This window comes from Brachycentrus maculatus, unplaced genomic scaffold, assembly GCF_059751285.1.
Source record: "Brachycentrus maculatus isolate JH-2025_06_01 unplaced genomic scaffold, ASM5975128v1 h1tg000588l, whole genome shotgun sequence".
Lineage (NCBI taxonomy): Eukaryota > Metazoa > Arthropoda > Insecta > Trichoptera > Brachycentridae > Brachycentrus > Brachycentrus maculatus.
Window position 1 is genome coordinate 84371 of NW_028281328.1, and position 72089 is coordinate 156459.

The window sequence follows — 72089 nt, forward strand, 5'->3', positions numbered from 1 at the left end:
TTTAATTATTTTTTTTAAATATACAAAATATTTTTCAAATGGAGAAAAAACCTTCAGGTTTTACCTAAAAAGATCTGTTGCACAGTAAAAATTTCAATAAGTGGCTTGATATTTATTTTTAATACATTTTCTAATATTTATAAACTTTAAAAACGTTCTCCTGAAAAATCAAGTTTTTTGATTTATGACGTTCTTGAAAGGAGGAGCGATATGAGATCACCTTCTTCTTTCCGGTGTAGATCACGCTAATGGCAGTGTTTTAAGAGCATCTTGTTGGGTCTTTTTAGATTCATTCATCTATAAAGACTGTCCTTTCTCCATTCTGGACCATATTATGGCAATGTTATAAGTGGATCTTATTGGGTTTTCTTTGATTCATATGGGACCGTCTTCTCTCTGCTCTGAACCATGTTAATGACAGAGCTTTAAAATGGTACTGTTGGATTTTTGATCTGTACATCTATAGAAGACTGTCGTCGTGCTCGCTTTTCCTCAATTATCCCAGTAAATGCCACCTTCCTGAAACTTCCTATTAGTTCTGTCAATTAATATTTTTGCCTATTATTGGATATACTTCTTTGGTTATATGTTGTTCCTATGCAATGAAGACGTCTGTGCATCTTTCAGTATCCATCACTCTAGATGATCGACGATATTAGTTATAACTATAGTAATACTTTTTGTAAGCTTTGTGGATCAAGCATCTGACTGATCAGTCAACCCGGGTTCAAATCCTGGAGCGGGCATTATTTCTTTCCTAATTTGCGAAAATTTGAAGATTTCAAATCTGTTTTTTGTGGTATTATGTTGAGGAGATTAACACTTTCCCATTATTCGTACACCAGCTCCATCAACTCCACCATGGTACATTAATTTCCCATCAAATTACATAATAAACTCTTATAATGTCTACGTCAAAATCTGACCTTAATTTTTTGTTCCGATCCGTCAAAAACTGACCTCAAATTAGGCCTTCTTAACCCTTTCATATATGTACACCAATCTCACCCAAAATTTACGTAACATTGTTTATATATATATATATATATATATATATATATATATATATATATATATATATATATATATATATATATATATATATATACATGTTTATCGTAGTCATACAGGAAAAAGTGACCAAGTGCATTGTTTTACAAAAACGTGATCATTGACTATTTGATATCTTACTAGCTTAATATTGCCTTGAAAAAAATCCCCAAGGATTTTAAACTTGAAAGTATAATATATTGACTTGTTAAAAATGACTAACTGCATTGATGTTTATTTTCTTGCCAAGCAAAAGTGACTTAAATGGCCCTCCTGAATGTTTTACGTTATGTTAGTTAGTCACTTTCTCCTGTACGACTACGATATACAAAATATGATTAAAAAAAAACCTGTTTAATTAATCGTATTTTCTCTTGTCGCCTTCGCGGATACATATATGAACAATGATTAAAGAAAAAACTTTTTTTTACCACTTGAGTTTTATTATAGACTACATGTTTCAGAAGTTAAACTTCTATCATTCAGGTCTGTATATTGACAAACTTAACTTTGTTTAACGTCTGAAACATGTAGTCTATAATAAAACTCAAGTGGTAAAAAACAAGTGTTTTCTTTAATCATTGTAACATGTCTTACCACAAAGTTAAAGCCGAAACAATAAATAAAATACATATTTGAACATGCATTTTTTTTTTATTTCATTGTCTGTCTTCTCTGTAACAATGCTTGTTGTCAGGGTGTTAAGTTAGTGCCCTTGTTAGCGCACAGCCTACAAAAAGCTACGTAGCCCGAGGATGTATAAACATAAGTTGTGTGGAGTTCTCGGAACCAGCGTATGAGGGTTCTCGCGGCTAACTATGTAATGATAGGTCGGACGAGTGTGAAGCCGACCGCGGTGTTGGCATAACGTTAATAAAAAAAATAACTCAACTCTTCGTCAGACTTCAAGGGTAGTCGGGAATAATCACTGGGTGTCGTGGATCCAAGGCAGAAAAAGTCGTTTCATTGATTGATTATGCAGTTACTTTGTGGTAAAATCTATTCATCGTTAATTTAAGTTTTAATAATAATATAATAAAACCCTTACCGCACCCCAATGGTGCATAGGGCACTGCTAAATTTAATTTGCAGTTAAATTTGGATGACCTTCACACGCGGTGAGTAAAAATAATGCTGAATGATTTCAAGACACGTGCCACAATATATTTTAAGAAATGCAGGTATTGACCAATTAGGATTAACTTATTTTAGCTTGACCTTTTATATAATAATAATAATAATAATAAAGCCCTTACCGCACCCCAATGGTGCATAGGGCACTGCTTCATATAAATGCAGTGTTATCTCGATCGTTTACACTTGAAGGAAAGGTGATCAGCCCTCCACTTCAGGTACCAGTCCAGTGTAATATTGAATAAATATTAGAGTGAAAAAATCACTTGTATTTATTAAACCCCCCTGGGAATCGAACCCGGGACCTCCGGAACGGTAGTCGAGCATGCTGACCATTACACTACGGAGGCGGACGAATTTAAGTTTTACTTAGTAAATACTTCTTTGTCTTCTTCTTATATGATTTTCTTATCTTATTTTTAACTTTAAAAATATATTTATGTATTAATTTTAAATCAAACACAGATTTTTTGAGTCTACTAAGTTGTATTTTATTAACAAAAACACATAAAAAAATATATTGTGACAATTGTTTCGCCTTGTTAGGGCATTATCAAACGAATGTTAATGTGTAATTTTAAATCAAACGAATGTTTGATTTAAAATTAATACATAAATTAAAATGGAGTTCTACAAATTAAACGACAAATCAATTAATTAAAAATATATGTTTTTTACAGTTTAATTCAATTTCTATACATCTCTACTTAATGCAGTCTTAAAATTTTAGTTGCGCTGAGCATCTCCAAAAAAGAGACTGAGCTCTTGTGCTTGGAGAGGGACTATTCCTTTTATTTAAGTTTTTTTTAAAAGTGTTATGTTTTTATAGTATCAAGTTGTTATCATTTGAAAATGATGCGGGATATATTGAAACTCGTATCACAATATATTTTAAAGAATAGTGGTATTTACTCAGTAGAACTAAAATGAAAAACCACGGGAAAAATCAATCTATGCAAGAATGCTGAATGGTTATTTTGAATTCTGGATTACTGTTTGATTCATAATGGACAATATTTAATTTTTGTCATTTCAACTTAGAAGAAGAATATGGAAGTCTGGGTATTTAAAGTGCTTATATTCTGTCATAGGCTGGGTAAGTGATCACTTTATACTAGGTAACATCATCAATTCTTCCCATGATTTATTGACAAGCACACTTCTTAAATTTTGCTACCCCTACATATGAAATTAATCTCATGACACATGAGTTCACTGGAGTCATCTGTAGTGGGATGAGAAAAGGCTTTATTGAGCAGAGATCCTTTTATTTGGGTGTATTCAAGATCCCCATCCCGGATTATGTTTACATACTGAGAAACGCTTGAAAACCTGATTTTCAATTACGATGCAGCTTATAATGACCAGTTATTTTTGTTCACAGTATTTTGAGAGTGTCCAAATACTTGTTCACAAATTTCGGTTTCTCCGCGTAGAATTAATTTACATTTTTGACAAATCTTGCCAAAATGTAAAACTAACTTAGTAGAGAATCCTCTGTGAACAAGGATTTAGACATGTCCTAATCGGAATCGGATCTAGCTGACTAATTGAACTAATTATTGATCCCTTTCACTACCTACACCGGGTTACTTCTAGAAAATTTGGTGATGGACTTACAATCTTGTATTTATTTAGATTGGCAGTGACAGGTATATTGAAAGCTTTTAAATGTAAATTCACAGTTGAATCGGGATACAATTTTATATTGTTTCACATTTTCAATAAATTTCGCAACTAAGTTTAAAAAATAACTTAGCAAGAGCAGATCTGTCAGGAAGCCTAGATGCTTCTGTATCAGATGTTATTATGATGATATTCTGTATCTGGGCATGCGGTGGGACAGCTTTCAATACAAATACACACCCAAAATATAAAAATAAATAGAAAACCAACGCCTTTTAAAGGGTCGGGGTTTTAACGGTACAATTATTACGGCGAAAACACGGAATTTCAAAGCTAAGTTTCCAGTTTTGAAAAATCGCTTAACAACGATTAATTGGAATGAATTATTGTTTAAACTGCGACATTAGGGCAACACCGAATAGCACTCGGGCTCTGTGTAGGGTCGTTAGAGGGATGGCAACACTAACTCAAGGGTGGGTGTGTAATAAATACATTATTTTGGTTTACAACACTGTGATGCCTGAAGCATTAGGAATACAAAATATCATTTTTGTTGTAAGAGCGTACGCTATTAATGATCACCACGCTATGAGAAACAAAAGACCCTTTTTAACACACGCTTTTTATGTCCAGTTATATCAATCGAAGTTCTTTAAAGGAAAAATATCATAAAAATAAAAATGAGATAAGATAAGATATCATCGATAAAATTAAGAAAGGTGTTGTAACGTCTAATGGTACTGAAACACTTATTGTGAGGAAGACGGGAACGCTCAAATGAAAGTCAATTATTTATTTTCGAAAATTGAAGTTGTTAGGGCGAGAAGAACAAAGCGACGCCAACAGACGAAGAGCGAGCGCGACGTTTTAAGTTTAACGGTATTGGTCCTCCACCCCATATATACGATTTTAAAGGACTTGCATGTGGTGGGGACAATATTGTAAACATTTAAAACTTAATGAACTGCGTCTCTTTGTTCTTCTTGAATACATTTATGCCTTACATAATCTTAATTTCTATACATTCATATTATATTATCAAAATATATCATCAAAAAATACACAATTTTTTATTTGCTGGGATATAGAACATTACTGGGCATTCCGAAAACATGCACAGCTAAAAATTGACGATTTTTGATATATGACGTTGTTGAAAGGAGTGAGCGATGTTCCAGATATGGATATGGTCCGCTAAATCATTACCGAAGAATAAAAAAGTTAAAAATAATCACAAAAATACCTAGAAAAAGTATGTATGGTAACATTGTGCCGCGTTGCTTTTCGATTATACGTATATTAAGTCTCTCCCGAGATGTTTCGATTTCTCACCGGTGAAACCGTCTCGCTTATCTTTTAAAACAGCATCTTCGCTCTTGGGAAATCCTTTTAAATAAAATAATAATAATCGTCCCAGCGAAGCGAGGATCACGACCTCCTTCACGGAGGCTGCTATCTGAAGCTGTTTCATTAAAGTTGCAAATTCCTATGCAGATTTTGTCACTGCTTCGAGAATTTTAATCTTATTTGCTTAGATATCTCTCGCCCGATAGAAATTTCAAAGGATTCTATTGCAAGTTTGAAGGCGAAACGATCTAAGTCAAAACTGTTACCTTTTAAACTAACTTTTAAAAATCTTTAAATGATAATATTTTTTTTAAATTTGAAATATTTCATAATGTGTCGGGTTGTCGTCCCGTGGTTAGTGCCGCGGACTCTTTATTCGGAGTTCTTCAGTTCGAACCCAATATATCCTAATTGTATACCTATTTCTAATAATGAGCCGCTTAGGATAACAGAAATAGCATGAAATTGAAATATTTGTTTGAATAATGAAAACCCGAACGTTTCTCTTTTTTTACATAATTTTTTGTTCTTATGATACACAAATAATTATTTTACTATTTTTTTTACTGTCCGTAGATTGTTTTTTTTTCAAACTAACAAACTAACCATCACGACGCCTCTCATTCGATTCACATACCCGAACCATCACAACACACCTTTATTTTTTATTTTACTGATTTTACTTTAAGTTAAATAAGGCATTTTTGACATAGATTAGTTTGGCCTTAAGGCGACGAAACCAAGCGTTATGAAGAGGGCAGTGAATCGTGGAGATATAATATTATATTATATTACGGATCAAGCAATGAGCTTCCCCTTTTTATATGTATATAATATCATATTCAATTAAAATTTTACCTGTTAAATATGTCCGCCTCCGTATTGAAATGGTCGGCACGCTCGGCTACCGTTCTGGAGGTCCCGGGTTCGTTTCCCAGGGGGAGGGTCAAATTATTATAAGTGATTTTTTACTCTAATATTCATTCTAAATTACCCTGGACTGGTACCTGAAGCGGAGGGCTGATCACCTTCCTTCTTGTGTTAACGATCAAGATAACACTGCGTTTATATTATGCAGTGCCCTATGCACCATCGGGGTGCGGATAAGGGTTTGAAGAAGAAGATGAAATATGTGGAGAAAACATATATTTGTGAATAAGTATCTTTTTTTTCATATCATATTTTTATGATCCATATTTTCTGGAGATCCGACATTATTTTCTGGGCGGCTTGCGTACACATATGGACACATTTAGGGTTGCCATACGTCTCGTATTTATGGGATTGTCACCGTATTTCAATCTCCTACCGCGTATATGTTTCCGTTTCATTTTTCCCTATATTTCTTTGTTTATTTTCAGAATCAAACAACGACTGAAGCCTGAAAAACGAAACTGAAAACAAATACTACGTAGGAATATATATGCAAGATAAATAGCTTCAATTGTTCGAAAGCTCCAATGCTTTGTAGCAAAAAATAAAGCTGTATTTATTTATTTTTATTTCGTTACACATAATTTTACATCTTTTCAATATTAAAATTATTATGGTATGGGAATATAACACTCTCTTTATCATTCACTTTGTGTAATACGACTATTTAAAATTGTATTACACAAAGTGAACGATGAATGATGAGGAGATTGTCATATTTTTACAAATGATAAATTACAATATTGTGCCTTACTGCGTTTTCTGTAGTTGAGGTCAAATTTTACAATACTTAATTTAATACATTTTGTTTGACATCTTAGCATAGATGAAGAAGAATATGGAAGACAGGGCATTCACAGGGCTTACGATCGTTGTAGGCTGGGTGAAATAATCACTTTACACACGTGTAACATTCACCAATTCTACCTATTATTGACAACCACACTACTCAATTTTTATAAGAAATTTTTCCTAGATATATAGATCAAACTCGAAACACAGGGCTTGACTACACTAGAACTTCACAAGAACTTCACTAGAGACATCTTTGGTGGATTGAGGGAAGCTTTTTATTAAGCAAAAACTCTTTTATTAGTATGTGAGGTCCGAATCCTGGATTACATTCACATTCTTGAGTAACGCTAGAAAATATCATTTTAAATTTAATTATTTTTAGCTTATTATTTGACCATAGTCAAATTACATATTTTACTTTTGAAAACATAAATAAAAACATAAATTACAAAACATGATTATAAGGAGGGCAAAGGAAAAGGGAGTTTAGGGAAAGAGGTAGAGGGAAAAACTAAGGGAGGAGGTTTGATGAACAGTTAGGATTCTAATGATACATCGTAATGTCTCAGACGTTTCTTAAAAGTTATTAGAGAAGGTGCATTTTTTACAAAGATAGGTGATTCATTCCATAGACCATATAGAGAATGGAAACAGGTTGTCTCAGATATCGCATTTCGACTGCATTCGTTCATCTTTCATCTTAAAATTCATGGTAATTCGTGGCAAAATTGGTTCCTGTAACCGAAACATAGTTGGCTAACAAGTCACCAAAGTATTTACAACATTGATTCTCATCCACCCGTCAACCCTTTCTGCTCTCCTGTATCTAATGACCCATCAACCCTTGTCTCGTGTCTAAATACGATTTGTAATTAATTTTCTCGCTTCTACTGTCATGCACCCTCGACTGTCAGGCATTCGCTCAATAACTGACACGAATTCTAGAGGATACATCGGACAGACGAAATTAACTGCGCCTATTTTTTAATAATTATTATTCTTTACAACATTTTGAGTGTGTCCAAATACTTGTTCACAAAATCTGGATTATCTCCAATAACAGGAGTTATTTTCATATTATTTTTTGACACCTCATCAAAGACGAAGAAGAATATGGAAGTCTGGGCATTTACGGGGCTGACGACCGTCATAGGCTGGTTTAAGTGATCACTTTACACACGTGTAACATTCACCAATTCTACCCATTATTGACAACCACACTACTCAAATTCTTGGAAGTTCTGTACATATGAACCAATTTAGAAACCTTGTTCTTGAATCACTAGAACTTCACTAGAGACATCTATTGGTGAGATGTAAAGAAGTTTTTTAGTAAGCAGAAACTCTTATATTAGTATGTGAGCCTATGACGGTCGTCAGCCCCGTAAATGCCCAGACTTCCATATTCTTCTTCATCTTTGATGAGATGTCAAAAAATAATATGAAAATACTTGATCATGCCACGTTTTCCTCTGTCTACCTCTACTTCTATTACCAATCACATCCCCCTCACAAATCTCACAAATTCGTTTGACTAATCTTTCTTCACTCATTTCACCGCGGTATCTCCATGTTGATAATATTCTTACCTTAATCCCTTCGTACATCTTTGAAAGTGTTACATTGATGGTGAACATAATAAATTCTGGTATACTTTTACCATCTAAAGAATTTCAATTTATAAATGGGCTAGATTCTCAGAGCAAACAAGTTCCACAAAATGTTTGCATGAAATGTTCCCAAATCTTTAATCTTCCACATGCCGAGATCCGAGGCTCGCGTGCGAAAACACCGTAACCGGAATTTTAATTTGAATTTTATATCATTTTTAATTTAAGTTTTGCTTGGTAAATGCCAGTTTTTCTTAAAATCTATTGTGATGCGTGTTTTGGTGCATTCGGTATCATTTTCAAACACCGTTATGCGAAATTCATCGAAATACATCGGCTGTCCAAAATTAAACATAAGGCACATTAAGGGACATTTCTTTGAAAAAGGTTTTTTTGCATTTTTGGACGAAGTAGATTCTCATTTATTGTAACTGCGCACAGTTGGTAGAATTCCATATTGAATTGCTGGGTAACATATCCGAAATAAATCAAAGTTTGTTGGATTGAATTCTACATTTATTTATGTATATGTTATCAAACACTCGTGTTTGATAATGTCCTAAGAAGACGGAACGCGTCACGTATTAACATATATATATATATATATATATATATATATATATATATATATATATATATATATATATATATATATATATATATATATATATATATATATATATATATATATATATATATATATATATATATTTATATATATACTACTACTACTACTACTACCATCACGCCGTTTCCCCGCAGGGGTAGGCAGAGAGGATGGAACGCCACACTCTTCTGTCCTGACATACACTCCTAGCCTCCTTCACATCCATACATCTAGTCATACATGCCCTCCGATTACGCAGACTTTTGACACCGCCAGATTTTAGGTTCTGATTGATCTGATCGTGCCAAGTCTTTTTCGGTCGTCCACGTTCTGTTTTCCCTCTCACATTCGCCACATATATTTATATATATATATATATATATATATATATATATATATATATATATATATATATATATATATATATATATATATATATATATATATATATATATATATATATATATATATATATATATATATATATTTATATATATATATATATATATATATATATATATGTATATATATAAATATATGTATATACATATATATATATATATATATATATATATATATATATATATATATATATATATATATATATATATGTATATACATATATATATATATATATATATATATATATATATATATATATATATATATATATATATAAAATTTAGTATTACACAAAAGACGATTTTTCATCGTCCTGCAGAATTCGACTAGTTTAGTAGGATCATCGGGATTCATTTCTTGAAAAATTACAATTTTAAAGTCGTGAATATGCATATCTTTGCGAATAATGCAATGTATCGTGGATTTGTTCAAACTAAGAGAAGCTACGCGCAATCCTAGTGCCTGTAAATACATGTGAAGAAGTGGATGGTGCGCACTTACAAACAGTTATTGTTAATGAATAAAAATTAAATACCTACCCTTTAATTTAATAGTAATTATAACAAGTTTGAACGAATTCAGGTGTTTTATTTTTAAGTTTCAAAAACGAAACAGAATCTGAAACACCCCATATAAAACAAAAATCAATTTAAACTTTACATGAAAATTAACAAGAAATTTCATTAATTGATTCGACAGTCACTTTGTATATATATATATATATATATATATATATATATATATATATATATATATATATATATATATATATATATATATATATATATGTATATACATATATATATATATATATATATATATATATATATATATATATATATATATATATATATATATATATATATATATATATATATATATATATATATATATATATATATATATATATATATATATATATATATATATATATATATATATATATATATATATATATATATATATATATATATATATATATATATATATATATATATATATATATATATATATATATATATATATATATATATATATATATATATATATATATATATATATATATATATATATATATATATATATATATATATATATATATATATATATATATATATATATATATATATATATATATATATATATATATATATAAATGTAGAATTCAATCCAACAAACCTTGTTTTATTTTGGATATGTTACCCAACAATTAAGCAGATTCTACTTAGTCCAAAAATGCAAAAAACGTCTTTCAAAAAAATGTCCCTTAAGCCGCTTGTGCCGGTTTTGAAAAATAAAAGCGACTACGACAGTTAAGCGTGACTGAATTTGCGCGCAACGAAGAAAGATGGAAAAAAAATCACAAGCCAATCATCGTTTTAAAGCGCTAACTGAAGTTTAAATTAAATGTTGATTACGACACGTTGCTTTTATCCCATAGGCAAACATGGGCACTTCTTATATTTATTTTATCTAAATTTGTAACATACGACGCTGTGCCAGTATTGTTCGGGATATTGTCTCAGTTTAATGTGTTTCGGTATGCGCCTTGGGCCTGTATTGCAAAACCAGACTGTTCTTTGGGGAATTTAATAATCGTTAATATTATTATGCGACATTCTATTTCAAAATAATCCTAACATTATATTAGGCGTAGTAGGACACTAAATTCATTCGGCAAATTGTTTAAAGGCTTTGGATCTTGGCTATGTTTATTATTTATTTTGCGAATATCACTCCGAGAGGTAATTCAAGAGGTAATTTAAGATTTATATTTATATTTATATTTATATATATATATATATATATATATATATATATATATATATATATATATATATATATATATATATATATATATATATATATATATATATATATATATATATATATATATATATATATATATATATATATATATATATATATATATATATATATATATATATATATATATATATATATATATATATATATATATATATATATATATATATATATATATATATATATATATATATATATATATATATATATATATATATATATATATATATATATATATATATATATATATATATATATATATATATATATATATATATATATATATATATATATATATATATATATATATATATATATATATATATATAAATGTAGAATTCAATCCAACAAACCTTGTTTTATTTTGGATATGTTACCCAACAATTAAGCAGATTCTACTTAGTCCAAAAATGCAAAAAACGTCTTTCAAAAAAATGTCCCTTAAGCCGCTTGTGCCGGTTTTGAAAAATAAAAGCGACTACGACAGTTAAGCGTGACTGAATTTGCGCGCAACGAAGAAAGATGGAAAAAAAATCACAAGCCAATCATCGTTTTAAAGCGCTAACTGAAGTTTAAATTAAATGTTGATTACGACACGTTGCTTTTATCCCATAGGCAAACATGGGCACTTCTTATATTTATTTTATCTAAATTTGTAACATACGACGCTGTGCCAGTATTGTTCGGGATATTGTCTCAGTTTAATGTGTTTCGGTATGCGCCTTGGGCCTGTATTGCAAAACCAGACTGTTCTTTGGGGAATTTAATAATCGTTAATATTATTATGCGACATTCTATTTCAAAATAATCCTAACATTATATTAGGCGTAGTAGGACACTAAATTCATTCGGCAAATTGTTTAAAGGCTTTGGATCTTGGCTATGTTTATTATTTATTTTGCGAATATCACTCCGAGAGGTAATTCAAGAGGTAATTTAAGATTTATATTTATATTTATATTTATATATATATATATATATATATATATATATATATATATATATATATATATATATATATATATATATATATATATATATATATATATATATATATATATATATATATATATATATATATATATATATATATATATATATATATATATATATATATATATATATATATATATTTATATATATATATATATATATATATATATATATATATATATATATATATATATATATATATATATATATATATATATATATATAATGTACAGAGTAGTCGATTTATTTGTGAAAACAATCAATCACCCCTGAAAGGGTAAAGCTATCTAATTATTACCGAGCCATTGTTTTTACGGTAGCCTGAAAACCACCCTTTTAAAAAATAAAGACCCTCTTTTCCCAAATTTATTTCCTTTTAAAAGGATAATATCGTATTTTAACGTTACATCTTGGCTGAACAATACACCGTTGCTTTTTAAAGCCTTCGATAATTTCGCATTGTTCACGGAACACGTGAATTCCCTTGAAATCGAGTAAACCTGGAAAACCTTAAGAAAACAATGCCCGAATTTCGAAGTTGATTAACTTGTAATGCTTATTAAAAATGGCGTGTATATTGATCTGTATTCAATATAATTATTATTTTTTGACATCTTATCAAAGATGAAGAAGAATATGGGAATCTGGGTATTTACGGGGCTGACGACCGTCATAGGCTGGTTTACGTGATCACTTTACACACGTGTAACATTCACCAATTCTACCCATTATTGATAATCACACTACTCAAATTCTTGGAAGTTCTTTATATTTGAACCAATTTAGAAACCTTGTTCTTGAATCACTAGAACTCCACTTTATCATCTATTGGTGAGATGAAAACAAGCCTTGAATTGAGCAGAAACTCTTATATTGAAATGTGAGGTCCGAATTCTGTATTATAATCACATACATGAGAAACGCCAGAAAATATCATTTTTCAAAAAGTCATGTTTTCATTTGGTGTACGGAGTGTGTAAAAGTTTTTGGTAAGGGAATGTAATTAACAATGAGTATTTTAATGTTTTTTAGTATTTAAATGTTTTACAATTTAATAAACCCTGATGATGACAAGGTTCTTGTCGAAACCAGTTGGTTAAAATGTATTAATAATAATAATAAAAAAGTGGTTCAAACAAATTTGTTTAATTTTATAAAGTTTATAAAATGTGCCACAATGTATCTGCGAAAAATATTCAAGAATTTTAATTATTATGTACCGGAGCTTATAATTTGACCAGTTTATATATTTACATCATTTTGAGAGTGTTTTGACACACTCAAAATGTCGTAAATATATTATTCTTTTTCCCTGGGCCGTTTGCGTTTATTTTTTTCTCAAAACATGAGTTCTGGGTATGAAAATAGTAAAAACTTACTAACCGTCACGCCGCTTCCCTCCAAGGGAAGGCGGAGAGAATAGAACACAGTAGAAGTGGTGTGATGTTTAGATAGTTTTAGTTTTAGTTTTTAAGATATTCATTTACTTTGCACACTATGTGACACTTAAAAATTATTCATTAATTTGGCGTTTAATTTGTAGATCTCCATTTTAATTTATGTAATATTTAATTTATGATTTTATGGGTCTAAAAAGCTGTATTTCATCGTTAAAAATACATAAAAGTTCATAGATTTATATTATCCACTGACACTTCGTGATGGAATTGCATTTTTAATTTATTATTAGATTAAAACCAATATTTTTAGCTTTTCCACTTTTTTATTTGACCAGCGACCGGGTTTCGTCGTACCGACATCATCAGACTGGTTCGTCGTTACCGACATCATAAAAGTTCATATTGAGACAATTGTATTGCATGGTTATGGCAATTTCAAACGAATGTTTGAAATTCGTTTGACAATTTTTAAAGTCAATTTGTAGTAATACATTAACAAGGAAGCTTAATTTTGAATATGTTACCGAAATAAAAAAAAGTTACATTCTCTCTACCCTTACATACCTCTACGGAGGCTTGATGCCTTGTTAGTAAGTTTCATATCAACTTTACGTATCGTACACCTGTATACAGGATGTATATTCCTTCCCTTTTTCGCGTTTCTCACAGTGATTCTGTAAAGCCCCGCTAAGGTGTATTCGAGTTGCCGTAATTGATTTCCTGCGAGCTTTTTTGTGACTCCGGCCTGACGAGGGTAGAAGCGATTCGGTTGCACTTTTTCAACGTGTGTAATTGATGACATGCTCGTCATACGAGCATATCGACACACTTTATAAATGATGTCAATGATTCCACGAAAAAAAATATGAAAATGGTACAAATTTGTAATATTCAAATGTAAAATCTGTATTTGACCATGGTCTTATTATAATAATAATAATAAAACCCTTACCGCACCCCAATGGTGCATAGGGCACTGCTTCATATAAACGCAGTGTTATCTCGATCGTTTACACATGAAGGAAAGGTGATCAGCCCTCCACTTCAGGTACCAGTCGAGTGTAATATTGAATAAATATTAGAGTGAAAAAATCACTTATATTTATTAAACCCCCCTGGGAATCGGACCCGGGACCTCCAGAATGGTAGCCGAGCATGCTGACCATTACACTACGGAGGCGGACTATTATAAGCTAAAAAAAATATTTTAAGCTAAAAAAAATATTTGAAATTATTTTTTTCTGGCGTTTCTCATGTATGTGATTATAACTCACATAAAAGAGTTTCCGCTTTATAAAAAGCTTATCTTCACCTCACCAATACATTTTTCTCCTCTTTATTATTTTTGAAATTCTAGTGATTCAAGACCAATGTTTTGAAATTGGATCAAATATATAAAACTTCCAAGAATTTGAGTGGTAGAATTGGTGAATGTTGCACGTGTGTAAAGTGATCACTTAAACTAGCCTGTGACGGTCGCAAGTCCCGTAAATGCCCAGACTTCCATATCCAGATCGCATCATATTTGTTTGCATGTCGTTAACAATATTATTTTTTTATGTTTTATAAATAAGTATTGTAGGCGCAGGAAAACTCACTGAAGTCACATAATTCTTATTTGCAATTATGTGTAAGATAAAATATAAATAAATAAATAAACTTACATATTAATTACAATATCTAAAGTCGAATTTTTCTCAAATCAAATTAAATTCTAAAACACAGCTTTATTTCCATACCGGAAAAACAACCACCCAATTTTCCTTGGCTCGATACTTGACGTCGGTAATCAAATTTCTTCTATTTCACATTTTCCCCTGCTAATGGATTCTCGGTATCAGTTTCCCGACATAAGAAAGTGTTTTTATTCCACACGGAGCTTTTAAAGTCACTTACGTCATAATTTGCTTACCCCATTAGTGTGAGGGAGGAATGGGTGAGGTGGCATGTGTGACTGATGGAAAAGCTGAAGTGAAGGCTTTAGAATTAAAACGCTTTCTTTGAAACGACGTTCAAAGTTTGCGAAATTTAATTCTGACGAGACAAACAAATATTTTGATTCGTTAATTGTATAACAAGAGTAGTATTCAACTAAGTACCGTAGAACGGGGCTACTTGAACTTTGATATGTTACTTGAGCCCAGTACAAAAAAAAATAGATCTGTATTTGGTCTACAATAATGAACGTATCGATATGATTCATTGTTTCCCTGACAGGTAATACTTATACGTTCATTATTGTAGACCAAATACAGATTTTTTTTTTGTACTGGGCTCAAGTAACACATCAATGTTTCAGTAACTTAAATCCCGTTCTACTGAAACATAATTGTTATTTTGCGGTCTAATATTTGTTCAATACCAACATATTGAGTGTGTCCAAATACTTGTTCACAAATCTGGATTATCTACAGCGTTTTCTAGCGTTTCTCATTAGTATGTGATTATAATCCTGGATTCGGACCTCATATACAAATGAAAGAGTTTCTGCTCAATAAAAGACTTCTTTCATCTTACCAATAGATGTCTATAGTGAAGTTCTAGTGATTCAAGCGGAATGTTCCGAAATTGGATCATATATATATATATATATATATATATATATATATATATATATATATATATATATATATATGTATATATGTATATATATATATATATATATATATATATATATATATATATATATATATATATATATATATATATATATATAAATATATATATTTATATATATAAATATATATATATATAAATATATATATATATATATATATATATATATATATATATATATATATATATATTTATATATATATATATATATATATATATATATATATATATATATATATATATATATATATATATATATATATATATGTATATATATATGTATATATATATATATATATATATATATATATATATATATATATATATATATATATATATATATATATATATATATATATATATATAAATATATACACTTGTCCGCCTATTGTAATGGTCAGCACGCTCGGCTACCGTTCTGGAGGTCCCGGGTTCGATTCCCAAGGGGGGTAAAATAAATATAAGTAATTTTTTAACTGTAATATTTATTCAATATTATTACCCTGGACTGGTACCTAAAGCGGAGGGCTGATCACCTTTCCTTCATGTGTAAACGATCAAGATAACACGTTTATATGATGCAGTGCCCTATGCATCATTGGGGTGCGGATAAGGGTTTTATTATTATTATTATTATATATACAACTATAGTTAATCATGGGTATAATTGGTGACTTCCATATTCTTCTTCATATATCGCTCACTCCTTTCAACAACGTCATATATCGATAAAACTTGATCATTCAGGAGATCGTTTTTAATGTTTAAAAATATGAAATGTATTAAAAATAAGTATCAAGCCACAAATTGAACTTTTTACTATGCAGCAGATTTTCCAAGGTTTCTCCATTTGAAAAATTATTCATATTTTTAAAAATATATTTAAACAATACCTAATTTCTGCCCTGTAGCGGGTAAATATTAAGTTAAAAATATGCCGCTTTTCCTGGGATATAGTACATTTTCTGGGCATTCCGAAAACATGCATAACTGAAAATTAACAATTTTTATTAAATGGCGTTGTTGAAAGGAGTGAGCGATATGTTGAAATGTCAACTAGTTTCGACTCAAAATGTTGTGAATTTTATAAACTTAAAGAAAATCAATCAAATTTAATTTTATTGTTCGTAAAGTCACTTGACATCCGTGTTGATTTTCTTCGTCGACATATTTTGATATTATGCAAACATATTGTAATATATTCCGATGTATGAATTTACTATTATTTGCTTGGTAGTACTTCACTTGAACATATATCAAACATTAAAATATATTATGTTCAACAGTGTCAATATTAAGCAAACCAACATGGGAGAATGATATTGAAATTTACCCTTGGGGCAGGTTTTTCGCCTGACGAATCAACCGAAGTTCACCGTTCCTATGGATTGAAGTTCACCGAGACATAAAATATGTTACAAACACAGAATATTTTTATCATGTTGACTTATTAAAAAAAAAACTTAATTAATATCACCCGCTTCTCCGAAGGGTAGGCAAAGAGAATGGAACGCCACATCAATCTGTCTTAGCACTCAATCATCGCCTCTTCCACATTCATAAAAACAAGCCGATAATTCCGATGACTCCTGACCTGACTACTTTCAATTATTTGATAAACTTGATTATGCCTCGTTAAAGTTTTCCTCGGTCTTCCTCAGCTTCTATTACTAGCCACATTCGCCAAGTAAAATTGAGAAATGTGTGTTGAGACGGTTTGGATATGTGGAACGAACGAGTGAGGCAAGAACAGTAAACAAATATTTAGGGCGAATGTAGTTTGGAATATGAGCAGAGAGTGCCTGAGGAAAATTTGGCATTATCAGGTATTTCGAATTCTTGATCGAGGTCAGTTCAGGAGTTTAAATAATCAAAAAATATGTATGAGGATTTGCATGAATGTGGAAGCTGCAAATAATGTTTGCAAAGACATTAGTGTGGCGTACCATTCTCTCTGCCTACCCCTGCGGAAAGCGGTATGATGGTTAGTTGATAAGTTTTTATTTTTTATAAATGGACTTCCACTTTTCTTTCTTTTCCATAAGAATCAGACTGAGCCGCAGCAATGCATGGCCGGCTAGTAGTAATCGAAATATACGCTTTTCTACTATTAATTGTTTCTGTAAAAATTACTTATTTTGTATATAAATAACAGCTATTTCATTTATTGTTTTGACATTTTCGTTGTGGTAAGACATGTTAAAATCACTAAAGAAACACTTATTTTTATACCACTTGAGTTTATTTATGACTACTAGTTTCGGAAGCTTGGCTTCCACCCTCTGGTCTGAATGTAAACATTAAGGAACTTTGCACAATGCTAACAATGGCCAACCCCATGGTAGACGACTCCCGGGCAGACCACCAAAGAGATGGGCCGATAGCTGGGAATCGACGTCGCAGGAGGCTAATCCCTCTTAAAAACAGGCCGTAAGGCCTACAATAAGAAGAAGAAGAAGAAGAAGAAGAGGAAGAAGAAGAAACTAGTAGTCATTAATAAACTCAAGTGGTATAAAAAAAAGTGTTTTCTTTAATAATTTTAACCAGAATTTCAATAAAAAATAACATGTTATTCTACGAAAAAAAAACTTTTACAATAAAATTAACAATTAAATATGTCATAAAAAACAATATTTCCAAAAATAACAACTATTTAAAAAAAAAAAACAAATATTTCTATAAAAATAACAACTATTTGTATAAAAATAACAACTTTTTATATAAAATTTGATATTCGTGTGAAAAGTCGAGTCGCGCGGCGGCCAGCAGACATGAACCCTTTATTGTTTTATGTAAAACTCGACTTAGACCACTGTGCCAACACACCGCTGCGGTCGGAAACGTCAAATTTGCATAAATGTGTTATTCAAATCAACCGCCTTAGAACAACGCAGTGTTGCAAGGGAATGCGGGCAATGTTATTTTTTAAAAAAATATAAAAAAAATCATTTAAAAATGTGTTTGTAAATTTGAATAATTTATATTATATATATTTAAAGCATTGTTAACTTTGTGGTATGATAATATAACACTCTCTTTATCATTAATCGTACACTTTGTGTAAAACCACTTTTTAAACGGTACTACACAAATTATCACCCGTAGGGGTAGGCAAAGCGACTAGAACGACACACTTATTTGTATTTGCAAACAATCTTCGCCTCATCCACATTCATGCATCTGCTCTTACATTTTCGCCGATTATTCAAACTTTTGAGCCATCAACTTTCAAGTATTTTAATTACTGATCATACCACGTTTTCCTTGGTTTTCCTCTGCTTTTGGTTCCAAGTGAGTTCGCCTCAAAACATGTTTGAATATTCTTCCATCACTCACATGTCCAAACCATCTCAACACACCTTTCTAATTTAAAAAAAAATAATAAAAAGAGAAATATTTGTGTTTTTATTGGCACAAATATTTCATTTTCATACTATTTCTGTGAGCCTAAGCGGCTCATTATTAGAAATAGGTTTCAAATTGTGGTAGAGTGGGTTCGAACCGAGAAACTCTGACTTAAGAGTACGCGACACAACCCGACACATTATATATCGTTAATGATTATCTTAGCCTTGCATTCTTTCCTTTTTTTAGCATTCGAACATTTATTACTACACCGTTTTTCCGCAAATTCGTCAGAAATCGCATTTAGCCTGCATTCAATCTACTTCCAATATATATATATGTAAGTATATATATATATATATATATATATATATATATATATATATATATATATATATATATATATATATATATATATATATATATATATATATATATATATATATATATATATATATATATATATATATATATATATATATATATATATATATATATATATATATATATATATATATATATATATATATATATATATATATATATATATATATATATATATATATATATATATTTATATATATATATATATATACATATACATATATATATATATATATATATATATATATATATATATATATATATATATATATATATATATATATATATATATATATTATTTGAAAAAATATATTTTTAAAATTTTTTATTTGTATACATTTAATTACATCAAAATTTATACATATTTAGAACTTTTTTTTTGCAGAGACCCACCAAGCCACCTAGTGTGTCTTGTCGATGGAATTCTTTTTTAATACATTTTTTATAGTTTTTAACGATTTTAACCTAATATAAACACAAAAAAGAGAAAAAATTAAGAATATAAACATTTTACAATTATCATAAAATTTACTTTTGATCATTTACCTATTCCTTTATTTGCCTTTTTTCCATATTTTATTTTGACCTCTAACATCCGTCGGCAACAAATTAAAAATGTTCGGAACGATATATTGCAGTGTTCGACTCCCATATTTTTTGTTGATACATTTTATTTATTGTTTCGTCACTTAGTTGTGGCAAGACATGATGAAATTTTATATATTAAATATTTTATAAATAAAAAAAATAATAATAAATAGTTTCGGAAGCTAAACTTTCACTTTCAGGTCTAAATGTAAACAACTAGTTTACGTTTAGATCTGAAGATGGAAGTTTAGCTTCCAAAATTTAAGTTCCTTTTTCATTTAGCACATGATCGCTAGCTTTTTACTTTTTTACTTTGTCATCTTTTTTATGTTTAAGTTTTAATTAAAAGAAAAAAAAATTGCTCACTGAGAGTCAAGTATTTTTTTTTGTATTTAAATTAAGTTTTTTGTTTTTTGTATTAACTAATTATACTTAGAAACCTATACCCTTATACCCTGTACTATGACTATTTATTTTGTATACCCACACACAGGCCATGCATTTGTGGGATCTTTTTTTGTATTCATTTTTATTTTTTATAAATATTTTTTGTTTTTGAATTTATGTAATGCAAAAGAATTTTAAATAAAGAAAAAAAAAACTAGTTGTCATAAAATAAACTCAATTGGTAAAAAAACATTTTTTTCCTTTAATAATAACAACATAATTATTCAATGAAATCTTGGTTTGTTCCGCATTTTTCAAGGTTAAATTTAAAAAAAATAATCCTTAGCTGGAAGGATATGTCCGTATTTATTATTTATGAATCGTAAGGATTGCCTCCGACAAGGAATCATCCTACACACGCCTTGTTAATTAGAGTCCTCGGTAAACAAGGCGAGACGAACCGAAAAAAATATAAAGAGAAGACTAATCAAAATTAATTAAGCTTTCTCAGACTGTAGTTATAATTACGGTCGGTTTGTTTAGGATTAATTGAATTTTAATTGTTCTGTATGCGGACGTCCTGAGGTATCCTTACGCATGGTACAAACCCTATCGTATAAGGATGTTGGTGTTATAATAAGAGCAAGGATCAGAGGTGGCCTGTGAAATAACTAGCAGTGCATTTCACTGTCAGTATTTCCTTTTTTGTCAAAAAAAAAACAAACTAATATGAATAGATATAATTTCATTTAATGATTCGGTAGTTACTTTGTGGTAATATCTAATAATATAATAATAATTAATCCCTCACCGCACCCCAATGGTGCATAGGGCACTGCTTCATATAAACGCAGTGTTATCTCGATCGATTACACATGAAGGAAAGGTGATCAGCCCTCCACTTCAGGTACCAGTCCAGTGTAATATTGAATAAATATTAGAGTGAAAAAATCACTTATATTTATTAAACCCCCCTGGGAATCGAACCCGGGATCTCCAGAACGGTAGCCGAGCATGCTGACCATTACACTACGGAGGCGGACGGTGGTAATATCTATCCATTGTTTTTCCAAGTTTTACTTGGTAAATACCAATATTTCATAAAATCTTTTGTGATACGTGTTTTAACGTTCCAAGGACAAAAATCTTGAATTTAGGCAAAGCTTCTTAACCTGTCCGGGAGTATGGCCGTACATGTACGGCCATACCAAACTTTTCTCAAAGGAGTTTGGACGTACATGTACGGCCGATACAAAATATGATTTATGACACGATTTATATCAAAACATGTTAAAACATGATTTATCGGTATTTCGATAATTTTGATATAAATCATGTTTACTGGGGTAAATATCTTTGTTTATTCAAGAAAACATATTGCTTAAAGCATCGACTATAATATAAAAATTTAAAAGTAAAAAAAAAACACAAAAACAAATTCACTCCTCAGATACAGTTTTTTCCGGAGAAACTCACACCCAGACAGGTTAATATTAGAGTTAACTTCGTCGTTACTAACGTCTTTGGACTGGTGGAAAAAGCTGTTCGTAGAAAACATTCACCAATTCTACACATTATTGACAACCACACTACTCAAATTCTTGGAAGTTCTATATATATATGAACCAATTTTGAAACATTATTCTTGAATCACTAGAACTTCACTAGAGACATCTATTGGTGAATTTTTTATTTCTTTTTTTGTTACATAGATATTTTTTTAAATATTTTATTAATTATATGGATTCTGGCTCTTTAGGCGAAGTCTGTATTGAGCCGAAATACTTACATGTTAATACAATATAGCTTTTTTTAATGAACAGATTTTACATTACAAGATATAATATAATAAAAAGGTTTTAAAATAAAAAAATAACTAGTATTAAGCCTAGACTCTAATTAAGTCTGTTTTCACCTTGTCCCTACCAACGAGGAGCAACCATCGACGGACACTGTTCTTAAAAGCATAATCACTTTTGAATATTATATTTAATTTTCCCGAACAGCAGTTTGAGAAGCTGCGGCCAGACGAAAACAGACCTTATTTCCTACCGTCGACCGCACCAAACCCACCGCATGTTCAACTGCAAACACGAGGACCGACACTGTCGCTTCGGTCGTCCTTAATTAAGTGGTCGCTCCTTTACAGTGCCTCGAATATAGGCTGTCCCAAAATTCATCGCACCAAATTTATATTTGACATCTCAACGCAGATGAAAACAATCGCCAGACTCGCACTGCTTTGTGGTTCCAAATGCTGGGCGATGTATAACACCTACTCTAGTCAACTAGAAACTGCTGAAATGCGAATGCTTAGATTGTCAGTTGGGAGTGTCCCTTAGAGATAAAATAAAGAGTTTACGCATTCGCGGAAGCCTGGCTGTAACAGGCATCAATAGTAAGGTAGACGAAAGGTTATTGAGATGGTATGGGCACATAGGACCCAGAGAACCTGATCATATTGTCAACCAGGCGCCATTTATCTTCCGCGAAAAACATCTAGAGGAAGACCAAATAATTCATGGATGCTGCAGAGGGGAAACGTCATACAAAGGTATGGCCTAGGTGACGTTGTCCATGAAAAAAGGACCTACAACCTGAAGACGAAGAGAGCTGACCCCAACAGTATACAAAAACGATCAGTTGGGATGGAGCCAGCAAGGAGTAAATGATTCAAAATAGCTGAAGAAGAATATGGAAGTTTGGGTATTTACAGGGCTAACAACCAGTTAAAGGCTGGTATAAGTGATACACTTGTTTTATACGTGTGTACGTGTAAAATTCAGCATTCTGCACATGATGGACAACCAGATTACGCAAATTTTGAAATTTAAATGCTTTAAATTGTTACTTGGTCGGCGACATTTATGGTTGAAAAAACTAAAAAAAATATTCGCAAAAACCCCCATGAAATGTTTATTGTTTTCCGAATTATTTTACATAATTTTAGGCGCCTGAAAATATCTTTGAAATATTTTATCAAACTTATTTTTTGCCCAGTTTTTTTTATATGCACAGTATTTTGAGTGTATCCAATTTTTTGTGCATAAATCCAAAATTCATGAAAAAAAATGGAAACACAAGATATTGTGAATGAAAAAACTGGACAAAAAAAGTTTAATATTCAATATTATATATTCCACAGATGAAAACTTCTCTTGCCTCAAGGCGTTCAATGTTTATAGACCCTCGTGTAAATAAAATAGTCTCAGAAGATATATTATACTAAGCTGGAAAAAAAATAGAAAACGTATTAAAAAAGTATTTGAAATAAAAGGAGTTAGTTGAAGCAGCAATTGAGAGTTTGTAAGTGACATAACTTGCTTTCCCAATGTATAATGTTCAAAAATACTTAAAAAATTTCATATGTCATTCCTCGAATTCCTTTATTTTCTCTCAGTTCAAAGAGTTTTTTTCTTATCATTCTTTTACATTTTTACATTCACAACATTTTGAGTGTATCCAAATACTTGTTATCTCCAATGAGGAGTTTTTTTTTACATTTCAACAAAGATGAAGAAGAATATGGAAGTCTGGGCATTTACGGGACTATCGACCGTTATAGGCTGGATTTTATTATTTTTTTTTTAAGAAAATTTTTTGTGGTTTTTTAATTATTATTTACACAAATATTTCAATTTCATACTATTTCAGTGAGCCTAAGCGGCTCATTAGAGTGGGTTCGAACCGAGAAACTCTGACTAAAGAGTCGGTGACACTAACCACGGGACCACAAACGACACTAAGTGATCACTTTACATAGTGTAACATTCACCAATTCTACCCATGATTGACAACCACACTACTCAAATTCTTGGAACTTCTGTATAAGTATATTGGTCAAATTCGAAATATAACGCTTGAATTACTAGAATTTCACTAGAGTAAATAAGTTTTTTACTGAGCAGAAACTCTTTCATTAGTATGTGAGATCTGAATCCTGGATTATAATCACATACATGAAAAACGCTAGAAAATTTCAGGCTTCACAAAACACAGACTAGTCCAGGGTAATATTAAATAAATATTAGAGTGCAAAATCACTGATATTTATTTTCACTCCTCCTGGGAATCGAACCTCCAGCGCGGTATCTAAACACGCTGACCAGTGCGCCACGGAGGCGGACATTGGATATTTGCGAGTGTCCCCATAAGAATTCTATTAAAACAAAAGTAAAAAATAAATAAAAATAAAGCATAAACTCTTGGGACGAACTATATACAAGGCAATTCGAGATTTCCTGCCTTGTGACTTTCGGGATATTTTTAGTGAATGTGGTTTTATTAGGTAGCAAAAGGATTATTTGTTTCTTTACTATGATTGTTTTTGGCACAAAAGCGTGCCGCGAAAAAAATATCGCCTAGACGAAAATGTCTGTGCTACAAATCGTAAACCAATCAAATTTATATCAAAGATATTATTTACGCTATATTGTATTTTATAAAATAATTGGAATTTTCATAAATTATTTATATTAGTACTACATTTTTGACAGGCGCTGTGGCGTAGTGGGTTGACGCTCGACTGCGAAACTGGCGTTGCGGGTTCGATTCCTGCCAAGTGCAAAATAAAATAAATTCAAGAAAGATTAATTTTCAATTAGTCTGGGTGTTTGTGATGCATTTTTCACATTTGCCTTCTTTATCCTTACTATCTTACCTGCAGACAAGCCTTTAAAAAATAGTGGCTTTGCGGGTTATTCCTTAAAAAAATAATACAAAAACATATACCGTCAGTGTGAATACCTGCCCACATCTTTTATTCTTAAGACTAGCAAGTGCGTTAGTCGTCAAGTTGACAAGCCTGCGCGGCGCGCTGTCATAGTCTGTGCGCGCGATGTGTACTCAAGTTTTCAGACAAGATTTGCAATACTACTTTGCATCATGAGTACTAACTACTATGAATATGTTTTTTTTAATTATAACTTTTTTTATGAGTAAAAATTGCAATATATTTTTATATGTACTAATAAATTAATAATAAAAATATTACGCCCATTTCTTTCAAACGTCCAATTTGATTTGTAAGGCATCGAATGTGGTTCGTAAGACGTCCAATTTGGTTTGCAAAATGTTCAATTTGAAAGGGAAATTCTGTGTTTTAAATGGATATCAAGACCCAGTCATCAATTTCACGTGGAATTCACGTTTCGAATTCACGTTTCAATCACTTAATTTTCTTTAAACTCAACTAACAATTAACATAATTGATTTTTTCTTAAAAACAGCTTTTATGTATTGAAAGAATAAAATTTTCATTTTAAAAAAATATTTGGTTTAAAAAAAAAATTAGTTATTGAAAGGTTAGGGGGTTTATAAATGTATTCCAAAAAAAAACAAATACCAAAAAATATATAATTAAAAAAATATATGGGCGTGGTGAGAAGTATACCCCCTTGCCTTAATTTAAATTTTCCTTTTTTATTTTTATTTTTATTTTTTAAATTTAACACTTGAATATACCACTTTAATGAGTATTATTTATAGATTATTTTCGACTATTTTTGAAAACTTACAGATGTTTACCAGAAGATGAAAACAAGTGTTTAATTTAAAAAAAACAACATGTTATTCCACAATGTTACAGCCGAATCAATAAATAATAAATTTTACTTAGTAAGAAGTATAGTTTGTAGCCATCCAAACCCTTATAGGTACATATAACAAATCACTCAAGATATAATTTTATAATTAAAATGTAACTTTGTTTAAAAATCACTATAAATATTTTATTATAACTTAATTATAATGTCTACCGGCTTCGAAGCTAACCGCTTCTTTATCAAGACTGATTAATACTATCAGTCTTGATAAAAAAGCGGTGAGCTTCGAAACCGGTAGACATTAATAATTAAGTTACAGTAAAATATTTATTGTGGTTTTCATACAAAGTTACATTTTTATAATAAAAGTTAGTGCTTCAAATATAAATTAAAGATATTATTTTTTTAAATCCTTGAGTCTCGATATATCAAGGTTCCACCACATTATCTCGTCTTACATATGCCAAAGTTGTAGTCTTTCCGCTATTATGCTGATAGTTTTAAGAAAAACGTAGTCGCCAAAGTACCTACTGGATCCTGTTCCAAAGTTAGACCTTAAAGTTTTCACTAGATTGTCAGGCATTCATTGTCTCTTGCCCCATTAGAATAGTTCCCTTAATCGTCCCATAAATGTAGGCATACTCCTTGTAAGGCACGGGATCCAATATCGAACACATCACATAAAACCAAAGTATAATTATTTATTTATCATTTTGAGTGTGTCAAAATACTCTTATTAATCTGTGATTCTAGAGTTATTTTTACATTTTGAGATCTCATCATAGATGAAGAATAATAAAAGAAGAAAATAAATAACTCACATCGCTCACTCCTTTCAACAAAGTCTAAATAATAAAAACTTGAATTATCAGGAGATCGTTTTTAAAGTTGAAAAATATAATCAAATGTTTTAAAAGTAAATATCAAGCCGCTTATTGAACTTTTTACTGTGCAACAGATCTTTTTACATAAAACCTGAGTGTTTTTTTTCCATTTGAAAAATATTTAGCATATTTAAAAAAAAATAATTAAAGAATACCTTTTCTTCAAAAATCAAAAACAACACTTTCTGCCCCGTAGCAGGTAAATATTAAGATAAAAATATGCCGCTTTTGCTGTTATATAGTACATTTTATGGGCATTCCGAAAACATGCACAACTGAAAATTTACGATTTTTGATATTTGACGTTGTTGAAAGGAGTGAGCGATATGTATATTACGTCGATGTTGGCTCCCACGTCACATGTTCCCTCGTGTCTTCCAGAATTAGTCTCGAGGAAATTTCAGTACAAATTGCACCCCATTCGGATTCCGAAACGTCTCCTGCGAACATTCCACATGATGAACGCCTGCGGAATTTGCGGAAACAAAATTCGGCTGTGCTAATAAAATTTGAGAACAATTTATTGCGACGGTTTTCCGCGATCTCGCGAGGAATCCCGCAAAACGCAAGAGATTGCTTTGTCTGAGCGAACAATTGACAATCAGATTTGGAATATTTTGCTTTTCGGCGGGTAATATGATTTTATTCCCTGTTTTACGTCTTTTTATTTTATTAAAGTATAAAAGGATAAGCTCCATTGCGTCGCGTAACAGATTGCTGAGATTATGGTTTCCGTTTCGTTTATTCACATCTAACCTAACCTAACCTTCAACTTCCTTGGCGTAAGTCTTTAAGCGATGAATTGATAACTGAATCCATTAGCTACTGTTGTCTCCCATAAATTATCGCTGCACGTGTCAAAACTGTCACTTAGAATTGTATAGCTACATAAGGACCGTAGTCCATTTGATCTTCACATTCGTTTGATAATGCCCTAACAAGGCGAAACAATTGTCACAATATAATTTTTTATGTGTTTTTGTCAATCAAATACAACTTAGAAGACTCAAAAAATCTGTGTTTGATTTTAAATTAATACATAAATTAAAATGGAGTTCTACAAATTAAACGCCAAGACAATAAATAAATGATAACCTAACCTTACTTACGCTTGCCTAAGCAAATACAACCTAACCTAACCTAACGTTTTGTGTAAATACATAAAACAACAATAAATACAACCTAAATACAACCGACTATACTCAGCGGAACTTCGAGACGCCGGACTGACCTGGGAGGAAGCCAAGGAGATGGCGCGTGACAGAGTGACTCGGAGACGACTCGTGTTGGCCATATGCTCCACCTAGGGAGCGAACATGGAAAGAAGAAGAAGAAATACAACCTATGGTTTCCGTTTCGTTTATTCACATCTAACCTAACCTAACCTTCAACATCCTTTAAGCGACAGTCTTTAAGCGATGAATTGATAACCTAACCTTATTTACGCTCGCCTAAGCGAATCTAACCTAACCTAATCATACCTTCGCTAACCTTACTTTACCTATGCTAGCGTAACGGTGCTTTGGTTTGACAACCTAACCTTACTTACGCTCACCTTAGCGAATCTAGCCTAACCTAACCTTACATACCCTAGCTAACCTTACCTTATCGATCCAATATAAATGATGTGAAAAAATACTTTATGGAAAGATACAATATATATGAAGTGTTTAGTCATATTTTCTTATTTTATTTATTGTTTCGGCATTAACTTTGTAGTAAAACATGTTACAATGATTAAAGAAAACACTTCGTTTTTTACCACTTGAGTTTTATTATAGACTACATGTTTCAGAAGTTAAACTTCCATCATTCGGGTCTGTATAGTAACTAAAAAATAAAATATAAAATTGTTCTATAAATAAGGAGAGGGGAAAGTAAGGGGAAGGGGTTAGTCAAGGGACGGAGTTTGAAAACAAAGGAAAAATGGAAAGCAATGGTGAAGAATTTTGAAACAATATATTATTTAATAAATTATTATTAGAATTCAGGTTTTTTGGTTTTATTACACCTTGTTCCATAAAAAGGCCAAATTATGAATTATCTTGAAAATTTAGAAATCCAAAAAAACCTGAATTCTAATAATAATTTATTAAATAATATATTGTTTCAAAATTCTTCACCATTGCTTTCCATTTTTCCTTTGTTTTCAAACTCCGTCCCTTGACTAACCCCTTCCCCTTACTTTCCCCTCTCCTTATTTATAGAACAATTTTATATTTTATATTTTTAGTTATTATACAGACCTGAATGATGGAAGTTTAACTTCTGAAACATGTAGTCTATAATAAAACTCAAGTGGTAAAAAACGAAGTGTTTTCTTTAATCATTTTCTTATTTTGTTGTTGCCTTATGTTTTTTATATTTTCTCATTTCTTATATTTTCTCATTTTTTATATTTTCTCATTTGTTTATTTTAAATATGCTTCTCACCTTATGTTTTTCTCAATTATTTCTTCTAAATATGCCTCTTATGCCTATTTATTATACCTGTTTAAATTTTTTATATTTTGCCATGTATTAGTTTTGGTTCTTAAAAAAAAAATCTTTTTTGTAACTTTCTTATTTGTGTTCCAGTCTTGTTAACCTTAATCCCATGTCCCAAAATGAGAAATAGAAATTACTCATCGGGAATATTATATAGATGACTTATGTAATATGTTTTGAAAAATAAATAAATAAATTATGAAGTAAATAAATAATTGAAAAAAAAAAACATGCCTCATCTCAAGTAGAGTACTTATGTTTTCGAATGATAAGGCGATTAAGGCTTCATTATCGCGTTATCATTCGATTGAATAATTGCGGGTCGGCGCGCGATTCGCGAGAATTCTCGTCCGAGGAGCCTGCGGTAATCCCGGCAACACAATATGTATTTTCCTTTGTAAAGAGACCGTTTTATTTTGCCAACAATTCAATTCTTAAGTACCGCCCATAAAAGGCTAGGCGGGCCTAACATCGATCGGCCCGTTTATCATATGCGGTCTGAAAATTTTCAGAATTTTATCTAACTTATTTACTAAGTATTACGCTGCTTTCTACAGGGGTAGGCAGTGAGGTAAAACACCACATCAATCTGTCTTTGCAAACAATCTATACTTACCCGCCGATTAGTCCGACTTTTGATATGACAACGTCCAAGTATTGAAAATACTTGATAATGCTAAGTTTTCCTCGGTCTTCCTGTGCTCCTGTTTTCAACGATATTCGTCTCAAAACTACTCATTCGATTCACATCGCTTACTAATTTCAACAACGTCATGAAAAAGGAACTGTGAAAATCAACGAACAAACATCGTTCACTCTTTTCAACAACGTAATATATAAAAAATAGTCGATTTTCGGTTGTGCATGTTTTCGGAATGCCCAGATGTACTATATCTCAGCAAAAGTGGCATATATTTAACTTAATATTTACCGCTACAGGGCAGAAAGTGTTGTTTTTGCATTTTGAAGAAAAAGTATTGTTTAATTATGTTTTTAAATATACTAAATACAAATGGAGCAAAAAACATTCAGGTTTTACCTAAAAAGATCTGTTGCACAGGAAAAAGTTCAAAAAGTGGCTTGATAATCATTTTTAACACACTTTATCATATTCTTAAACTTGAAAAACGATCTCCTGAAAAATCAAGTTTTTTGATATATGACGTTGTTGAAAGGAACGAGCGACATGAGAAAATTCACATTTTTTGGGAAATTTGGATTCGATTCATCAGATCTCTGAATTCAATCTAATAGAAAAATAATTTATTCATCATGCGAATGATAAATAAAACATTTGGTTTTGAGCGATTGTTTAATTGATAATTTAATATTGTCTAACTACAAAATGACTGCCGAAGCACTGAAACATTATGAGTTTTCATATAATTGTTGCATTTAAAAAATCGTTTAAAAAACCGTGTCCAGATATATCTGGAATATTTCTCTCCTCCTTTTTCTGATTTAACCTTTATCCCGCGATCCAGTGCTGTGTAATTCGATAGCCCCAACCCACCCCCTCGGCCGAGGCTAAGCAAGTTAATAAATTTTATTTACGATTTATTTTACTACCGCACAGGAGAAAATGAAATATTTTTTATGCCCGGCTCCTTAGGAAGTTAACGCTCTGCAAAAGCTTTGCGAAAGCTCTCGAAACACCCGAGATCGCGTAAAAAGCTTATTGAATAAATTGTTTTGGCGTAAAACACCACATCTGTCTTGATGGTGTTTATACGGGCTTGTTACTCGGCGTTAAATCATGGTTTACCATGGTTTATTTCGTATATACTGCTCGCTATTTTGTTGGTATGATTTTATTTCAATTTCGATGTTATCCATCAAATTTCTGTATTTTTGATTGATTCGACGTAAAACACCACATCTGTCTTGATGGTGTTTATACGAGGTTGTTACACGGCGTTAAATAATGGTTTACCATGGTTTATTTCATATACACTGTGATATACTTGCATGTTATAGTTTTATTTCTTTTAAAAGTTATTCATCAACATTTATGTATTTTTAATTGATTGTGTCTCATTTAAAAAAATCTTCTAGGAGTATATTCTATGCTCGAAGTATTATAAAAATGGTACACATACTTATAATTTTCATGACCAAATATTTTATAAAAACTTTATAAAATATTTGGTCATATTTAACCAAATATTAAAAAAAAAAGAATATGTCATCTCTACGGCAGTTAAGAAAATAAGGAACAATAAGGAACAAATAAAGAAATACTTTCACAATATCAAGCTCTCCCAAGAAATTTGTATGCAGATTAATATGCCTTTGAATGAACAAACAATGAAAACGATTTTAATTGACTTGGAAAAGGGTTATTATTTATTATGACATAAGCATTTATAACTTTATAATAATTAATTTCGACTTCTGTAGCGTAAGAACAAAGTTGGGACACGGTTCAGGCAATACCACTTCGGGGAGGGTATTATACCTCAAGACGAAATTCATTATCTTTTTTTTTTAAATTACCTGACTTTATTCAAGTTACTACTTGTAAAGTCGAGTTCAATTCATTTTCTCAGAAATATTATATAAAATAATGAAGAGCATATTTTATAGCTCCAAATCTGTTTAATTCATTGCATTCAGACTATATGACACAAATTATTCTAATTTGTTGTTGATTTACGTTTTACATAGTGAATACCACTATGAAAAATAAACTTTTATGACACGTCGGCTGTCCAAATTTAAAACACAGTAAGGGACATTTTTTTGTAGTACGTTTTTTTTCGCATTTTTGGACTAAGTAGACTCTACTTAGTCCATAAATGCAAAAAAACGTACTACAAAAAAATGTCCCTTACTGTGTTTTAAATTTGGACAGCCGACGTGTTTTGATGCATTTTTTAAAACAATTTTCCAAGACATTTTTTTAAATAGTGGTATTTACTAAGTAAAACTTAATTGTCCGCCTCCATAGTGTAATGGTCAGCACGCTCAACTATCATTCTGGAGGTCCCGGGTTCGATTCCCAGGGGGGGGGGTCAAATAAAATATAAGTGATTTTTTCACTTTAATATTTATTCAATATCACCCTGGACTGGTACCTGAAGCGGATGGCTGATCACCTTTTCTTCATGTGTTAACGATAAAGATAACACTGCGTTTATATGCAGTGCCCTATGCACCATTGGGGTGCGGATAAGGGTTTGATGAAACTTAATTTAAAATTGAAAGATTTCATCACAGTCACTGCCGAATCAATTAATGAAATTGTTTAAATTATTTTCAATTTAAGATTTTACTGATATTAAGGAAAAAGAACATATCCAAGAAACATCTTTTTTTATAACTCATAAAGTATATAAGTACTTATTCTTAACTTGATCTAATTCTCATTTCGTTGTTTTTTTGTTGTTTTCTCTTAAAAGCAAATGATTGTACTTTATATGAGTACTTACAATCTATTATTTATATTTTTGATATGGTATTCTTACCAATACCTTTTATTATAACCTAAAAAAATGTATACCCACGCACAGGCCATTCATTCGTAAGATCTTTTTTGTATTAATATAATACAGTATTTTTGTTCTTGTAATTTTATTATATTCAGAAAAGGACAAAAAAAGTTTTATCTTAATATTTTATGTGTACTGTGCTGTTCATACGTATGTCTGAGCAGAGACTTTTTCGATTTGTATGTGAGGTTGGAATCCTGAATTATATTCACATACTTGAGAAACGCTTAAAAACTTTTTTCTCTCTTTATTTTGAATTCTTTTGCATTAAACAACATTATATTAATGCGAATATAAAGAATATATATATAAATATAAAAAAATATAATAAGTATATACAATATAAATACAAAAAAAGATCCCACAAAGGCATGACCTGTGTGTAGGTATAGAATATAATTTAGGTTATAGTAAAGGGCACTGGCAAGAACACAATAGATATTATAAGAAGTAAAACTAGAACAAAAGTGTTTATATAAAATACAAAAAATGCAAAATACTTGACCAATGGAAAACAAAACAAAAAAATAGTAAAATGTTAAGGAAAAAGTTAGCAAGGATGATACGATACATGAGTGATACGTCTACAAGAAAAAAGAACTTAAATTTATCTCTTCAATAAGAAATCTAAGCAAAATTTAAAATGTAACAAACTTGGGTAAAAAATGAATTTCAATGGTGTGTATAGACATAAATGTGTAAATATCCTACAATATTCAATTGTAAATTTTACTAGTCTGTGAATAATCTCAAAGTTAGATGTTTCAAGGCACACAATTTTCCTCTTTACGATAAATTAATGTGGTTTTGATTTATGGTGCTTTTCGTGGTGTATATGTCGACCACCCAGCTCATGTTATTACGCTGCACCGCCACCATAACCAAATAAGGGAGGGTCTTACAATAATAAAATGCACAGCCTCATTTCATGCCATGACTGCCTTCCGACGCTGGAGAGCGAGAAAGCTCGAAGGGCCATTTTGGTTATTGTATTACACACAAGACTGAATTATCTGATGCGATTATTAAAATAATCATTAAATGCCGTGATAGTTGTTAACACGATTGATTGTTGTGACATTGGAGTCACGGGTTTGATTCCCAGAAATTGTGAAATTAAGTCGTGAAATATATATATATATATATATATATATATATATATATATATATATATATATATATATATATATATATATATATATATATATATATATATATCTATATATATATATATATATATATATATATATATATATATATATATATATTTGTATATATATATATATATATATATATATATATATATATATATATATATATATATATATATATATATATATATATATATATATGTGTGCGGCAAAAGAATGTATGCAAGATGTTCGAATGGCGATATAAGGGAGGAATGCAAGGCCGATATATGCATTATCATAGCCACTTAAAGAAATTAGTATTTATATTAATATATTGCAAATTATTTATGTTCTTATTTTTATTTAGGTTTAGACTTTTTGTGAATAGGTCTGTGGTAGCATTAAAAAATATTTTTTAATATATTGATCGATCATACCAGAGGTTCCCAAACTCTTTTATCTCGTAGACGCCTTGCCTTACCTGATATTGATTTTTATCAAATTCATTAACTTCAAATGTATTTTGACAGCCGGTATATGTAGTGTTACTCACTTTGAGCCACATATGTTAGGTTTTATACATTTATATTTTAGATTCAAATAAAAACATCGACCCCTTGCAAGTTGTCATAGACCCCTGGGGGTCGATATAGACCACTTTGGGAATCACTGGATCATACCTTCCCATATAAACTATTTAAAGAATCTATAAATTCTTAGAATTCTCTTTGTATACATGTAGGGAATCGCCTGTTCAATGTAATTTCGCATTTAATTATATACCTGTATTTATAAAGGAAACGTCCATTAATTAAGTCTAGGATCCAATAAAAAAACCTAATTAAGAATGATAATAATTTATTAATTTACGAGAGCGTGCGACCTTCCTATGTCGAGTACTGCCCCCTTAAGGCCGATAGCAATTATTGTCCACATTAATAACTTTAACGCCGAAAATAAGTTTTTATTCACACGAAACGTTAAGGGGGTACACCACTTTCAAAAATCTAAAAAAAATAAGAAAAAATTGAGTTCAGCACCTTTTTTTTCTTCCTGGCTTTATCCCAACTTATCATTCTTGTAGGCTGTTGTGGTCAGCTCTCCTCGTCCTCAGGTTGTAGGTCCTTCTATCCTGGGCAACGTCACAGAGGTCATACCTTCGAATCATGTTATCCTTGTTCCTCGTTTGTATTCAAAACTCTACTCTGCTAGGAATACACTATGCCTTCTTCTTCCTGGCTCCATTCCAACTTATCGTCTTTGTAAACTATTGGGGTCAGCTCACCCCATCCTCAGGTTGTAGGTCCTTTTGTCATGGGTAACGTTATAATGTTATAAAACTTCACAAAATAAAACTTAAGTTATTTTTCAACCACATTTATTTTTAGTATTTTTATCCAACCGGTTTCTTCAGATTGGACATGTCGCTCACACCTTTCAACAGCATCATATATCAATCGTCAATTTTTAGCTGTGCATGTTTTTAGAATGCCCATAAAATTGACTATATCCCAGCAAAAGCGATATATTTTTAACTTAACATTTGCCCGCTGCAGGGCAAAAAATGATGTTTTTACATTTTGAAGAAAAGGTATTGTTTAATTAAAAAAATGTATCATAAATATTTTTCTAATGGAGAAAAACATTCAGGTTTAACCTAAAAAGATCTGTAGCACAGTAAAAAGTTCAATAAGTGGCTTGATATTTATTTTTAATACATTTTATTATATTTTTAAACATTAAAAACGATCTCTTGAAAAATCAAGTTTTTTGATGTATGACGTTGTTGAAAGGAGTGGGCGATGCATTATAAAGATGACAAGGTTCTTGTCAAATTAGAGAAAACAATTAGAGAAAATGCCAAAAATAAATGTTTTTAAAAACAAAGTTCTATTTTTATTTTATAAATTTCATTTATTGATTCGACAGTCACTTTGTGGTAAAATCTATCCATTTTTAATTTAATTCTTACTTGGTGAATACCACCATTTTTTAAAATCTATTGTGCCACGTGTTTTGACGCATTCCGCATCATTTTCAAACACCATATGTGCAGGGGCGTGCACTCCATATAGGCAGAAAAGCAGTGCCTATACTAACTTACCCGCGTGACATTTAAAAACGCAACCAGTACCTACCCTACCTTACTAAGTAGTACCTAGCTTACCTTACTACCTACCACTAATGCCTACTATAGTAAAAAGTACCTAGCTTACCTTTCTACAACTTCTACTACCTTAATTAATTATCTGTGCATGTCACTGTGTATGTTAAGCTTAGTCTAAATTTCTTGAATGTTTTTCGCATATACTTTGTGGCACATTTTATAAACTTTTTAAAATAAAACAATTTTGTTTTCACCACTTTTTATTGGTACACTTTATACAACCGGTTTCTACAAGAACCTTGTCATCATCAGGGTTTATGTACTAAATTGTTTTAATTTAATTTAAATTAAATAAGTGATAAATTAGTCTAACTTTAAGAGTTACATCCTTAGGACTTTGATGTTTTTTTAAAATTTTATATAATTCTTATTTTATCGTGTAAATATATAAATTCTATGATAATTTAAGAGGTCAATTTTTTAATCTTAGTGGTGTTTTCCCTTAAGCGTCGTTTTGGCTCTACAATAATAATAATTATTGTGACGTCACACGTGACGCAATAAATCGCCCTCCACAGCACGCCTGGGAAAAATGGATTAATTAGTTATCGGGGGAGGAATCGATTTCCGGAATCCTGTATTGAAAACGTTCCTCAAGGCTCGGTTTATCGTCCTGAAAATATCCTGTGATGAAAATGTGATGTGATGGAAATATGATGTAATGAATATATGCTGTAATGAAAATATGGTGTAATGGAAACATGCTGTAATGAATATATGCTGTAAAAAATATGCTCTAACGGAAATGTTTTATGATGAAAATATGCTGCAATGGAAATATGGTATAATGAAAATATGCTGTAATGAATTTATGCTGTAAAAATTATGTTCTAATGGAAATGTGTTAAAATGAAAACATGCTGAAATGGAAATGTGCTGTAGTAAAAATATGATGTAATAGAAATATGCTGGAATGAAAATATCCTGTAATGAAAGTATCCTCTAATGAAATTATGCTGTTATGAAAATGTGCTGTAATGAAAGTATGCTGTAATAAATATGTGCTTTAGTGAAACACAATTTGATGGGACCACTTTTAAGTTTTGCAATGTAAACACGACTTTTTTCGCGAACTTCATATGTTCTCATCGACACGTGATAATACAAATATTAGTTTATAAAAGCGTAAATTAATCATAAAGAAATTTGTAAATTTTTAAAATAAATAATTTACATGATTTACATGATGAATTTACATGAAAATAAATTCATTTGGTCTAATATCCATTCCATTTTTTACAATGTTACGTAAATTAAATGTTATATACTTGAAAGTGGTCAGGTCAGGACTCGGAATAATTGGCGTGTATGTATCAGGCGATGCATGAATGTGGAAGAGGCGGAGGTTGTTTGCAAAGACACATTTATGTGGCGTTCTATTCTCTCTGCGTACCCCTAATGGTTGGTTAGTAAAAATTATTTATAAATGTATATTTTATCCATTAAACAATTTTGTCACTCGGTTTTTTTTAACAATGGCAGTCTAATTTTACCTATATTTCTAGTAATATGTTCATGAATTGTTTTAAACACTATTTTATCCTTAAAATATTTGGGTGAGTTATCGTTTAAAATTTATTTATAAAGATCAGTATATTTTATTATAGTCTCTTTTTTAAAGATAACCAGTTTTTCTTTCATTTTTTCAATATAGTTATATCTATTTTTCATAAGTATTCTCTTCGCTTTATTTAGTACAATTTCCATTAAAAATAACTTCATTTAAAAATAACTTTTTAAACATCCTAAATTGGCATTAAATTAAAATGGAAGCATTTTCTGTATTGAATTTCACCATGTTTCCTTATATATTCTTCATCCGAGCGCGCTGTGTTCACGAGGGATGGTCCTTATATTATGTATATAGTTAATATTCCATGACCGTTTTTCATATCTCCTTCGAGCTCAGACACATACGACATATTGCACTTATTGTTATGTTCATTAATCATTATAAATATATGGAGCACCACTCTTACACATATAATATATCATCCACGTAGATTCTGATTACAAGAGAAGTCACTTACTTCGAAATTATATCTCTACTTCGGCGAATGATACACTTAAGTTTTACTTAAATTTAAGTTATGTTTAAGTTGAGATGAAGAGATCGTTTTTATACGATATAAGAGTACAAAAGAAGAGATGATAGAATGTCACACGACTCTATGATCTACAAAATTTTGATTGTGTCCAAATACTCACACAAATCCAAATATGTTCACAAATCTGGATTATCTCCAATTATAGGAGTTATATTCATATTATTCTTTGACATATCATCAAAGATGAAAAAGTATATGCATACAGAACAAGGTTTTTAAATTAGTTCATATATATAGAACTTCCAAGAATTTATGTAGTGTGGTTGTCAAAAATGGGTAGAATTGGTGAATGTTACACGTGTGTAAAGTGATCACTTAAACTAGCCTATGACGGTCGTCAGCCCCGTAAATGCCCAGACTTCAATATTCTTCTTCATCTTTGATGAGATGTCAAAAAATAATATTAATATTTACCCACTACAGGGCAGAAAGTGTTTTTTTTTGCATTTTGAAGAAAGGGATTTTTTAAATATTTTTTTTATATCCTAAATATTTTTTACATGGAGAAAAAACATTAAGGTTTTACCTAAAAATATCTGTTGCACAGTAAAAAGTTCAATAAGTGGCTTGATTTTTATTTTTGATGCATTGTATTTTTTTTTAAACTTTAAAACGATCTCCTGAAAAATGAAGTTTTTTTATTTATGACGTTGTTGAAAGGAATTAGCGATGTTTATCAATAATATTCTTAAAACCGATCATATACCAATACTCAAGGACAAAACTCAAGGAAACTACTCAAGGAAAAAAAAATCAAAAGTCCAAAACAAGTCAACACACAATACTTAATTTCATCGATAATGCTTTTCTCATTCTTGCATTTATTTTCTTATTTAATCATTCGAACCCATTATGCTATAACTAACTACTGAGTCACTTCTACGCTACAGGGGTAGACAAAGGGAATAGAACGCCATGCTATTCTGTCTTTGCAACCATGTTTACGACAATACCTTGCATTTTTTACATTCACACATCATTTTGCCTCAAATTCGTCTGATGGATCGCATTTCAACTGCATTCAGTCTGTTTTCATCCTTCTTTTGGTTATTTGCGAACTCCGTGCTTCATTTCCATACATTAGGGTTGGAACCAGAACTCTTGTATGTATCGAAATTTAATTTTAATTTTTATATTTTCCGAGATACGGTAAAACCTCGATATAACGTACCTCTATTTAACTTATGTAACGAATATAACCACCAAAAAATCCGATAATATGTAAAAAAAATTATAAGGTCCTGTTAATATTATACATGCTTACATTCAAGTGTTGCCGCATGTAAACTATTTTTAGCAGCTATGATAATCACAAACTTTATTTCAAAATTTCATCTCTACCACAATTTGATACCTATTTCTAATAATGAGCCGCTTAGGGTCGCAGCAAAAAAATGAAATTGAAATATTTGTGTAAATAATAAAAACAGAAATATTTCACTTTTATTAAAAAAAAGTGCAAAGAAACATGATTCCTTTATCAAAAGCAGGATTACCGAAAGCAACCGTTATGATATTAAATAGCAACGTCACTTCACGACGAGTGTCCGAAGACAATACAAATAATTTCGTTTTTGTTTTGTGTTATTTATTTATATCTGCGCACAGTATTCATATTTTATTTATTTAATGTAAAGTAATGTAAAATTAAAGCTCTATACATTTAAATCTTAAAAAAAAAAGTATATTATATCTTTTATTATATAACATTAAACCACGAGTGTAAGTCCCTCTCCAAGCACAAGAGAACAGTCTCTTTTATGGAGAGGCACAGCGAATCGAAATATAAAAGTTCTCCATATGTATAAATAATTCAAATGTATTATGTTATAAATAAAAATGTAAATATATTAAATGAAATGAAATGTATTTTCGGCTTTAAGTCTGTTATATCGAGGTTTTACTGTATCTTACTTTGACTCATGACTCGTACAATTTGAAAGGCTTTCATATGATAACAATATGTACAGTAATGGGAAAAGCTTTTAAGCTCAGCTTTGGATTATTAAACGCTATCAGTCATTTCGCTTTTCATTCGGAACTTTTATATATTTTCAACACAGCCTTATCTGATTCTGAAACTACATTCTAATCACCCTTTCATCGCTAATTGCTGTAACAAATTACAGGTTTTTAACTTCGAATTGGACGTTTTACAAATCAAATTGGACACCTTAAGAACCAAATTGAACGTTTGAAAAATGGAATTGGACGTTTAACAAAACGAATTAAATTCATTTTGCGATTGGTGGTAATCGAACCCGCAACGCCGGTTTCGCAGTCGAGCCTCTACCGGGCTGCGCCTATCAAAGTTATATTAAAAATTCTTTTTTAAATTAGACGTTTTACATATCAAATTGGACGATTCACAAATGAAATTGACGTTTTACTAAACATGTTAGTCGTTAATTTGTTTTTTTTTTAAATAGAATTTTTATTAAATTTTTAAGTTAGAATTTTATAGTACTGAAAATCTCTCAAGCATTTTTTTAATACAGGTTTTTACTTCATATTGGACGTTTTACAAAACGAATCTGACGTTATATTACATTTTATGAAATAAAATTATAATTTAAAAAATATATTCAAAGTTCGATTGAAAATCTTGTCTGGAAACTTGCGTACACATCGCGCGCACAGACTATGACAGCGCGCCGCGCAGGCTTGCCAACTTGACGACTAACGCACTTGCTACTCTTAAGGATAAAACATGTGGGCAGGTAATCACACTGGAGGGACATGTAGTACTTATATAAAAATATTTGAAAAAACTTTTTTAAAAAATATTTCATTTGTAACGCATCCAATTCAAAGTGAAAAGTGTGTCCGGATTTGGTCCCGTGGTTAGTGTCGCGGACTCTTGAGTCGGAGTTTCTCGGTTCGAACCCACTCTACCAAAATTCGATACCATTTCTAATAATGAGCCGCTAAATAAAGCTCACGGAAAAAGTATAAAATTGAAGTATTTTTGTAAAAAGTAAAAATGCAAATACTTATCTTTTTAATTAAATAGTAAATTTATATTATCCACTGACACTTCGTGATGGAATTGCATTTTTAATTTATTATTAGATTAAAACCAATATTTTTAGCTTTTCCACTTTTTTATTTGACCAGCGACCGGGTTTCGTCGTTACCGACATCATCAGACTGGTGATGATGTCGTTACCGACGTTACCGACATCATCAGACAGACCAGTCTGATGATGTCGGTAACGACGAAACCCGGTCGCTGGTCAAATAAAAAAGTGGAAAAGCTAAAAATATTGGTTTTAATCTAATAATAAATTAAATAGTAAAAAAAAAAAAACATTTTCAGTATTATTCATTGCACTGTTGTTTCATAGTTTTTAACAAATATCATTACATATTCAAAAAATGTCTTTTTTTATTATTTATTATACCAGCCTTAGCCGAAGCAAGGCGCGGCCGGATATAGCTAATTTTAAATAAGAAACAAGTTTATGTAATATTTGGATCGATGATCTAAAAAAATAAACCTTTTTTCCGCTTTGCATACATAATTAAGTTTTAAGTCAAGATAGCATAATAGAGCGTGTAAACCCACCCTTAGTTTGAAACTTGCCACAGTTCATATTTCATACACGCGACGATTGTAAGGCTGGGTTTACACTGCTCAACTATGTATGCGACTATAAAGGGAACTTTTTGTTTTATAAGCCCTCATTCACACGACGCGGGGCGACAGAACCGCCTGCTGTATTTAAATTTTTACTTTTTACTTATTTTTTTTCCAAAAATGTTAGCATTATTAGTAAATAACCACTCACCGAGAGTTTTGTATCTACCGATTTCGAGACGTACCCGTCTCTTCGTCAGGACAATCACTACCACAGCATGCAAACGATACTACCCTTCACTACCATAGCACTATTTCTTCTTCTTCTTCTTCTTCTTTCCATGTTCGCTCCCTAGGTGGAGCATATGGCTAACACGAGTCGTCTCCAAGTCACTCTGTCACGCGCCATCTCCTTGGCTTCCTCCCAGGTCAGTCCGGCGTCTCGAAGTTCCGCTGAGTATAGTCGGTGAATGGTCGTCAGCGGCCTTCCGGGGCCGGCCGGAATCCTCGGGGTTGGAAGAAGAGACATGAGGGGTTGATGCCCTCAGGTGGCATTCCAAAGACATGTCCCAACCATGTCCACCTTCTTCTCTTCAGGACTTCCAGTATGAGGGGCTGTTGAGTTCTTCTCCTCACATCGTCATTCCTGACGAAGTCATACCACTTTATACCCAGTATTCGCCTCAGGCACCTATTTTCAAAACTTGCTAGTTTCTTGCTTTGAGCTTTGGTGAGGTGCCACGACTCACATCCGTACAGCAACACTGTTAGGATGCAGGCTTTAAAGATACGACAATTGTTTTTTGTCGAGTAAAGCAGTGAGTCCCAAAGCACTATTTACACAGTTTAAACTTCACAAAATATTTAACACATGCGATTTTTGGTCGACCCCAAGACCAACTTGCACCAAGGGTTGCAGCACAAACATGTATTAAGAGCCGAGGTCAAACATGCACTGTACGCTGTACGTCTCAAAACTGGTAGATATAAAAATCTCGGTGAGTAGTTATATACTAATATTATTATAAAATTTTAGTAAAAAAATAAATATGTAAAAATGACCACAAAGTAATTGCTCTTAATATTAATAATATTGAGAATATTAAATATTTTATTGATTTTTAAAGTGTTATTTTGGCTGTCAAAATTTGAAATAAATGTTACACAAAATTTTAATTTTTTTGAAAGAATATTGAAGTCTGGATATTAACAGGGCATAGGCATTTTATTTATTTTATTTTATTTTATTTTATTGGAAGGAAGAACAACGGTTACAATATATGATACATCAGAATACAAAAAATAAAATCATGACTACCAATTACAGTTCTTCACAACTTTGCATAAGAGAGGTCTTTATAAAGGAAGAGACATGAGACAAGGATGGGATAAAGAGAAAAGGAGATGGCAGTGATAGGAAAAGAAGAAAAGGAAAGGACAGGGAATAGAATTACCTTTTTAGGTTTATAAGATTTCATATTTAAGTGATCACTTTGTACACGTGTAACGTTTGCCATACCCATGAATCATGACCAAAGTACTCGAATTCATGTGATACGATATGTAGATATGATACGATTTACGCGTCGTTTCATGTAAGAGTTGACGACACAATCTATGGCTGGTTTGAGTGGGTTTTACTTAGCAAAGACTTAAAATATATGCAAGATCCTTAACGAATCATTTACACACATTAATAACGATCTCAATGAAGTGTACTCAAATAATCCCAAACAACCAGACTTCCAAATTCTTCCTCATCTATGCTGAGATGTAAGAATGTAAAAAAATGTAAAAATCTCTCGACTAACGAACTGATTGATTAGACCTCTAAGGGCTCTTACACATTAATAATAGTTAAATAAAAAAAAACTTTAAATATTTCAAAACCATATTTTTTATTGATTCGGCATTAACTTTGTGGGATGACATGATTATTTTTATTAAAATTAAACACTTGAATAATCCACTTTATCGAGTTTTATTTTTATTTACGACTAGTTTCGAAAACGACAATTGTTTTATCTTCTGGTACAAATTAAAACATAAACATTTTATTTATTGTTTCGGCATTAACTTTGTGGTAAGACATGTTACAATGATTAGAGAAAACACTTTGCAAATCATATAATAGATACTAATCACTCATTTCACTCTCATAAATTAAAATTATTACACCTTGTTCCATATAAGGGCCAAATTATGAATTATCTTGAAAATTTAGAAATACAAAAAAACCTGAATTCTAATAATAATTTATTAAATAATATATTGTTTCAAAATTCTTCGCCATTGCTTTCCATTTTACCTTTGTTTTCAAACTCCGTTCCTTGACTAACCCCTTCCCCTTACTTTCCCCTCTCCTTATTTATAGAACAATTTTATATTTTATATTTTAGTGATTATACAGACCTGAATGATGGAAGTTTAACTTCTGAAACATGCAGTCTATAATGAAAATCAAGTGGTAAAAAACGAAGTGTTTTCTTTAATCATTAAAACATAAACATAGTTTTAATTTGTACCAGAAGATGAAAACTGTCGTTTTCGAAACTAGTCGTAAATAAAAATAAAACTCGATAAAGTGGATTATTCAAGTGTTTAATTTTAATAAAATTAGAAAACCATTTACTTAATTATATACGAACTACACATATAAAAATTGTAGACATAAAAAATTCATTAAATGAATAAATAAATACATGTTATCCGATGAAAAAAAACCTATTTTTTCAAAATAAATTATATCGCCCACAAGCACAAACAATAAACAAAAAGTGTAAGTCCCTCTCCAAGCACAAGAGCTCAGTCTCTTTATTGGAGAGAACAGCGTAATTTATTTTAAGATCGTAAAATAGAAATGTCTAGAAAATCAATTGAATTAAACAAAAATCTTGTAACTGAATTAAGTCATTAAAAAAATCTTCTTTTCGTCCTTATTTGCAGTCAATGGTGCATAGGAGTACCCTGTGCATCGTATATATATATATATATATATATATATATATATATATATATATATATATATATATATATATATATAAACAATGTGTTGCTTTGTAATTAAAGTTTATAAGTTTATTCTTAATTAATCTTTATAATATTTTTCTATCTATCTCTCTGATATCTGACCGTTCAGAATATTATATTTTTTCTATCTGACGTCTTTTGTTTTATTCAGTGCGACGCATGCGACATCTGGTGGTAGAACTGTTTTATGTGGGTCCTATTTGTAAGTACTTAATAAAATGTATAGGTAGGCACCTAGGTATTTTATTACACACATATATATATATATATATATATATATATATATATATATATATATATATATATATATATATATATATATATATATATATATATATATATATATATATATATATATATATATATATATATATATATATATATATATATATATATACATATATATATATATATATATATATATATATATATATATATATATATATATATATATATATGAGTGTGTAGGTATATTGTATCAAACGTTTTGATCAATATCACTAGCCTGATATTCCTTTTTAGCAAAAAACCGCCAATGTACTTTTTTTCTTTTCTGTACATGAAGTTTAAATAAATAAATAAATACTGTGATTAAAAAAGTTTTTTTTCTCCAATTTGACACTGCACGTAAAACATATTTTCATGCAGTGTGAACGAGACTTAACACTTAGGGATACGTTTGGTACGATTTGCATAAAACTTTTAAAATATCGTAAATGTGCCATAAAAATTAATACTGCTCGCTTTTACAATTTTTGCTTCGTTTAATCTAAGCGTAATTCAAAGCGCTATTTCCATATGATAAAATTAAAGCATAAAATGGTAAATATTGCTTTAATTTTCTACTGTTGTAGTAAAAAATACTACATACGACCATAATTCGGCCATTTTTTCTTGTCAATTTTACACAAACATATACATATATCGTAGGCATACAGGAGAAAGTGCATTTTTTACAAAAACGTGATCATTGACAAATTCATATTTTTCTAGCTTAATATTGCCCTGAATAAAATCCCAAAGGATTTTAAACTTGGAAGTTTAGTATATTGACATATTAAAAATTACTAACTGCATTGATATTTATTCTCTTGCCAAGCAAAAGTGACTTAAATGGCCCTCCTCATCATTTTACGTTTTGTTATTTGGTCACTTTCTCCTGTACGACTACGATATATTAAGAACGAGAAAAGTAGACTGGATGCAGCCGAAACGCGTTCTCTCACACGAATGTGCGGTAAAACGTACGATTTGATATAAGACAAGGCTGAGATAAGCATAAAAAGGTGTGAGGGAAGAATGAGGGAAGAAATAATAGTTTTAAAAAAATGAGATGAATTTTGTTTGTAATAGAAAACCGAGTAAGTTTGGCATGATCAAGTATTTCAAATACTTGAAAACCGCCAGGAGTATGAATAATTGTCGGGTTTGGTTGAGGAGAAGCAATGAATGTGGAAGAGACGAAGATTGTTGGCAATAACAGATTGGTGCTGCGTTCTTTTCTCTCTGTCTACCCTTGCGAAAAACCAGCGTGGTGATAAGTTATTTATTACATTTTGAGTGTGTCCAAATACTTGCTCACAAATCTGGATTATCTGCAATTATAGAAGTTAATCTAAGAGTTTCTGCTCAATAAAAAGCTTCTTTTTATCTCACCAAAAGATGTCTCTAGTGAAGTTCTAGTGATTCAAGAACAATGTTTCGAAATTGGTTCGTATATAAAGAACTTGCAAGAATTTGAGTAGTGTGGTTGTCTATAATGGGTAGAATTGGTAAATGTTACACGTGTGTAAAGTGATCGCTTTAATCAGCCTATGACGGTCGTGAGCCCCGCAAATGCCCAGACTTCCATATTCTTCTTCATGTTTGATGAGATGTCAAAAATAATATTAGTTATTTAGTTTTTACATAAATTCATATAAACTTTAATATATTGACCATTATGTCACTTCTTGGCAGGGGTAGACAGAAAGAATACAATGCCATACCACTCTGTCTTCGCAAACAATCTTCGCCTGTTCCACATTTCTCATACACACCCGCCGATTGTTCCAAGTCCCAATCAGTTTCATGCAACGCTGTTTTTCTCATAGTTTATCAACTCCTGGTTTATTACGCCGAATGCATTTTAAACACTAAGGTGGAATCGGAGAAATGCTTTTATTTAATTTAATTAACCTCCTGATAGCGATTTAACTAATGATGATTTTAATTGCTACGGTCCGCTGGGTGTTTCACCTGGTTAAGGGCGAATTCACATTGGAGACTGGCTGGTAGCTTATCGCCTGATTCAAACCGTCCTCGAATTAAAAAACCAGTTATTGATAATCAAAATAATCTTAAAATTAACAACATTTTGAGTGTGCCCAAATACTTATTCACAAATCTGGATAAGCTCCACTAAGAAGTTTTTTTAACATTATTTATTACTCATTCGTTCTTCCTTTACAACATTTTGAGTGTGTCCAAATACTTGTTCACAAAATCTGGATTATCTCCAATTACAGGAGTTATTTTCATATTATTTTTTGACATCTCATCAAAGATGAAGAAGAATATGGAAGTCTGGGCATTTACGGGGCTTACGACCGTCATAGGCTGGTTTAAGTGATCACTTTACACACGTGTAACATTCACCAATTCTACCCATTATTGACAACCACACTACTCAAATTCTTGGAAGTTCTATATATATGAACCAATTTAGAAACCTTGTTAATGAATCACTAGAACTTCACTAGAGACATCTATTGGTGAGATGTAAAGTAGAGATGTAATGTCGTTCTTCCTACTAACACCGAGTTGAAGACCTTTCATCTCTTAGAAATATCGTAAAATTTTAGAACTGAAGTTACTATTTGTACTTCTACTACTAGTTAATATTTGTAGAAAAAAATTACTTCTCAACATAGGTGAAGAAGAATACTAAAGTCTGGGCATTTGCAGGCCTTACGACCGTTATAGGCTAGTTTAAGTGATCACTTTACACGCGTGTAATATTCACCAATTCTATCCACGATTGACAACCAAACTACTCAAATTTTTTAAACTTCTAGATATATTGATCAAACTCGAGAAACATTAAGCGAGAATTCGCTAGAGCCATCTATGGTGGGATGTTGACATTGTTTTTATTAAATTGTCGGATTGTGGTCCCGTAGTTATTGTCACGGAATCTTGAGTTAGAGTTTCTCGGTTCGAGCCCACTCTACCACAATTTGATACCTATTTCTAATAATGAGCCGCTTGACTCACAGAAAAAGTATGAAACTTAAATATGTTTGTTAATAATAAAAACGCAAATTATTCTCTTTAAAAAAATCTATACATTTTTTTTGTTACATGCGATGAAATATTACATGACGGAATCATACGATTTATTTCAGATCTACCCACTTCCATTATCCATTATTTATGAATAATAAACCCCCTGTCCGCACCCCTATGGTGTATAGGGCACTGTGTCGTATAAACGCAGTGTTATCTTGATCGTTAACACATGAAGGAAAGGTGATTAGCCGTCCGCTTCAGGTACCAGTCCAGGGTAATATTGAAAAAATATTACAGTGAAAAAATCACTTATATTTATTTGACCCCCCTGGGAATTGAACCCGGGACCTCCAGAACGGTAGCGGAGCGTGCTGACTATTACACTACGGAGGTGGACTTATTTATGCATAGCTTTTTAAATTAAGTTTCTTTTTTTAATGACAATATGGATAGTGGAAGTAGATTGTATATCTATATTGCACGATAATCTATAAGTTCTTTTGATCAAAAGAGTTAAGTATTTTTTTTATATACAAAGCTGTGGCCTGCCACTAGAGAGTCTCTAATGTGCAAGCGCCCTTAGTTTCTTATCATCTGAAGGTAGACACTATTTCCTTTAATTAAGATAAAAGGGGTAGTCCTCTTACATTTTAATTATAAATGTATAATAATGCTTTTACCGTGAACAGCTCTGTACATTAACGAAAAAATAAACACAAAAATTATTACATAAAGCTCCCAGCGTCTGTTGAAATACAAAAGACGTCTTAAATGTAAGAATAAATCACTTTTATAGGACCACTTTTCGAGTTTTTTTATTGTTCACGAGAACTATAGATGTTTTCATCAGCAGGTGAAAATATAAACTGATCTATGTATGAGTAAAAATATATATATATATTCAAAAACATGAGACTTCCCCATATTGAATAATTACTCAACTCAACTATAGATGCTGCCGAGAATTCACTCATGAAAGATCGTGTCAAGTATACAAAATTTATATAATATATATCAGCATATTGGCTTTTTATATATGAATAATAAAATAATAATAATAACCATATCCGCTCCCAAGGTGGAGCATATGGAGTCCACAAACTGTCTCCAGGCTTTTCTGTCGGCTGCCAGCTCCCTTGCATCCTCCCAAGTCAGATCCGCGTCCCGAAGTTCTGACGAGAACTGCCGACGAATTGTCAGCAGTGATCGTCCTGGGCGGCGCGAACCTGATGCCTTGTAAAAGAGGCAAGCTTGATTAAGACTCTCAGGAGGCATGCGGAGTACATGGCCAAGCCAACTGAATCGCCTTTTCTTGACGACAGTTGTGACCAAGATTTGCTGCGTCCTACGCCTTATCTCTTCATTCCTCACAAAGTCAAACCACCGCACGCCTAAGATTCTCCGCAAACACCTATTCTCAAAGCTTAGTACACGGCTGCTCTGGGCCCTTGTAAGGTGCCATGTTTCACAGCCGTATAAGAGAACAGGATCAATGCAGGCATTGTATAGGCGGCATTTGGTTTTCACCGAGTATAAATCCGATCTCCAGACAGCCTTCATCCTGAATACGATGATATTTATACATCACCAGACTATAAACAAAATTCATTTAAAATCCCTAAAATGCACACCAAGTCAATTTTAAATCAAGCCTGCGATATGCGAAATGTAATGCTTAATGAAAAAGACATCAATAATGTTTCTTTAAATACGTTTAGGAGAAATATTGTTGATGTATATTTGACTAGTTGATAAAGAAAATCTCTATTATTTGATAAAAACACGTTCTGTAAGTTTATTATATAGTTATACTTTTATGTAATTGATAGATTATTTTTATTTTAAGATTACTTATGTGAAAACCTCTAGCTGGAATGTTATTTTTTAATTTTTTAATATCATGTTATTTTTGTTAAAAATTCTGTTTTTCAAAAAAAAAATATAATAGTTAAGGGCTTATGGCCTGTCATGGGCTGGTTAAGCGATCAATTTATACACGTGTTATATTTACCATTCTACCCATGGTTGACAATGACAGTATTCAAATTTCTATATTCGTACAAAAATAACATTCTCCTTATAATTCATCGTTCACTTCGAGTCATACCACTTAAAAAAGTTGTATAACGCAAAGGCAAAATGAATGATAAGGAGAGCTTTATATTACCATACTAAAAAGAACGTAACAATGCTTTTAATATACAAAAAACAACATTCATACATTAACATATCGCTCACTCCTTTCAACAACGTCATATATCAAAAATCGACAATTTTCAGTTGTGCATGTTTTCGGAATGCCCAGAAAATGTACTATATCCCAGCAAAAGCGGCATATCTTTAACTTAATATTTACCCATTGCAGGGCAGAAAGTGTTGTTTTTGCATTTTAAAGAAAAGGTATTGTTTAATTATTTTTTTGAATATATTAAATATTTTTCTAATGGAGAAAAAATATTCTGGTTACCTAAAAAGATCTGTTGCATAGTAAAAAGTTCAAAAAGTGGCTTGATATTTATTTTTAATTCATTTTATTATATTTTGAAACATTAAAAACGATCTCCTGAAAAATCAGGTTTTTGTATATGACGTTGTTGAAAGGAGTGAGCGATATGATCAATCTCGTGACCTTCCTTGATTGAATTCTCAACAGCCATCTATTATTTAAATATGATTTTTTTTTAAATATTATATTGAGAAATATAAAGACTTTGTTTTTTGATCCACTCACATTATTATTTTTCAAAATAACATATCAATATGATCCACAAAGTCAATGCTTTCAAAATTCAAAACAATATATTTTTATTTAGCAGAGACCCTTTTATTTGTATTATACCTTAGTTTGAAATCACCCTTAATTTTTAATTAATCGATCAAAGCTTCCTTTGAAATCACCCTTAATTTTTTTAAAGATTTTTACTGTGAAAAACGGAAATAATATTGATGGCGGATTGTCATAGCCTGAAAAGGACCTATTTTACGCCAAATTCTTCAAATATTTCCTTTAAAAAAACAAAAAAATAGATCCTGTGGATGATTTTTGAAGGCTTTCATTTGTGAGACGAGGGAAGAAGCCATTTATCATTTAAGGACGAGTATCCCTCGACGCGCTTCCAGGATAATAATTATAACTTTCGAATAATAATGGCCGAATTTGTAAACTTTTTTGCTGTCTAAAGTCTTCAATCTTGGACGATGTCGCATAGAAGGTACATTGGGGACGTTTTCCTTCAAAATATTATTTTCTTCTTCTTCATACTACAAAAGGTGTTTTGAATGGTTAACTTTTACTTAAAGGTTTCTGGAATCTAGCTACGGCTTGTGCAACACCGCTTGTCACGTTCATACTAAGAATCAATGATTATTTTCTTAGTTTTAAAAATTGCTCTATGTATCAAAATTACTTGAAATTTCAAAATTATTATAAATTACTTGATGTTAAGATATTGAGAAAAATTAAACAGGGTATTTTTTAACAGAGTGAGTCTGAATCTAGCTACGGCTTATTTTACACCGCCAATCTAGCACCGCCAATGTAGCCGGTGCAGCAATGTGTTCCAACTTATTTTATGTTTTTTGCTTAGATTATTTATAGAAGAGAGGTTTAAGCTCCTTTCTCTTTTAGTGCATGATCGCTAGCTTTTTACTTTTTTACTTTGTCATCTTTTTCATATTTTTAATTTATAAATTTTAATTAAAAAAAAAATTGTCTACTGAGAGTCAAGTATTTTTTTTTGTTTTTAATATTAAGTTTTTTGTATTAACTAATTCTACTTAGAAACCTATACCCCTATACCCTGTACTATGACTATTTATTTTGTATACCCACACACAGGGCATGCCTTTGTGGGATCTTCTTTTGTATTCATTTTTATATTTTATTAACAATTTTTGTATTTGAATTTATGTTATGTAATGCAAAAGAATTTAAAATAAAGAAAAAAAAACTGAGCTTACGAACTTTTTCACTAATTTTTTTTTAGTTTCAAAAAAATACTAATGTTCATTTAGTACTGTCGCATGTTACGTATTTATTTGTTGATTTGGCGTTTAATTTGTAGAACAGCATTTTAATTTTTGTATTAATTTTAAATCAAACACAGATTTTTTGAGTCTACTAAGTTGTATTTTATTAACAAAAATACATAAAAAAATAATATTGTGACAATCGCCTAGTTATGGCATTTTCAAACGAATGCCATAACTAGGCGAAACAATTGTCATAATATTTATTTCAATGTGTTTTTTAACAATAAAATACAACAAGAACAATGTTTCAAAATTGGTTAATATAAATAGAACTTCCAAGAATTTGAGTAGTGTGGTTGTCAATAATGGGTTGAATTGGTGAATGTTACACGTGTGTAAAGTGACCACTTAAACCAGCCCATGACGGTCGTCAGCCCCGTAAATGCCCAGACTTCCATATTCTTCTTCATCTTTGATGAGATGTCAAAAACTCATATGAAAATAACTCCTACAATTGGAGACAATCTAGATTTTTGTGAACAAGTATTTGGACACACTCAAAATGTTGTTAGTTAATTTTACTTATTTCATTTAATATATTTACATTTTTATTTATAACATAATACATTTGAATCATTTATACATATGGAGAACTTTTATATTTCGATTCGCTGTGCCTCTCCATAAAAGAGACCTCGGAGAGGAACTTACACTCGTGGTTTAATGTTATATAATAAAAGATATAATAGTTTTTTTTCGTATATTTTTTCAAGATTTAAATGTAAAGAGCTTTAATTTTTTTCTTAAGTATTTTTATATCATCTATTTTTTTTATTTCTTTAGGGAATATTTAGTTAGTTATTATCTTCATTTTAATATCAGTCAATTACTTCACTGGATATTATAAGCCCCCGTTGAAAATTATCGTATAATAAATAAATTAATGAATATTAAAAATATATTTTAATGTTAGAATTTCCCGAGAAGAGAAAAAGAGAGTTTCCTTAGATTAAATGTAAATTTTCGCGTTATCGAAATATTCGATCGCGGACTCATCTCGTCGGCGAATAACGTCGAAATTTTGTCGAAAATTCGCCAAAATTTGAGATGGTTGATTTAATAAGCCTTCTCCGATAATTGAAAATGTCAATTTATAATATTGGAAATGATTGTACCAAAAGAATTGGGTGAAATTTGGCGACATTTCGAAGAGAATACTCGTCTACGCGAGATTTGGCGACATTTCAAATAGGTCAAGCGATTCTGACATAATTTTTTTTCATATTGTTTTTTGACATCTCAAAATAGATGAAGAAAAATGTGTAAGTTTGGGCATTTACGGGGCTCACGATCGTCAAAGGCTGGTTAAAGCGATCGCTTTACACACGTGTAACATTCACAAATTCTACCCGTGATTGACAATCACACTACTCAAATTCTTGGATGTTCTATATAAATTTCGTGTCCTATTTTGAAACATTGTACAATAATCACTAAAATTTTCACTAGTGACATCTTTTATCGAGATGAAAGAAGCTTTGTATTGAGCAGAAACTCTTTCATTTGAATGTACCGTAAATGCCCAGACTTCCATATTCTTCTTCATCTTTGTTGAGATATCAAAAAATAATAATTATTTGATCATCCTACTTTTACGCTAGATCTAACTCTCGAAAATTTTATACAATTAAATTTGTATTTATGTATATATACACACGTATACACACACACACACACACACACACACACACACACACACACACACACACACACACACACACACACATAAACATACATATATACATACCTATAGTCCAAATGCTGGACGATGTATAACACCTACTCTAGGCAACTAGAAACTGCTGAAATCCGAATGCTTAGATGGTCAGCTGGAGTGTCCCTAAGAGACAAAATAAAGATTTCAAGCATTCGTAGAATTCTGGCTGTAACAGGCATTGATAGTAAGGTAGAGTAAAGGCAATTGAGATGGTATGTGCACATAGGACGCAGAGAGCCTGACCATATTGTGAACCAGGCAATCGTCATGGATCTTCCTCGAAAGACATCTAGTTCCTCTACCAAATAATTCATGGATGCTGCAGAGAGGAAACATGATTTGAAGGCATGGCCTAGGTGACGTTGTCCATGATAGAAGGACCTACAACCTGAAGACGAGGAGAGCCGACTCAAACAGTCTTCTGCAAAGACGATAAATTTGGATGGAGCCAGGAAAAGAAATAATTAGTTAATAAACTGCCATTTTCGCAATAATGCTATCTGAAAAACGTTCCCATTAAACCACACCATACTGTTTTTAAAATATATTAAACGGAATAAGCAACAAAAGCAGAAATTCCCTAAAAAAATAATTTTAGATTGAAAAAAGTACCAACGTCTGAATAACACAAAGTCTTTAAATGCTCTTTAAAGTCCAGTTACGGCAAATAAGGTTGTATCATTTCGGAGATGCTCACGAAAAAACCCTAATTTGAAAATGTACATATTAAAAAATAAATACGTTTCTTGGCTTATGTTAAATACCGCATGAAAAAAAGTTGAATAAGGACCCGAATTACTCCGAAAAATATTCACAAAAAGCGCCTTTTCCACCTTTTTACACGATACAACTTAATCTTTTTGACATCTCTGTTTCTCCCCACGCACTACAAATGTTTTTTTTAAGGGTGGAGACTTCAAGCGACCGCGTGCTGAATTTTTTGTTTTTTTTTTAAGAGGTATACAAATTCAAATTTCCCGCAATAAATTGATGGTGGCACCCGCCGTGTGGCATGTTGAGCCATCTTGTTGAATATACAGCTCTGTCACATCAATGCCATTTAACTTTACTACTACTACTACTAATAATACTACTACTACTACCAGCACGCCGTTTCCCCGCAGGGGTAGGCAGAGAGGATAGAACGCCACATTCTTCTGTCCTGACATACACTCCTCGCCTCTTTAACATCCATACATCTAGTCATGCATGCCCTCCGATTACGCAGACTTTTGACACCGCCAGATTTCAGGTTCTGATTGATCTGATCTATATGTAACAAAATGCAATTTCAGTCACATGAGCGCCTAGCGCCACTAACTCGAATGAAGCGCATTCGTAAAGTCCGATTTTCGACAACTTTATCTCTAAAAAAAACACCCTTTTTAAGATATGTTATAAGTTCGCCTCCGTAGTGTAATGGTCAGCACGCTTGGCTACCGTTCTGGAGGTCCCGGGTTCGATTCCCAGGGGGGGTCAAATAAATATAAGTGATTTTTACACTGTAATATTTATTCAATATTACCCTGGACTGGTACCTGAAGCGGAGGGCTGATCACCTTTCCTTCATGTGTAAACGATCAAGATAACACTGCGTTTATATGACGCAGTGCTCTATGCACCATTGGGGTGCGGATAAGGGTTTATTATTATTATAAGTATGTAGAAATGTCTGATAAATAAATTCAATTTCAAATTTTTTTGTTAATATTTTGAATAAATCTCTCCGCCTCCGTAGTGTAATGGTTCCGTTAACGGCTACCGTTCTGGAGGTCCCGGGCTCGATTCCCAGAGGGGGGTCTAATAAATATAAGTATTTTTTTTAACTCTAATACTTATTCAATATTACCCTGGAGCGGAGGGCTGATCACCTTGCCTTCGTGTGTTAACGATCTAGATAACACTGCGTTTATATGATGCAGTGCCCTATGCACCATTGGGGTGCGGATAAGGGTTTGAATATAATTTTTAATAAAAAAATAGAATAAAATTTCAACCGCACAAACGAAAAGGACTCGCGTCTTAAACTTTACAATATGCTAATTTGAAAACAGGTAAAGTCATTATACGCCGGCCGGATTAAAATATGGTTATAAGGGATGTTTGAAATAAAAAATAATAAAAATATACAATACAAAGGTTATCAAATTCTTTGTTGTAATCTTTTATCCTAATGGCATCGTACTCCTACAGTCTCGGTATTTTATTGTCCCGCCGCGGAGGAGATAGTCTAGTTTGTGAATGGTCGCACCTCTATAACAGGGTTGTCAAAAATATATAAAGGACTGCTTCAATGTTACATTTTTTTAAATAAAAATTAAACACTTGAATAATCCACTTATTTGAGTTTTATTTTTATTTACGACTAGTTTCGAAAACGACAGTTGTTTTCGAAACTAGTCGTAAATAAAAATAAAACTCAATTAAGTGGATTATTCAAGTGTTTAATTTTTATTAAAATAATCATGTCATTCCACAAAGTTAATACCGAATCAATAAATAATACAATGATACAACACTTTATAACTAACCATCAATGCGCTTCTATGCAGTGGTAGACAGAGAGAATGGAACGCCAGGGCAATCTGTCTATGACATAGACTCTATGTCAACATTTTAATGGATAATGCTCATCTCAGCATTGCATTATTTCAATTGTCGCATCAGTCATACATCGTTTTGCCGCACGTTCATCTGAGGGATCGTATTCCAACTGCGTTCGATCTTCTTTCGTCCTTATTTAGCTTATTTGATACTCCATGCTTCACTTAACGGATAGAACGCCGCACCAGACTGTCTTTGCAAACAATATTTGCCGCTTCCCGTAGGGGTAGTCAGAGTTTTACGCTTCCCCGTAGGGTAGACGCTTCAAGTGTCTGACATACCTGATCATGCCAAGTTTTTCACGGTCTTCTTCCGCTCTTCTTAACTACATTCGCTTCATTAATATATTTTACTGTTTTTTCTTTACTCCAAATCACCTCAACACACCTTTCTCAATTTAATCGATAATGCTTATCGAAGCCTTAAAATCTTTCCTTATTTCACCATTAAAGCATCTATCATACATCGTTACGCTGCACATTTGTCTCAGGGGTCGCGTTTCGACTGCATTCAGCCTTTCTGATATACTATGTTTAATTATTTAGTACTTTTAAATAATACAAAATCATAAACAAGTTGCTAGAAATCAGAATAAAATCATTAATTTAAAGAATAAAAACGTAATCGAAAACGGAATAATTTGAAGAAAAAAATCGAAATTGTTTTATGTATAAGGATTAATAATATATTATGAGGTGCCTGAATGTATGAAGAATGAAGTCAACAGTTTAAGAGTCTGAGTGAGTGAGTGAGTGAAATTGTTTGATAATAAATGTTTTTCTTACAATTATAGATGTAAATACATATCGCTCACTGCTTTTAACAACGTCACATATAAAAAAACTGATTTTAGGAGATCGTTTTTAAGGTTTAGGTATATAATGCAATGTATTAAAAATAAATATCAAGCCACTTATTGAACTTTTTAATGTGCAACAGATCTTTTTAGGTAAAACCTGAATGCTTTTTCTCCATTTGAAAAATATTTAGTAAATTTAAAAAAAAATATTAAACAAAACTTTTTCTTCAAAATGAAAAAAACAACACTATCTACCCTGTAGCGGGTAAATATGAAGTTAAAAATATGCCACTTTTGCTGGGATATACTTCATTTTTTGGCATTCCGAAAACACGCACAACTGAAAATTTACGATTTTTGATATATGACGTTGGTGAGAGGAGTGGGCGATATCTATATCACAAATTCCTTGGAGGTTTGTGTCAGCCCTGGGTCATTCCGTGTCAAGTCGTACATTTAACATTTTATGCTTTATATGATTATTTATAATATTAGTGGCTTGTATAAAAAAGGGGTCCATTATTTTACTACCGACCGCCATCTTCATAAATCACCACCGGCCGACCTTCTTCTGTTCCCTTACATTCCTCGCGCCGTGTAATAATACGAAACACTTCTATACGAGAGGGAATGAATGATCGAAACACGGGTGGCAGATTTCTTAAATTTATGAATAAATTTATTTGTTCACGTAACGAATGTTGGTATGTTGGGGACACATTGGTGACAACAACATCAAATTGACAGGTATTTCAAATACTTAAAAGTGTTCATGTCAAGTGTCGGAATAGTCGGCGTGTATGTATGAGGAGATGTATGAATGTGGAAGGGTGAAGATTGTGTGCGATGACAGATAAGTCTGGCGTTGTATTCTCTCAATAAATTTATAAGGCGAATGTATCTAGAAATAGGAGCAGACGAATACCGTGGAAAATTTGGCATTATCAAGCATGTAAAATACTTGAAAGTGGTCAGGTCAGTAGTCGGAATATTCTGCGGGTGTGTATTAGGAGATGCATGAATGTAGAAGAGGCAAATGATGTTTACAGAGATAGATTAGTATGGCATTCTATTCTCTCTACTTTTTTTAATAAAATTATATTTTAAATAACAGCATTGTCGTTCAATTGCAAAAAATACAAGTCAGGTTTTTTAATTTTATATTTTTAATAAAGAAGTTGTAATTCTGTTCGTTGGGGTTAATAATACTCGTATGCTTCATCATCCCTTAAGAAATGAGCAAGATAACATATAGAAGAGGCAAATAATGTGGTGCAGAGACCAGAGAGGTGTGGCGTTCTATTCTTTCTGTCTACCCCAGTATGGAAGCAATGTGACGGTTAGTTAGTTTAATAGTTTATTTATTCACACCAGATTTTTTCCTCAATTTTTTGAGGGCGCCCTAAATGAGGGTAGATTATATTATACGAGGTGGCGCAAAATTAGTTACCCTAACGGAAGATGTAATATTTTTTGCAAATGGCGTTGTACGTCAATTATATTTGACGTTTGTGAACAAGACAACTGCAGTTTATAAACAGGTCTAGAGGGGCACTAAATTAATCATCCAATTATGTTTTTTAATAACTTAAAAAATTGATTGTGTTATATAATTTTTTATTTGGAGCTTTGCTATTTTTCTGTTAGGTAGAAAAGATGATATTCGTCAAGTGGCTGCCGCCAGGGTTGATACACATTTGTGCCCGTTGTATCAATCTTTTTTAATACTGCAGCTGTCTAGTTTACAAATGTCAAATGTGATCGACGTATGAAGCTATTTGTAGAGGTCCTCGCGAAAAAAGTTACATTTCCAATTTAGCACAAAATATCCTTGAATTGCAAATCTGTTCTGTTTACTGTATTCTATTGAAATCTTAATTAAAGCCGCGACAAAACGTGACCAATCCTGTGTTATAAACCAATATGAAATCATTTAATCGCACCAAAACGTAACAATTTTACAAGCTAGAATTCCTGATTACTTAAAATCATTTATAATGGAAATGTAACGTTTTGGTGAGGACCTCCCTCCACATATTATTTACTTTTATACTATAAAAATATATCCAATCCTACTTTAAACGTTTACAAGTATAACTCCGCCTCCGTAGTGTAATGGTCAGCATGCTCAGCTACCGTTCTGGAGGTCCCGGGTTCGATTCCCAGGGGGGTTTAATAAATATAAGTGATTTTTTCACTCTAATATTTATTCAATATTACACTGGACTGGTACCTGAAGTGGAGGGCTGATCACCTTTCCTTCATGTGTAATCGATCGAGATAACACTGCGTTTATATGAAGCATTTCCCTATGCACCATTGGGGTGCAGTAAGGGTTTTATTATAAGTATAATTATTATCGTAATACACTACTCAAATACACTTAATTAAAATGCATTTTTTCAGAATAATTATATAACGTTATGGTATTTATTGATTTGGCGTTTAATTTGTAGAACTTCATTTTAATTTACGTATTAATTTCAAATAAAACACAGATTTTTTGAGTCTACTAAGATGTATTTTACTAACAAAAACACAAAAAAAATTATATTGTTACAAATGTTTCGTCTTGTTAGGGCATCATCAAACGAATGTCATTCTTTTGATAATGCCCTAACAAGGCGAAACAATTGTCAGTATATAATTATTTTATGTGTTTTTGTTAATAAAATACATTGTAGTAGACTCAAAAAATTTGTGTTTGATTTAAAATTAATACATAAATTAAAATTATGGTTTTTGTGTATACAACCGAAAAGTGCAAGTTCAATGCAACTGACAAGTCTCTACAGAAAGAAAACGTAACAATTCTACAAGTTAGAATTCCTGGTTACTTAAAATCGTTTGTAATGGGAATGTAACGTTTTGGTGAGGAACTCCATATTTGCAAAAATTATAACATCATCCGATAAGGTGATTAATTTTGCGCCATCCTGTACTTCAATATAAACTTAAGAAACAGGGTGAAAGATCCTATTAATTATACCGTCGATTATTATATAACGCAAGACCGACCTCGGTACAGGCTTTTTCCCCGAATTTTCGAAGAAATTCCCAGCTTTGTAATCGTCCAATCACGGCTTATCTAAATTATATCCGGCGGAAACAGAGGACGTCGCCATTTTTAAAAATGTCGGATTTTAATATGTCAATTCGTGCCCACTACGAGTCCATTACGTTGTAACGATTTGACCCCAAGTTCCACACACGTCTGACTCGATATTAGATAATCGAAAAGGGTTGAATAGTTCGTATACATTTGTATCGAAAAATTGTGAAGCGACCCTCCCAAACCCTTCAGGCAATATTGAAGATCTTTTTATAAATCTGTAAATCACGACATTTTGAGAGTGTCTAAAAACTTGTTCACAAATCAGGATTATCTCCAATTATAGGAGTTATTTTTCATTTTTTGACATCTGGACAAAGATGAATAAAAATATAAAAAGTCTGGGCATGTACGGGGCTTACGACCATCATACGCTCGTTTAAGTGATCACTTTACACATGTGTAACATTCACTAATTCTACACATGATTGATAACAACACTGCGCAACATGCATCGGGCTGTGGTCCCGTGGTTAGTGTCACGGACTCTTAAGTCAGAGTTTCTCGGTTCGAACCCACTCTACCACAATTTGATACCTATTTCTAATAATGAGCCGCTTAGGCTCACAGAAATACTAAGAAATTGAAATATTGGCGTAAATAATAAAAACACAAATATTTATCTTTTTTAAAAACTAAAAAAATATAAATTCTCGGAACTTCTATGTATATATTGTTTGAATTCTAGACATTGTGCTTGAATCACAAGAATTTATTAGAGATATCTATGGTGAGATAAAAAAAGCTTTTTGTTGAACAGAAACTCTTTCATTTGTATGTAAGATCCGAATCATAGATTTTGGATCAATCTTGGATCACATATGTACATGAGAAACGCTAGAAAATATCCTCTAAATTTATTTTAATTTTTGCCTAAAAATAATTTTACCAGTTGATTTATTTTAACAGTTGAACATTTTGAGTGTGTAAAGTGATAACTTACACCAGCTTGTAACGGATTTCCATATTTTTCTTCATCTTTGCTGGGATCTCAAAAAATAATATTAATAAGAACTTTATAATGATTAAAGAAAACACTTGTTTTGTACCACTTGAGTTTTATTATGGACTACATATTATACAGACCTGAATGATGGAAGTTTAACTTCTGAAACATGTAGTCTATAATATAACTCAAGTGGTAAAAAACAAGTGTTTTCTTTAATCATTGTAACATGTCTTACCACAAAGTTAATACCGAAACAATAAATAGAACTTTAGAAATATAAACAACTTTGTTTTAACCATTTTTTTTATTATAAGTACACTTTAACCTACCGGTTTCGACAATAACCTTGTCATCGTCAGGGTTAATTTAATTCTAAAACATTTTTGAGTATTTTACTCATAATTAATTACATTCCCTTACCAAAAACTAAATCCTAATTAAAAAAAAAATAAGATTAAGTTTTTGGTAAGGGAATGTATTGTAATTAATTGAGTATTTTAATGTTTTTTTTTGTTTTAGAATTTAATAAACCCTGATGATGACAAGATTCTTGTCGAAACCAGTAGGTTTAAAAAAGTGGTTAAAACAAAGTTGTTTAATTTTATAAAGTTCATAAAATGTGCCACAAAGTATCTGCGAAAAATATTTAAACAAAAAGTAAAAAATATTAATAAGTTTGCCGACCGCTGGATTACACAAACATTGTAACCAAATACGCCCAAAAATCACGCCCAAAGATTCGATTTCGATAAACATTTTTTCGTTTCGAAAAACAAGTCTTAAAAATTGTGCTACCGAATATCTTTCGCGCTCAGAACATAACTCATTCACAAATGTAATTTGTCATTTGAGTCTTCTAGGAGGTCCGGCGTTTATTTCTTTTTTATTTATGTTTCAATCGGGTTCTTTTGTGTAAAAATTTATTAACTCCCTGTTTGGGTGTATTATGGAGTTCTGGGAAATTATGCCTTTCAATGCGCAGGGCTTAAAATATTTCTAGAGCTTAGTGTCGGATTTTATTGTCATCTCAAATGGTCGCTTTCAAAAATGTGATATTTTAACATTTATCTCTGTTTTGGGTGAAGAGTCTCCTGTGTACGACACAAATATGTAGTTAAAATAGATGACTTGCGATTGAAATGTCATTTTTTTAAGAGTTGAAATATATCATGTAAGTATGTATAGAAAAAAATCGTATACTTATAAAAAAAATCCACCTCCGCTAAAAAAAATTGTCCGCCTCCGTAGTGTAATGGTCAGCAGGCCCGGCTACCGTTCTGGAGGTCCCGGGCTCGATTCCCAGGGGGGGGTCAAATAAATGTAAGTGATTTTTTTCACTCTAATATTTATTCAATATTAACCTGGACTGGTACCTGAAACGGAGCGCTGATCACCTTTCCTTCATGTGTTATCGATCAAGATTACACTGCGTTTATATAATGCGGTGCCCTATGCACCATTGGGGTGCAGATAAGGGTTTGAAGACTTCTACTAATATTTATTGTAGAAACCCGAATGAAATTTTAATAATGATTTTTTTTTCCAATTGAATCATAAATATAACTCGAAAATTGAGTAGTGTCAAATTTTGGATTTATTTTGGATTTGGGGCAGTGATTGCAAAGACAGTTTGGTGTGGCGTTCTATACTCTCTGTCTACCCCTGCGGAAAGCCGTTTGAAGGTTAGTTAGTAAGTAAAAAGCTGGGTGGGATAAGGGTTTTATTATTATTATTATTATTATTTTATTTTTTATTATATTATTAGATTAAAACCAATATTTTGTAGCTTTTCCACTTTATTTTTATATGACCAGCGACCGGGTTTCGTCGTTACCGACATCATCGGACTGGTCATCACCAGTCTGATGATGTCGGTAACGACAAAACCCGGTCGCTGGTCAAATAAAAATAAAGTGGAAAAGATAAAAATATTGGTTTTAATCTAATAATATATTTAAAATGCAATTCCATCACGAAGTGTCAGTGGATAATATAAATCGATTTTATTTTTTATATATTATCATATATTTTTACTCATTGGTTCGGACAAAAGATGGTTTTTCTTATGTAGTTTAAAAATGTCTTTGTTCTTGAATGGTTTTTTCGTCGCAGATTAACCTGAGACGAATTTCGCTGGCACATTGAGGGATTAAAATTTAAAATTCCATTCACTTTTACGAGTTTCTCGTCACGCCCGTAGCGAATCAGTGGATTTTGATAGCAAATTTCGTCCAAAACTTCGTTCCTAGGTCGCCCCAAAAAATATCCACGTCCCCTTTATTCATTTTATTTAAATTTTTTTTAAATCTGTACTTTTTTAGTTGACTTACTTTGCATCAATTCGCAAAGAACTATTTAATCTGTTTTTGAGAACAATAAATAAGTTATACAGTTTTTTTTGAGATTCCAAGACGATTTTACAAAAGTAAAATATAGCAAGTGATTTCCATAGCAAGAACCAAATATTTCAATAACATCTCCATAGATATAAAAAGAAAGTTTAATTGATGACGTTTAATTAATCAAAGAAATGAGACACTTAAAATAAATAATTAAAGAAAAACTACTGCATTATTCATTAGTTTAAATCATAAACAATGAGTATCAGACCCTCTCCAAGCATATACATATATTTAAAATATATATATATATATATATATATATATATATATATATATATATATATATATATATATATATATATATATATATATATATATATATATATATATATATATATATATATATATATATATATATATATATATATATATATATATAAATAATAATAATAATAATAATAAAACCCTTATCCGCACCCCAATGGTGCATAGGGCACTATCATATAAACGCAGTGTTATCTTGATCGTTTACACATGAAGGAAGGGTGATCAGCCCTCCGCTTCAGGTATCCAGTCCAGGGTAATAATATTGAATAAATATTACAGTGAAAAAATCACTTATATTTATTTTACCCCCCTTGAGAATCGAACCCGGGACCTCCAGAACGGTAGCCGAGCGTGCTGACCATTACACTACGGAGGCGGACTAAATATACACATATATGTACATAATTAAACTGTAACTTTGATTAAAATCACTTTAAATATTAAATTTTAACTTAATTATAATCTACCGATTTCGAAGCTGACCGCTTCTTCATCAAGACTGATTTTTCAGTACAATTCCTGAACAAATACAAAAAAAAGTTACAATAAAATATTTATAACGATTTTAAAACAAAGTTTCATTTTAATTATAAAATGGAGTTTCAAATAAAGTTTCATTTTTAATTAACATATGAAAATATGTGTGAGTGTGTGTGCGGAGAATTTTTTGCTCAACCTAGCGAGCTTTTGTGTGAAAATACATAATATTCACGAGATATTCTATATTGCTTTATTACGCGTGACAAATGGCTTTGTCGGTATTTTTTCCCCACAAAGTGTAGGCTCTGGCCGGTAGAGGAGGCTTTAGCGGCAGAACTTTCGAAGGTAGTCGCCCCGGTAATTAGGCCATTTTAAAGTAATTGGGTGCAATTTATAGGGAGATTATTAATATAATTTAGAAAGGGTCAACTCTGGTTTTTCGCTGGATGACTATTTTAAACATTCTCGTATTAATTTGTCTACTAATTGTTAAATCAACAAAGATTTTATAAAAAATAAAATAACTGGTCAAATTATGAGCCAAAAAAAAGAAAAAAGATTATTTCTTACGTTTGTCATATCGCTCACTCCTTTCAAGAACGTCATAAATCAAAAATCGTAAATTTTCAGTTGAATATATTTTTGGAATGCCCATAAAATGTACGATATCCCAGAAAAAGAGGCATATTTTTAACTTAATATTTACCCGCTATATGGCAGAAGGTGTTGTTTTTGCATTTTGAAGAAAAGGCATTCTTTAATTATTTTTTTAAATAAACTAAATATTCTTCAAATGGAGAATAAATCTTCAGGTTTTACCTAAAAAGATCTGTTGCGTAGTAAAAAGTTCAATAAGTGGCTAGATATTTATTTTTAAAACATTGTATTATATTTTTAAACTTTAAAAACGTTCTCCTGAAAAATCAAGTTTTTTGATTTATGACGTTCTTGAAAGTAGTGAGCGATATATGTCATTTTAATCCAGGATTCGGACCACACATACAAATGAAAGAGTTTCTGATCCATAAAAAGCTTCTTTCATCTCAACTTTAGTCTAGTGAAATCCTAGTGATTCAAGAACAATATTTCGAAATTGAACCATATAATATATAGAAGTTACAAGAATTTGTGTAGTGTGGTTGTCAATCATGGGTAAAATTGGTGAATGTTACACGTTTGTAAAGTGATTACTTAAACTTGCCTATGACGGTCGTAAGCCCCGTAAATGCCCAGACTTCAATATTCTTCTTCATCTGTTTTGAGATGTCATAAAAATAAAAACTAAAACTTAATTAAAAATCATAAAATGTGGTCAAGAGAGCGAAAAAAAGTCTTTTATACTGTAGATCTCAAAATGATATCTGACTTATCTATCAATGTAACAAAATGCTGGTGAGTTATAAGCATAACCTGCTCACTACGCTACCCATTCAAGGAGTACAAAAAATCGAAATAATAGAAAACAATCATCCTCGGTGGTCCTCGGAAGAAAAAATATCAGAAATATCCTTTATAGTAAAAAACCTGTGAAGTCAATGATTAATAGATGAATCCGAAACGCGGTATCTTTTGACTGAGCGTTCAATGGTATTTTAAAACCGACCCTACTGATGAAAGGGTAGTTTTAACGTAGTCAAAAGTAGAAAAGATGATCGGGCTGCAAAAGGGTTATAAGTTGTGACCAGACGCGATTTCTTATAATGGATGAGGATAAGTACAGAGCACTGTAGTACAATTTACTTTACAAATATTGATATATTATTTTTTGACATCTCATCAAAGATGAAGAAGAATATGGAAATCTGGGCATTTACGGGGCTGACGACCGTCATGGGCTGGTTTAAGTGATCACTTTACACACGTGTAACATTCACCAATTCTACCCATTATTGACAACCACACTACTCAAATTCTTGGAAGTTCTGTATATATGAACCAATTTAGAAACCTTGTTCTTGAATCACTAGAACTTCACTAGAGACATCTGTTGGTGAGATGTTAAGAAGCTTTTTACTAAGCAGTATTTGGACACACTCAAAATGTTGTAAATATTGATATCTCTGTTTATATTAAGGCCGGAAGATGAAAAATTAGTTTCCGAAACTAGTCATAAAAAAATACTCAAGTGGTAAAAAAAAATCAATTTTCTTTTACAATTTGATATTTCAACATAAGTGAAGCAGAATATGGAAGTCTGGGTATTTTACAGGGTTGAGGATCTCCCATATGCTGGTTTGAGCGGGCTTATGACCTATTATAGGTTAAAACAAGTGATCACCTTACACATGTGCAACATTCACCATTTTACCCATGATTGACAACAATACTAATCAATTGGGACTCCTGCATATATGACTGTACATGTGGGTTCGCTGGAGCCATCTGCGGTTGAATTTGGAAAGCTTTTATGCAGTGGAAACCCTTTTATTTGGATGCATGCATGATCTTAACTGGATTTTGGAACTCATACATATAATACACAGATTTTAGTTTTTATTTTATTTAATACATAGTGGGGATGCATAAGCCATGACTTTATTAATTTCTGACTATTTAAAAAAAACTTGATTCTTACTTAGATTTAGAGATCGATTAACTTAAAATTGGTTTTTTACAGGGCTTATGATAATGATATATCGCTCACTCCTTTCAAGAACATCATAAATCAAAAAACTTGATTCTTCAGGAGAACGTTTTTAAAGTTAAAAAATTTAAAACAATGTTTTAAAAATAAATATCAAGCCACTTATTGAACTTTTTAAAGTGCAACAGATCTTTTAGGTAAAACCTGAAGGTTTTTCTTCATTTGAAAAATATTTAGTAGTAGTAGTTTAGTTAAAAAATATAATTAAACAATACCTTTTCTTCGAAATACAAAAACAACACTCTTTGCCCTGTAGCGGGTAAATATTAAGTTAAAAATATGCCTCTTTCGCTAGGATAAAGTACATTTTTGGGCATTCCGAAAACACAACTGAAAATTGACGATTTTTGATTTATGACGTTCTTGAAAAGAGTGAGCGATATGTAGAAGTTCCAAAAATTTTAGTAGTGTGGTTGTCAATCATGGGTAGAATTGGTGAATGTTACACGTGTGTAAAGTGATCTTTTGACCAACCTATAACAGGTCATAAACCCTGAAAATACACCGACTTCCATATTCTTCTTCATCTATCTTGAGAAGTCAACAAATTATATAAAATATTACTCCTTAATGGAAAAACTCAAATTTGTGAGCAAGTATTTATTCAATATAACCCTGGAATGGTACCTGAAACGAAGGGTTCATCACCTTCCCTTCGTGTGTTAACGATCAAGATACCACTGCGTTTATATGCCGCAGTGCCCTTTGCACCATCGGGTGCGGATGAAGGTTAAAAAAGTAATTAAAAAAGCTCAAAATATTCCTTGGAATGTTTTTTTAACTGCGATCTTGTAGATGTTATAAAAATCCTGTCTTGGCAGTATAACTTATGTAATTTAAAGCTTTCCCATCAGAATTGAAGGGTAATAAGCCTTTCATATGTTGTATTGAATCGTCAATGCCAGAAAGCAAGGGTATGTGAGTGAACACTCGCATACGAGGCTAGAACCTCCAATAAACTTGATAGACTAACATACTATTTATCAATGTTGATATCTGGAATACTGATCAGGTCTAGATAACCTTTTGAAAGGAAAAATACCGTAAAAGAAAGGATTTTTTTCTTACTTTTTTTGCACCTTGCTAATATCATAATCATACAGGAGAATGTGACCAACTAACAAAACGTAAAATGTTCAAAAGGGCCATTTAAGTCACTTTTGCTTGACAAGAAAATTTATTTTTAAATTTAAGATTTTTTTATGGGAATTCGCATAAAAAAAGACTAGATACATAAAACATTGAACTACATACAAAAATAAGGGATAGGTTCCTTTACATTTGAAAATCGCATAACTTCAAAATCGCATAAAAAAGACCCGCATGAAAGCTGACCCAAGTGTATATATATTGGGTTGATGCAAAAGTTTTGACCGTTTTTTACATATATGTATATTTATTTTTTTTTTCATGTGTATTTTTTATTTAATAAATTATATAATTTCCATCAGTTCTTATAACCTTCTCCCATCTTTCTATCAACTTATAAATATCAGTAGTATAAAATTCCGTGGATTTTAATGCGAAAAATGAAGTAAGGGATATTTTTACCTGCTCTATTGAATAATTTTTTTCATCATTTTAATTTTTTTGCAGTGATCGGAATAAATAAAAATCAGAAAGAGCAAGATTTGGAAAATACAGTGGATGCTTGATAACATCCCAATTTAACTCATTTAGCTTGTGTTGGGTCATCATAGCCACATGTGGTCGCGCGTTGTCGTGATGAAACACTGCCCCTTTTCTGTTTACCAATTCTGGTCTATCCTTTTGAAGGACCATGTTCAATTTGGATAATTGCTGACAATATCGTTCTGTTGTACTTGTCTTATCGTGTTCCAAGAGTTTAAAATACACAATACCCTTATTATTCCACTAAACACAAAGTATAACTTTTTTTATGGATTTCGGCCTTCAAAGTTGTTAATGGGGCTTGTCCAGGTATAGTCCAATATCTTTTTCTTGTCACGTTGTTGTACACGACCCATTTCTCATCTCCCGTCACCAAACGATGCAAAAAGGTTCATGTTTTTGTCTCGCACTCAAAGCAACGCACGTTGAAACATGATCCAATAAATTGGCAGCCGACAATTGATGAGGTATCCAAACGTCGTACCGCGAAACCATTTCCATACGCTTCAAATGTCTTAATGCGATTGTTTGGTTGACTCCCATCATTGACACAATCTCCCTGATGGTTAGACGTGGATTGGTGTCAATTATGACTTTTAATTCGTCTTCATCAGACTTCAATGGCCGCCCGGTACGTGGTTTATCAGTGAGTGAAAAATCTCCAGATCGGAATTTTGCAAACCATCTTCGTACCTGTCGAACTTTGATGACATCTGCTCCATACACTTCACAAATGTTTTTGGTTGCCACACTCGCGGTATTGTCTTTACGGAATTCATAAAGTAAACAATGACGTAAATGCACTTTGTCGAACGACATTTTGAAAAAATACAAGGGGTTATTTCTGTACTCTGGCCAGGCCAAAACTGAATAGAAAGTAGAGGGAAAGCATCCTTTATACAATGGAATCATAAAAAAAGAAGATACTATTCATAATTTATGAAAAAAAAATTTTTTACCCGGGATCATAAAAAACGGTCATTACTTTTGCATCAACCCAATAGATCGTAGTCGCACAGGAGAAAGTGACCAACTAACAAAACGTAAAATGTTCAGGAGGGCCATTTAAGTCACGTTTGTTTTACAAGAAAATAAACATCAATGCAGTTAGTCATTATTTTATTTATTGTTTCGGCATTAACTTTGTGGTAAGACATGTTACAATAATTAAAGAAAACACTTCGTTTTTTACCACTTGAGTTTAATTATAGACTACATGTTTCAGAAGCTAAACTTCCATCATTCAGGTCTGTATAATAACATGTTATTATACAGACCTGAATGATGGAAGTTTAGCTTCTGAAACATGTAGTCTATAATTAAACTCAAGTGGTAAAAAACGAAGTGTTTTCTTTAATTATTGCAGTTAGTCATTTTTTAAAAGTCAATATATTATACTTCTAAGATTAAAATTCTTTGACATAAATAACCTCTAAGCTGCTCGATTTCGAGTGTCAAACTTTCCGTCCCGTGCTGGATTATTTTACATAAACAATATTTTTGACCAAAAAAACCACATTTTTGCCTATTTTTCGTAGTGAAACTTTCGGATATCCATCATAGATGTTCACAGTATACAATGCACTTTACTTATTATGTTTTTATGGTGTATTTACACAAAAATATTAACATTTACGGACTCGCGGCCTAAGGTATGGCGGCTGTATAGAAGACGCGTCTGTCGTATCTGCGGAGCACGAGCCGACCGGAAGTATTCACGATAAAGTTGACACTAAATTAAAATAATTTTGATATTTTATGACAATAAATCAAAGAGAACTAATTCATCCATGCCTCGAACCAAATTTAAGTGCAAAAAATTATACATAGGTGTTGATATAAGTACGTAAAGTTGAAAAACGACTATGCATGCGATCCGCAGTCAACGGTACTTCTATAAAAAAACGACAATAGATGTGATCCGCAGCTTACGGGTTAAGCTGGTAAGATATCAGATACTCAATGATCACATTTGTGTAAAATATTCACTTGGTCACTTTCTCCTGTATGACTACGATATTTATTAGGTAAATCCAAGGTTAAGGGATTTTTATACATTTACTGCAGTGCTTTCAAAGGTGCATTGTGTGACAAAAAGTAGAGCAGTGCAGTTCAGACGCTCTACTCTACCACACTTTGGCTTCATATTAACTGGTAATAGTTGTTCTTCATTATGGTTTTTTTTCTCAGCGCCGAAGTTTTTCTTCCTTCATTGTAGTTTTTAAGCTCCATAACTATGTTTTCCAAGAAGTCCTGTTATGACTTAAGGAAAAGGTTTATTTATATTACGTTGATTCACAAATGTTGATAATTTGATTTTTTTAAGGTATTTAAAAAAATACAAATGTATATTATTTTTTTAATCTCATCAAAGACGAAGAAGAATATGAAAGTCTGGGCATTTACGGGGCTGACGACCGTCATAGGCTAGTTTAAGTGATCACTTTACACACGTGTAACGTATTCTTCTTCATCTTTGATGAGATGTCAAAAAATAATATGAAAATAACTCCTGTGATTGGATTTTGCAATCCAGATTTTGTGAACAAGTAATTGGACACACTCAAAATGTTGTTAATACTAATGTGTTTTTTTCTCATTTTGTTGCAGGTATTTTGTCTCTTTGACATTTTTTTCGGTGCTTTTTCTTTGGAAGATAATACAGCTATCGGTAAGTTATAATAATCCATGTGAAAACATTATAAAATTAAAAT